The following is a 72089-nucleotide window of genomic DNA, read 5'->3' on the forward strand; positions in this document are numbered from 1 at the left end:
GGATAGGCTATAGGACCTACGAGACGGTCCATTCAAGCTGAAGGCTTAGTTATGCATGTTATTTGTTTGATATGTTTTATGTAGTGGTACTTTGGGGGAACTCACTACGCTTTGGCTTATTATTTTTAGTTTATTATTTCAGATACTTCTGATGATCGCGGGAAGGCGAAGACGTGACCGTACACATCCTTTGTCTATGGCTTTATGATTTTAGGATACTCTGATATGGATAAACAATTTAGAAATAATGATTTTGTAAACATTTTATGACTACGGGTTGTTTCTAAAAGTTTAAATTTGTGGTGATTTTTGAGTCATTACACTGGTGGCCAAAGATGAAGCTTGATATTGCTAAGTAGTTGAGTGTATGACCTACATAAGAGTTAAAGCGCAACATTAGAAATTGTATGGGAATTTGGAACTTTTACCGGTACCATGGGTAAATAGGAGGATATCACCATGGACTTCATAACCAAATTGCCCAAAACGAAGGGAGGTCACGACATGATTTAGGTAATCATAAACCAATTAACAAAGAGTGCACATTTCATAGAAGCCAATGAGGGATGGTATATGGAAAAACTTGCAAAAGTTTACATAGAATAGATATTGAAAACTCATGGTATTCCCTTGAAAATTATGTCAGACCGTGACATTCGTTTTACTTCTCGATTTTGGAAGAGTCTACATGAAGAGATGGGTACAAAATTGTGTTTGAGTATAACTTATCATCCTCATACAGATAGTCAAATCGAGAGAACGATTCAAACACTAGAAGATATGTTAAGAGCTTGTACCTTAGAATTTATGGGGAACTGAGATGAGCATCTACCATTGATCGAATTTTCTGACAACAATAGTTACCATTCGAGCATTAAGATGGCACATTATTAAGAATTGTATGGAAAGAAGTGTCGTATACCGTCTGTTGGCTCGAGGCCGGCAATAAGTGGTTTATGGGTCCTAAGATTGTCCATCAAAGCGTTGAGAAATTGAAAGTAATCAGAGAAAGGATGATATCAGCTCAGAACCGACAAAAGAGCTATGCAGATAAGAAGCGACATTCGATTACTTTTGAAGTTACAAAACAAGTGTTGCTTAAAGTCTCTCCATGGAAGTGACTTATCAGATTCGGTAATCGGTGGAAGCTAAGTCCAAGGTTCATTGGATTGTTCAAGGTTCTTGAGAGAATTCGGAACCAAGCTTACAAGCTACATTTTCCAGAGGAACTGGAAGGTATTCATAACACCTTTCATATTTGTTATTTGATGAAATCAACTGGAGAAGTTCTCGATGTGATTCCACTCTCGGAGATGAGGATTGATGAAAATAAAAGGTTAATGTAACGTCCCAAAAATACGAGCCAAAAATTTCATTTTTAAAACATATACTTAGCAAAACATTAGAATTATAACATTCACCGATCATATCATTTCATAAAAGATATCGCGTGTCTGGAAAACCATTTTATAAAACATAATAATGTCAGAGTACAAATCCCCAAAAAGATCTCATAGTGCGGAATACAAAGCATGTATGTGATGTGCCGCTACCGCGCCAGCTCCTTCCCCTTCGAAGAAGAGGTACCTGAAACCAAAATTGAAAACTGTAAGCACGAAGCTTAGTGAGTTCCCCAATCATACCACATACCATACAATTACATAACATACATATATTGTCAGGCATATCTGGGTGCCCGACCTACCCCTTCGGTCCTCTCGACCGGATACTATCTAGCATATCTGGGAGCTAGCCTCCCCTTCGGTCCTCTCGACCGGATACTGATTAGCATATATGGGTGCTGGTCTCCCATTCGGTCCTCTCGATCGGGTGCTGGGGACTATTTCACCCCCTACTACTACCACATAACACATATATCACATAATCTATCTAGCATGGCTGGGCATGACCGCCCCTTCGGCCCTATCGACCGATAATCTGGGGACGATCTTCCCCCTACTGTCACTTGCACATAGCATCATATCATACTGGCACATAAACATATCACAGGTAGTAACAACCCTAGATGAATATCACAGAGACAATCATCTAACATGCAACTCCTACTGGTGGGCCGACATTGTGGCCGTAAACCCACCGCTACTGGAAGGTAACTCACCTCAAAGTAGCTGCTGATCTGTGTGGGAACTGACTGTCTTCTGTTGTTGCTACCCCGGAAATCCTCCGACTATAACTCCCACAAAACACTCAGTCAAATAATGCTAACCGACCTCAGGGTAAATGACCATTTAACCCCTAACCAAGCCAAAAGTCAAAGTCAAAGTCAACTTCCAATTGGCCCGACTCGCCGAGTTGGCTTGCCAACTCGCCGAGTCCCTATCCATTCGATTAACCATAATCCCGTCTCTACTCGTCGAGTTAGGCATTGACTCGACGAGTTTTCCTTCTAAATCGATGACCAATAGTCCTTCATCCTACTCGCCGAGTTGTATGAACAACTCGTCGAGATCATCTTTATCCGAAGAACATTCTATGCTGAGACTCGCCGAGTTGTATGAACAACTCGTCGAGTCTGTTCTTGAGGCAAGAAGATTGCCTTGGACTCATCGAGTCAGGGCATTGACTCGCCGAGTCCCTCCATGAGTGAGTCTGGCTTCCGACTCACTGAGTCACCCCCCCATGACTCACGACTCCACTCAGTAAGCACAAAAAGGGGGAAAACTCGGGGACTCGCGACTCGACTCGCCGAGTTCGATGAACGACTCGCCAAGTCTACCACATGTAACTACTATATACTCGATTTTGCTTGGATCCAGCTCATTCCATACATAGATCTGGGTTCTTAGGGCTTAATTAACACGTAAAGTTTCCAACTTTATGTGTAAATAAACACCAATGAAGGTTTTAGGGCTCAAAATGCACTAAAAGAGTAGATCTAGGGCTTTCATGCAATATGGCTTCATAAAGGCAGTGGATCCGAGCTCTTGGAGCTCAATCATGCCTAGATCTAAAGGTTAATCAGCTTATCACAGACCCTACTTCATACCCAAGCTTGGAAATGGCTCAAGAAGGACTTTAATGGAGCTCTAAGGGACTATAAGCATGAAAACAGAGGGAAACTGAGTTATACCTCAAGGAAATCTCTGAAATAACACCAAGATGCATGGCCTCCTTCCTCTCCTCTTGATCTACTCCCCTTTCTCTCTCAAAGTCTTCAAGAAATCACACCAAGCACTTCAATCTCACAAGGAACGATGTTAAAACGATATAGAGGGCTCTGAGGGTGAAGGGGGCGAGCTTGGAGCGCATAAGGTTGGTTTAAATATGGTGCAAACGCTTGGAATTAGGGTTTCACCAGACAACGGGGACTAGCTGAGTCCAGAATATGGACTCGCCGAGTCGCCAACTTAAACGTGTTCCATATCCCGGCTCTACTCGGCGAGTCGGGCCTACAACTCGACGAGTCCAAGGCTAAAAATGCAAAATACTTAGATAAAATTTTCATACCAGGAACTAGGTGCTACAGTTAATTGATGAGACCGAAGCGATTGTTGATCATAAGACGAAGAAGTTACGACATAAGATGGTGGAATTAATGCTTGTGCGATGGAAACATACGGCAGGGCCAAACCTTACCTGGGAGACAGAAAGCGAAATGAGGATTCTCTATCGATATTTGTTTGTTGATGCATGATTTCAGGACGGAATCATCCTAAGGGGAGATAATTGTAACACCCGCGTTTCTCGCTAGGCATTATTAGAATATGTAACCGACGTTAGTCAACAATTGTAATCTTTACATGAATAAATGAAAGAAATTTGTTTGAATATTCATGATTTATGTGTATACATAAGTTTATAAAATAACTTAATAATTAGATCTAAAATAAGCATAAAAAATAAAAGATTATTTAGGGAAAATAATCTAAACAAAAATTTTAGTAGTCGTGATGATTATTCTGTACATATAAAAAACGCATAAATCTGACTTCGTACGGAGAAGTTATGATCCTTTGAAGTTTTGCATTAACACCAATACGACATAGTGTGTCGTAAAAAGTAAATTTTAGATAAGTTGCTTATTAGCCTAAGCAATCCAAACGAAAGTCGTAGTAATCCTAAAACTGAGAGCATGCATATAGAGAATGCTTAAATATGACTTCATATGAGGAAGTTATAATTTTTCGAAGTTTCAGCATAGTTGTGTTAACACATAAAGCGAAATTTAGATCGGTTGATTATCAGTGAAACAATCTAAATGAGAGTTACACAATCATTTGCAGTGTAATCTTCGTAGACTATTAAAATCAAAATGTAGCGAGAATTAGCCGATAGAGTCAAAATCAAAGTTCTAGTACTCAGAAATACCTACATGTGGATATAAAGGAACGTCGAAAACAGAGCTTGTATGAGCGAGATATGAATTTTTGAAGTTTCAGTCGTACCTACCCCTCCTTCCACGCTGCACAAGTAGATAGTCGCCACGTGTCACACTCTGGGAGGAAGGATTGCCGACCACAACATGCCACGGTGAACAAATCAAGATTGTCTTATAAATAGATATTTAGCCCCATTCTTCTCCCCACACCTTCCATACACTCCCACTCGAATTTCTCTCTACTTTGGTCCAAAATTCTCTTTAGATTTGAGTTTTTAGCGAATCTATGAGGTCTCTAAGAACCCGACAATTAGAAGCTAGCAAGCCGAATTTTTTCCAGTGCAATTTCCAACTTTTTTCAGGAAAATCTCTGTAATTTAAGCTACACTTATATTGCTTTTAGTGTAACTTATATTTATATTCATAGTCGTTGTTATAAATTTATAAATAAGATTTATCAGTAATTCCAAGTCATTATATTGATTGGTCAACTTACGGGGGTGATGTCTAGGCTAAGATTTAGTGAGGTGCTTAAAGTGAGATTTCTAAACAGTATATTTTGTATACCAAACGGACTCTACCTCTGCTATGATTTTACATGGTTGCTCCTTACTTAATAGATCTCGATGTAGACGTTGGGATTGTTGATGAATCTAGACTATCATTATTCATGAGGAATATTAGATTGAGACTTAATGATAATTAAACCTAGGTCAAATTAAATGAAAAACTAAGTGCTAAGGCGATGCGATGCCCAAATTCTGAAGCATCCACCTTAACAAGTGAATGCATAGTTACTTTCAGCTTACCGTAGATTTAAAGTATATACATGATTAAATGTTATGTGTGCCTATTTTCTGTGTTCTTGATATCTGTGTTAGATGAAATATTATGATTTATACTTGATTTAATCATATATGTATTTTCATATAAATATGTAAAATATATTGGGTAGCCATGGGTGATGAAAGATGAGATGATGATAAGTGGCCATGACGATTGATAAACCAGTCCTCTAGTAGAGTATAGTTGACGACCACTGACTATTCTAGACAATCCAGTGGAAACGTTGGTAGGCTCGCAACCTGTAAGTGTTAATGAACTATCTGTTCATTTGATGTACTATATCCCCCCATGGTTGCCTTATTGACATATATTGCTAAAGGAATCACCGAATGAGTAATGTTTACTCGTTGTTTATAATGATCCTTAAGATAGGTCCCTTGAGATCAATATTTTAGGATCAAAAAGTGAGAATAACAGGAAAGGCTAATCGGGTGAAATTATTTGATGTGAGTTATATAAATAAAGAAATTAATTATTGTGGGTTGAAAACCATATGTGCTCACCAGGCTCCCACGCCTGACCCACTTAGTTTCTTTGTATCACAGGTATCGTTACAAAGGTAGAAGGATGATGAGTGATTTGAGGATTTTGTAGGCCATTAATATAAATAAACGTTATAAGGCTTGTAATAAATTGTTTATGCTTATGTTGTATGCATCGAATGATGACATCCCAAAGTTTTATATAAATGAAAAATGTTTCTTCGAAAATACATTATGTTTTGGGAATGAATTCTACAAAAAAAGGTATACTCTTAATTAAATAAGCATAAATAAAAATTTTTAAATTGGCCGTGAAAATGGGGATGTCACATCTCCTCCTCTCCCCCATCTTTGGTTGCCGATACACTGTCATCAAAATCATCCTCCACCTCAGCACCGACTCTGACAACTACTAATACCACATCCCCAATAACTATCATTGCCTCGTAACCTTCAAACACACCATCTTCTTATCTTCCATTAGCCGCACCTCTTTCCCTTGTTGTTTTGATGCCTCTTGAAGATCCTACTCCATCACACTCGATGACTACTTGATCGAGACTCGGTATTTCCAAACTTGTTCAAAGAATCAATCTAGATACCTCATCTCTATCTACCATACCTAAAACTCATATTTAATCTCTAAAAGACTGAAACTAGAAATCTATTTGTAGCGTCCGTAGATTTGTGTTAGTCAATTTAGAGATAATAAGCGTTAAAAATGACTTTTTGATAGAAGATAATTTAGGATAAATAATCTTAACCAAAGGTATAGTATATGTCAAAAGGATTTCGTGCATATAAAGAACGCTGAAATCCGACTTATAACGAAGAAGTTATGACTCGTCGAAGTTTCGCGATTAAACACACGACTCTGCGTATCGTAAAAAGTAATTTTTTGATAAAATACCTTTTAGCCTTATAAATCTAAACAAAAGTCGTAGTAGACGTTAAACTGAGAGTGTGCATATAGAGAACATTCAAATCTGACTTCATTTGAGGAAGTTATAATTTTTCTAAGATTCAGTGTAGCAGTATATAGCCTAGAAATCGAATTTTAGATCGATCGGATTAGCCGACACAACCTAAACGAGAATTGAAGATCTCATTAATAGGAGCTTAACGATATAAAGACAATCGAAAACGGACGTCGGAGGACAAAGTTATGAATTTTTAATGGACATTAAATGTCTAAGCTTATTAAAATATAACTTTAAAAATAAAGTCAAAATTAGCTGATGGAGTCTAAACGAAAGTTGTAGATCACATCGCTACCTACGCATGGATATAAAGAACGTCAAAAACGGAGCTGGAAAAGTTACAAATTTTAGAAGATAATTAATTTTTGGGATTAACCAGCGAGTGATACGTGGCAAGATCTAGGCCATACCTTCTTCCCCACAGCTTTACACAAGATCGTGATATGTAGCATGAGTACGCCCAGCGTACTCTTCGCGTACACCCCGCGTACGAAGTTGCTAGAGCCTATAAATAGAAGGCGTTTTTCACTCTTTTTCCCACACCTCTTCAACAAATTCTCTCCTAAACCTCCCAAGGTCTTATGACCTTTTCTCTAGCCCTCTATAGGAGTTAGTAGCGAGTCTCGGAGTGCCAGAAGGCCCCAAGAAGAAGAGCTTTCGGCTCAGAAGTTATGCCCACGTAGAGCCCGGTTTCACGCTAAACCGTCTGTAAGTTGAGTTATGCTTGTCGTACTCTAAGTATAACTTATGTTTAAGTTCATTATTGTTATTATGAAATTATAAACAAGATTTATTAGTGATTCAAAGTCGTTATACTGATTGATCTACTTACGGCAGAGGTGTCTAGAACGGTCACGCTGGCTTGGTTGTTGGATTTCAGAAAAGCTATATGCCGAAATGGTCATGCCTCCTAACTGTCCTACCTGGCTGATCCTTACTTGATAGATCATGAAGTAGACTTTGAGTTAATGATGAATCTAGACTAATAATTAGTCACAAAAAATAATAAACTAAGACGTAATGATAACGACAGTAGGTTACGTCAAAGGAAAAGACAGTTGCTAGAAGCGAAGCGTTGCCCGAATTTTGAGTCATCACTTTAAAAAGTGAGTGCATGGTTACTTTCATCTTACACATAGATATGAAATATTTAATATTAATACATGCTATATGTGCTTATTATCTGTGTACCTGATATCTATGTTAGTTGAACGATTTATACATGTTGTACGTGATTTAAATTGTATATGTATTTTTATATCTATAAATATATTGGGAAAGATAGGTAGATGAATGATGAGAGATGAAAGATTATATAGATGATGAGAGGTGAAAGATGATGAGAAGCCTTGACTTTAGAGTTGATCCAGTCATCTAGCAGAGTATAGATGACGACCACAGACTATTCTAGACAGTCTAGTGGAACGCTAGAAGGCTTGCAACCTGTAGGTGTTTGTGAAAGACATGTTCACCAAATGTACTCTAAAAACCCTGGAAGCTATGGACTTGGTGCCTTACAAATGAACATTGGCAGTTGTGCCTAATAGATAACATCGAAAGTTATGGACTTAGTGCATGTTGGATAAACCCTGATAACGATGGACTTCATGCCTATTCCTTAGGACAATCCTTAGGAATAAATAAATGAAGAATATATGATTCTTAGGGTAGATCCTTAAGAATAAAAAAGATAATGGGGGATGAGAAATTGGGTTAATTGTTTGATGATTACTTTATAAATATTGTTTTTATGCATTAGCCATTAGGGTTCACTCATCCTGAGATGCTATCATGTCTGTCAATTACAAAAGTCGCTATATGGACTCAAACAGGCCTCTAGAGCCTAGTTTAAATGATTCATTCATATGTTCACTTGGTTTTGTGTATAGAAAAACTTACTCGTAGTTGTTTTTTAGATATGGGCATAATGTTGCATACCTCCTACTATATATAATACCCTCATTATTGGAAACTTTTTAAACCATGGTTATACACCTTACAAGACTTATAGTCATGTATCATATATTTGGTTTATCAAAAATTTCAAAAGTTACATTAGAATTTACAAATATTTGGTGTTACAATACACATCACAACCATAGCCAAGGAAATAGATATATGAAATTCATGTTTGAAGGTGGATCTTTTGAAATTTTACTTCTAGCTCTAACCTCCTACTCCTTTTCTCTTGATCATATGGTACATAGCAATTTAAAAACATAACTATTTACGTAAGACATAAAGAATCATGTGATACATGGGTTTTAGACCAAACAAATCACCAAGTTGAAACAAATATTTTAAATTTATTCGAATTCACAAACAATTCTACATTTCAAACTAAAGCATACGGGCAGTGGAGGAGCCAGGGTCAAAGTAAAGGGGTATCCTGGAAATTTCTTTTGTGTAATATACAATAAGAAAAAAAAAACGCAATTTCATTAGATATAAATTTCAATTTTTTTCCAATATAAAACGAATTTTTCCGAAAAAATTAACACTACTAAAAAAAATTTAAGGATACCCCGCGATCTATAGTGGATCTATCATACGGGTCTTGTCATATCATAAACTCCAAAAAAAAAATATAATGAATTAGAAGACATAAGCTCCCAAGATGGAATCTTTCTTCCCATCAAGGCATCATAATAAATTCACAAAATTAAAAGAAACATATTTAAGGATATTTCAGGACATTGTGTCTATTTCAAGACATTGTGTCTTTCTTAGGGTCAATCTCGTCTGTAGGTCATCTAAACAACATCATAGTTTCTCAATCCAACATCAAGGTTGAGTATCGAGGTGTAGTCAGCGAAGTTGTAGTTTGTGGTTTTTATATGTGTTTTCAATTTTTATTGGTGTGATGACAGATTTAAAATGAGTGTAAACTTTGGTTTTAAACCGAGTGTAAACTAAAGTTCTACCATGTCCACTGTTTTCAGAGTTTCGGTCTAGTTAGCATCCATGTATCTCCCCCTCATACAGTGGGGACAGATTAGTACTCATATTTGTTTATCTTGAGTTATATAGCTCTCGGCCCATTGGCCTTTGTATTCCTCATTGTAATCGACCCATGTACAGCTAATCAATTATAGAAAACATTTGAGTATTTGAGTCTATTATCCCCCATATGCCAAACATGTTTTGAAGATGGCTGACTTAGACATGACACTGTTATGGAACATGTGAATAAAGCCACGTTGGAGAGAAATGGGTTATATTGATAAGTTAGTAGCTTCTAGGTAGGTATAAAGTCATGACGCTAGATTTTGTAATGATTGTACGAAGCGACACTGGGTTGGGTTCACTTCTCAAAAGTGGTGGTGCATAAAATAAAGGAAACGAAGGATTACTTTCATGTCACGTGGATTGTTGGGTCCTATTATGGATGGCATGGATTTTCATCATGAAGCATAAAAATAGGTCATTGAGAAGTTTAAATATTGTTCGGGCATTACTTGCAATTTTCATTTATGAAATAAGATTTGCATCCCCTCTTTACATCTTTCACCTATAAAATAAATTTTGCATCCCCTTTGTTTGTAAAAAACATGCTTATATTGTTAGATAGCTAATCCCACCTTTCTGGTTAACTTTGAAAATTCTTCACCAATTGGGTTTTATAGGACCTGGCCTTTTATATCAGTTACAGGATGGGCATGGGCCCACTTAGAAAGCATGTAATGTAGTAGACAATAATATAAGCAAGTGAAAGTGAAAGAATGGAGCTCTTGCAGTATTTTTCATATATATGTAAGACGAATACAAAATTTCAGATGAGGAAAAGCTAAAACAAACAACAAATTATCTTCTTCTAAAAGACATAAATTCTGCATGTTTTCCTTCCCTCACCATTTTCAAAAACCACACCTACATTTCTTTCTCTAAGTTTCACATGCTATAAACAAACTTGTAGTTTTTCCGTGCAAGGGCCCACCAAACAAAAGACATTAAGCTCCTGAATGTTGCATAAGCTCAAACCACTGCAATTGGGTAAGAAAACAAGGTGGTTAATAACATTTCCAAAAATGAGAATCTATAAGATATAAAAAAATAAAAAAGTTATGTTATGGCTTACTTGTCTTAACAAATCAGCAAGAGTTCTTGGAAGTGTTTGGATATCCTTCAAGATGACAAAGTATGGGAACGGGAAAGAATCCATATATTTACCAGTCTCCAACTTCCCATCTTCAAATGTAGCTTCCTGAAAGATATCATGCAACACACACAGTACATATTAAAAAATCCCGAAATACCATGGGGGTGTAAATGGTAAATATTAAGAAAGGGGATTAATTAATGTGATTAATTAATTACCAGAACTTGTGTTATTGATTCGGCTGGGTTGTTATCCAAAATGAGAAAAGCAACCATTCGTTTTTTGCTCAAAAGATCTCTAACACAACGCTTGAGCTTCTCCTTCTCATGGAAAAGGCCATCAGCTATGATCAAAACAAGCTGCTCTAATGGATTTTGTCCAGATGGTAATCTTGCATTCATTACAGCAGAATCCAACGTGTTGTTTATGTATTTCAGTAAATCAGCCATGGGTTCATCCTCTATCGTGTTCTCTTGCTTGAATGTCAGACTCGAAAGCATCTGATTCACTCAACAAAGCATAATATATATTAAATAAGTTGATAACAAACAATATGTCCTAATATTGATTGATTATTAAGTGAAAAACAAACCTTGACTCCAGATTCACCAGTGAAGGGGTGATCAAAGTCGTGTAACAATTGAATATTTCCCTTTTTCCCAAAACTTGCAACTGCTAAATTCCCAACTTCCAATTGAGACATTGCACGACAAACAGTGACCAAAGCTTCAATAGCAACATTCCCACAGTTGTTCTCTGACATGCTGCGGGAATCATCCACAGCAATCATGACTTGATAGTTTCGTTTGTTAGGTCGTGTTCGCCTCAACCATATTTTATCTTTCCTATAATGACTCGCAATGTATGGAATCACCTGTCATAACATAACAACCATATTTTACTTATGGGACCACATTTGCAAAAATCAGCTACAGTCGAGTACCAAAAATGTAAATTATTATACCTTTTTCATGTTGATTCGTTTTCCGGTTTTATAATCCCCTTGAAGCTTGCTAGCAAGAGTTGGTTCCATGACCAAACGCAACTGTTCAGCCAACTCCTGTGACAATCTTGTTGTCTGCAGTTCATATTTTCTCCATAAAGCAGTAGCAGAATCTTTCATATCATGAGAAACATCTTTAAGGTCATGTGCGATTCCCATATCATCATCTCCAACAGAAAGTTTACTTAATTGATTTATGCCTTCAGTCATATAAGATCTTTTCATAACCACGGAACTCTCTGTTTCCCTACTTTCATCATGTTCGCCATGGCTATCAACTTCTAGGGTTTCTTCTGGAATCTCGGTTTCTTCGACTTGTGTTTTCTCATTTAAATTATTCCCAATGCTTAAATGATTCTTGATGGGTCGAGCTTCAACATGCTGTTCTTCATCAATCTCCATTTCAGAATCATCTTTCTTGTCTGTAACCTCACCATCAGCGTTTTTTCCATCATTGGGTTCTTTTCCATCCATGTTTTTATCGATTTGGTCTGCGGTTGCGGGTCCCAGAGCTTGAGCGGATCCTTTTTCCAACCCGGAAGTAAACCCGTATTCGTCTGCATCTATTTCTCCATTTTCATCATCCATGGCTTCGTCCTTCTTTTCCTCCAAGTCAATTGACACTTTTGCCCTTTCTTTCCACCCATCAAGTGCATCGCCAATGTTACGAAACGGGTTCGGTTGACTTTTTTGACTAGACAAAGGGTCAACCTCTGGTAGTTGACTTATATGTTCATCATTAAGTTTCCCGCCTTTTGAAGAATCAGCTACAGTGACTTCGTTTTCTGAAGAATTAGGTAAACCGCGTATAGGCGCCATGTCACTTTGCATATCATTGCTGTTTGACCATGTGGCTTCTGGTGCAACATCTCCCATGGATGCCCCGTTTGACCCACCATTTGCCTGAGTGGCAGAGTCTGCGTTTGGTTGGATTTCATTCCCAAAATCAGTGGTGACAGGTGTACTGTTGGCATCTTTCTTTTGTTCATCCACGTCAGCGTCGCCATTCTTTTCTTGGTTTTCTTCTTCAGCCTCCATGTCAGCATTTTCTTCAACTGAATTCGTGTTTTCATCTTCACCGTTGTTGATCTCAGCTGACTCATCAACCGTTTCCGTTTCACCATCTTCATTCTGATCATCATCTCCCTCTTGTTGATCCATGTCAATATCTTCATCCGAATTGACATTAGTTTCATCTGGTTTTAATCCTGTAGGTTCAGAAAACGCTTCGTCTTTATCTATATTCATATCTTCAACCTCATCAGTCTCATCAGGGACGAGATCGTCATTTTCGTCATTCTTTTTGTTAGATTCCTCAGGATCTAATTCTCCAGGCTCATCACCATTGTTGACATCATCTTCCTCATCTTCCTTAGCTCTAAGCTCTCTTCCACTCTCATCATTGTCCTTTACAGAAGGTCCAGTTTCATATTTCTCATTCTTCTTTTCATTTTCAACATCTTCATCATCTTTATTATCACGAAGCTTCTCATCAACAACTTCACTGTCATCTCCAGTCTCTCCCATGGCAGAATCCAGCTGTGGCTCATCGGTTTCATCATCATTCTCATCATCACTTGAATCCTCACTAACACTGAATGTGTCAGCTGTGAAATCCTGTTCCATTTCTATGCCTTTATCATTTTTACTTGGATCATCATTCGAGGCATCTTGTTCTTCACCCTAACAACATAAAAAGAAATTATAAGTCGACAAAAAAGGGAAACAAGATGACAAGGTAAGGGCATATTTGGAAATTGACTAGGTACCTTTTCAGTTCCGAGTAGTTGATCTTCATCTTCTATCTGTTCACTGACATCTTTAATCCCAGCACCCTCACCCATACCAGTTCCAGTAGTATCTTTTGTATCATCACCACCATTTTCTTCCTCTTGGGTTTCTGTGGGGCCTCCAAAACCTTGCGAGTATAATGAAGCAAAAATCTCCGCAAGAGCATGAGTAACCATAGACAACTGTTCCAAATGTAAAAGATCATTATAGGGATAATCCTAAATGCAAGAAATAGCAATACACCTTTCAAATTCTTTCTTATTAAGACATTATTCTATGAATTATCTATCAACCCAATTTATAGAAATGCCCAACCCTGTTACATTTTTTAAAGTTCAATGCCCAAATAAGAAAAACTCATAGAAGATCAAACTTACAGTTCTGTTAGCCACCATAAAGTCCTTAAGAAGACCATTGCCAAAGGTTATCATTAGGTCCAATAGTGAATACAGATGCTTCAGTTGTGCCTCAACAATACATACATTTGTCTCTCCATTCCCATAGAGGTCCATAAGTCGTCCCTGGGTAAATATATATTAAATTAGATAAGTGCCTAAAAAATGAAAAATATGATCCAAATTAAGTAGTAATTAACATGGAAAAAGAAAGAAATTTACAGCAAACTCGAGTGTTTTCACTAATTCATCATGTATGCTGTTCAACTGGAGATTCTCTACTCTAGAAGCAAACAAAGTTTGCCAGGTATTGATATTTCCCAGGTAATCTTCCGTAGAATCAAGCTTGTTATTCACCGAGTTGACTCGATCAAAACCATCAACAATATGTTTGCATGTTTTCCTAAGGGACTCGGTGAACTCAGCTTCAGCTTTCGAAACATCATTGACATCTTGAATGTGAACCCTTGCTTCCATAGCAGAATTATAGTATTCATCTAACAGTTTACCCTGAAAGGTGACAGAAAAAGTACATTACTTAAACTGTACCCAAAAAAGTCATTATAACTAAAAATATAAAACATACCTTTGCAAAGATCTCCTCAAAATGGTCAAGAAGAACATATTTAGCTAATCCTGAAGTCAAATCCTGCTTACGAATAGCACGTAATTGCTCCTTAAAATCCTTAACTAACAAAAGATTTTGTTGGACAAACTGTTCCATTTGCTTGGTGATGCCATGAGGATGAAGTACAACTTCAGTGCTTAACACACCACCACAATCACCAAAAAGATAACCATCCAACAATTCCTTTGATTTCTTGAACTCAGGAACAAATTTCTCTAGGAAAAGACGAATTCGCCCAGCACCCACTCCAACACTTGAGCAATTGTTTAGATGGTTGTTTTCAACACTCTTTAGCAACAAACATTCATCGTTTAACATATCACACATAGCATCAAACAGTTGCTGCAACAGTAAAATTTAAATATTAGCATCATCATCATCATATAAGATTCGATAGTAAGCATAAAAAATTAAAAAACAACCTTTTGTCGCCACATGCATTTGGAAACGACGTCCTGATTGTGAGAAAATGAGCTTGAGGAAAGATTCTGTAGTGGAACACTTTGCTTCTTTAAGCGATCCAAGCCATTGGAGAAGTCATAGGCAGCAGCTCTATGAGATTTTTGTATCTCAACAAGATGATCGAGGTAAGAAATAGACCTACCAACCTACAAACAAAATAACAATCATTCATGGGGTTAAAATGAAAATATGAGTAAAATTAATTAAAAAAGTGGAATCGAACATTACCTGTTCAGTTGTAAAATCTTTGTGAAAGTTTACGCTGACTTGTCGAAGATGGTTTAGGGAAGATATGCTTTTGAAGAAGTATTCATTTGGTGTTTTCCAGTCTGTTTCCAGATTATTATTATTATCCATGGGAAGCTTTTGGACCTTCTCTAAAGCTTTGACATCAAGGTCCCCAGAGGGCAATCTACTTTCATTAAGTAGCAAATGTTCAATCACATATGATGGTTGGAGTGACCATGCTTTATCCTATATTGTGCAACCACCAGAATAATAAACATTAGATACAGATACAGCATTGTACTTTCAATGTGTTTCTTAATAAGACAATGTTGTAATAAACAAATGAATCAAAGTAAATTGCTATTTCCTGCATTTAACCCTATAAAATACTCAGATTTCGACATGGACAAAGGACAAGGGAAGTATTATTCCAAACAAGAAAAGCAAAATGCGTTTAGAAAAATAACCAGTATTTGTGAGGATATGATACCTCCATGGATGTAGATCTATGCTTAGACAATCCAAAACTATCCAACATCTTTAGTAGTTCAGAGAGAGCCCTTCTCTTTCCTAAACTCTTCTTTTTTTCATCCTTCCAAAGTTCTCCACAATAAACAAGATTTGTGCTGATCTTTTTAAATGTGTGCCTCACTTGTCTCCACTCTTCCTTAGTAACACCACTCAATGATTCTAAACATATCAACTTGCTCACAATATCTATATTGCCTGCAAAAGCAAAAACAAAAACATGAATACAAAAAAACATGTGAAGATGGATAATTACAGTGTTAGAGAAGAAATGAACCTTGAGCTTCCTCCAATGGGAGACATGGGTAGTCAGAGTTTATAATACCCTTTGCAACACGTATATCTCCCAATGCAAGATCCACTTTATTTCTCCAAGTGGAAGGCCATATGAACCTCTTTTTGTTTTTAAACTGAGTTTCATTGCAAGAAACTTCAAGAACTTGCTTGTATTTCTCAAAAGAATCACTAAATGAAGCAGAAGTATGAACTGCTATTGTTTTTATTCCACTTCGAGCAGCTTCTTGTGTAAGTATAAGCACCACAGGTTGCTTTAGAACATCCTGTGATTTCAAACACGCTATTGATTCTTAAAAATGCACAAATAAGAAAAAAAAAATTACAACAAAAAATCCACAATCGTCACTCACAGTATACTTCTGAATCAACTTCTTAAATTTCTCACGTGTCCGTTTTGATGTTTCCATTGTCATAAACCACTCATTACGTTCCCATTTACACAGCTTCATGAGTTCATTCAACTCCACCTGAATGCTCTTTCTGTTATCTGCTAACCTCTCCAGAATACTAAAACACAAAGGAACATAGATCGTTTAACACAAAACATAATGTAATAAATAATATATAACTAAATAATATAATAATATGTTAGAATAGCACTTACATAGGCAGGAACTGAATGTGGAATCCGAATGTATTGTACAAAATCCTCACATTGTCCTCATGGCCACGACTGTGTATAATAAAAGAATGCATAAGGTAAAAAAGCACATACAATAATAGAATAAAGCAACTTTACAGAAAGAAAGAAGAACCTCAAATTTGATCCCTGACTAATGCCAGTGCTGATGTGGCCATGGAAAGCAGAGACAAGTTGAAGACGCTTTCTGAATTCACCAATGCTGGAAGTCCGAATAAAATCGTCCAAGCTGTATTAAAAAGTAGATATGTTTAAAAATCTTTTGATTTATTTTTTAATATATACTTTTCATAAAATTACAAGCACTTGCCTCGCAATGGTGGACTGACTATAGTCATCAGTATCAGTAGACTGACTTTGCCTAAGAACCGAGTATAGTGGAAACCATAACTGCATTGGAATTCAAAAAGTGTCAATTTGGTCTTTTTACTTTTTATCTTTGTAAATCATAATTGTTTCCAACAAATTAAGATATTTTACCTGGGCAGCATTAGTATCAAATCCAGCTTGAACTTCATCAAGTAAAGCAGGCCATGATTCAAACTCCAATTTTTGCCATGAGGACACAAGACCAATAATCGGATCTAACTGATCTGCAAATTGCAAAATGGGAAGCTGAGAAAAGGTAGCGAAAACTGAATAGAAATTAAAGCTATAAATATGAGTGTTTATGTGAATCTAAAAGAAGTAGATTAAATATTTACCAGAAAGGGGAAACTTTGAAACAGTTTCTTGAAGGTTCCGGACCCTGTTAAGTAAGAACTGCAAGGCTGACAAAGCCTACAAAAGAACAACATACATATATGAGAAGATGTAGAAGTTAAATTATATTATTTATAACCCTGATTATCAGTTTAATGTATGACCTTAGCAAGAGGGGTGTTCATAGGTATAGACAAGATCATATCAATCACATCCACAATTTTCTGAAGAGCAGGATGATCATCCCATTCGCTTAGAAGGTGACGAATCCGATTTTGAAGATTCATAACTGGATCCACCATCTTGGCCAACATGGAAGCATTTGAATCCTATATAACCACCAAGAGAAGTTAATTAACAACAAAAAAGTAAAATATATATGTATAATCTAACAAACAAAAAAAATGAAATAGAACACAAGACCTTGTAGAAATTGTAAGAATTTTTCGGTAGATGAGATGACATTGATTTCCGATCATGCTCCAAGGAAAGGCGTAGTACATGTTCTGGAATAAGCTTGGAGTCCAAATTCCAACATAATAAGCCCTCCATATCTGAAAATAGTAATAATAATATGAGATTTGTAATTGTGTGTCTTAAAAAGGAAACCCTATAATCCGAAAAAACAATCACCTTTAATTACTCTTGTACCCATGGCATACGAGTCCGAGAAAGAGCCTAGCCTATCAGAATCAGCCACTTGAAATAATCCAGCCTGAATAAAAGAAACAAAAGTTAGAACTAGATGAAGAAAATGAAGAATATATAGAAGAGAACTCAGAAGAAAAAGTCAATTAAGTCAACTGACAGGTTGAAGGAGATCTGCCGAGCCAAATACTGTAGTATAGACGTTGATCATGTCATTCAATGCAGATTCCAGCAGTAGACTCCAGTCTTTCTCTAACATTTCATCCTCTTCATCAGTATTTTTCTACAAGAAGCAACTTCTTCCATTAGTACAACTGAATTAACAAATTTTAGCAAGGGGAATGCTTCTATCATATAGAAATCTTACCTTTTCAATTTCAACAGGTGCTTCCTCTGAAGCCAACTCCTGCCACTCCGAGAAAGCTTCATTGGCAATCGAACTTTCGAGGGTAGATACGTCCATTTCAATGACATTTTTAATGTCAAAAGCACGAGGTCTGAATATGTACTGTTTTGAATCAAGCTCTTCTTTGGTTCTAACTTGAATCTTCATTTTCATCCAGAGATTTGCAAACTCATCAAACATCCTATCCATGAGCTGATGTTGAGAAACATAAAATAGTAAGTACACAAGAATGGTTGCATATGTCCTAATGTAAGAGTTCTTTAAAATATTGACACTCCAGCAACAAGAAATTATTACCTTAAAAGATACATCATCAAGAAAATGGGCTTGGGCAACATAATGCACCACGCGATGAAGAATATTTTGATGAATTGAAGCTTTTAGTTTCAAAGCAGATGCCTGTTACAACATGAAACATGCATTTGTCAATTTAGAGTCCATGGAAAAAATAAATTAGATTGTATATTATACTGTAAGATGTATAATTAAGACATTAACAGACCACTTCATCACTATTATTGTCTTTAGCAGAAGTAACCAAGGTTTCCACCATGGCCACGTCAGCTTCCCCAATGTAAGTAGGGAAGGCTTTATCAAAGGATGAAAGTTTGGCATGGAAACTGTCGTCGTCTACACAAGAATCAACTTTTCCCGATATGCCCCTAGGGAACCTCATAAACGAATAAATCACCCCCTGTCATTCATGAAGTCAGTATCAAGAATCAACACACCGATTACGTCAATAATATTGTTTTGACAAATGTGATAAAAGATTTATATATTACCAAAACAACATCAATATCTTTTTGGCCAACTCTATCCAAAAACTGATCACGTAGGCTGTTTGAAAGAACCAATGACAAGCCTAATTTCATCTCATATATTGCAATCTGAACAGGTTGAACAATATCAACATACTCCGAGTATTCATTGGATAATCGATCCACAAAACGTGTTGCAGTTTCCTACAAAAAATAGGAGATTGACACGTACATAAGAAAATTTCCATAGTGGTAGATGTTGATTCACCTTTACAAGTAAATTACATTCAGATAAGTCATCAATACCTGCCAATTATGCACTTGGTCAGCAACCCGTTGCATACTCAAATTCCCAATGTTCTTTAAAAGATCAAATGGTGTTGCAACCAATTTCATAAATTCATCACATTCGGATCTCAGCTTCTTAAATTTCCTAGGATCAGATCGAAATACAACCTAAAGATAAAAAAAAAAAAGCACCACATCATGCAAATGTATGAGCATATTTATATACAGATGGAGAAAATTTTGAAAAACAACTAAACATTACCTGTTTTTGGAGTCTGGTTCTTTCAGCTTTAAGATCGTTTAGTAATTCTGTTTTTTCCTTGTCAGCCTCACTTAAAGAGAAACATCCTGCCAGCTGGACACACTCCTTACGCACCTGTATGAAGTTGAACATTGTAAAATATCTGAAGATAAAAAGACTAATATCATATTAATTTATGCAAGAAAAAAAATTACTTCTATATCAAGTTCAAGTGATGCAATCCTCTCTGTCAGTTGAAAATATTTCAAATTTTTCTTGACAGCTGGATCCACATCATCACAGCATAGTAGAAGATGATAACGTAAACCCCCAATACGTAGCCAAGCACACCCAAGATCAAACAAGGAATCTACACACAAAAAAATGGTTAAGTAATGCACTAATATAATAGAACACAAATCAATTAATTATTATCTGTTTACCTGTAGAATTCTTGACATATAGCGCATGAAGCAATGGCTTGATAAATGGACTTATTAAGGACTTCAAAACATTGTGGTTTGATGATTCTAGAAGAGATATAATCACACGCACATCTGCTTGCTGTTATAGAAGAAGAAAATGTGAAGATTATACGGTTGACTCTTGTTTTCAGACAAAAATATTTTTTACCATAAGAAAATTTACCTGAGCTGAAAAGAATATAGATTTGATCAAAGAATATTTATCAGCTTCAAAGGACTTCTCGTGAGCAAGTATTATCTGGATGAAAACAGAAAAACAAGATTAGGAATTTGGGAACTCCTGTTAACAACATGAAACTTCTTAATAAAATATATACCTGCTGAAAGAGCGATCTAGCAGATGACAGAAAGAAACTACGGGAATCAGCAACATGTGGAGAACTTAGCCAAAGATTACAGGAAGCCACTCCAAGTTTCAAGCTATGTGCATTAAGACCCTTGATGCCAATTGGATTCCCCCTTCATAAAAAAATTAACAAATTAAATGTGGTAAGCAGAAAGAACTACCAACTGAGACTAATAACTTTACACAATCTTTGTATATAAATCCTTACAGAATCTTGTCTAGAGCCAGTGTTGCCACAGGCTCAAAAAGCATATCAGGTACCAGATCTGCATTCCCATGTTGGCTTGAATTTTTCTGCAACAAGTACAACAAAAAGTAACTGCCTGAACAAATGACTAAATCGCCCTTAAACTGCAATGCATCGATGCATACCTTCTCACGATTCGAGTGATGCTTCCACAAAGATGTGTGCCAATTAAACCACATTTCAAGAACAGTACTAGAAATGCTTGCATGTGCTGTAAAAAGATTTATAAGCATATAAATTAGGTATTTTAAGGGGAATTGAAATCGCCTCTGAAGGGAGAAAGTTGCACTGACCATTATTGACAGAGGTCCAAGCTTCAAGAACCCATGAGATTTTTTGATAAGGAGAGAAATCGGTTGGAGGCCTTGAAGAAGAGTTTAGTGAAAACTTCAAGGTAGATTCTAGAAGCCAACGTAAACGTGACAAACCCTAGAAAACAAAGTAATGGTCATGTTATTGATAGTAAACGTAAATCCAAATCAAGATACATTCACAAACACAAAAGCCTTTTATCTGATACAACAACAACAACAATACCCAAGTCCCATAAGAAAAAAAAAATGAGCCCACACTGAAGAGGACCAAGGGTAAGAAGGTAAATATTGGATGGATACACAAACACTGCAAGAAGATACTAGCAATAAAAGATGGCATTGAATCTTACGGATTCCAGTTCCTTCCCATCAAGAGTGATGATATTGGAAAGCTCTTGAAGAAGCCTCATATCAAGACCAAAACTATTGTTGTCATTTAAAGGCAGAGTATCAAGCCAACAGTTGAAACCAGAAGGTAGGCATAACATGTCAGGGTTCATTGTGCAACAACTAGATAGAGCACCAAAAAGAGAAGCTATGTCATTGGTCCCAGCATTTCTTTCCATCTTGTCCTTTTCGTAATGGAACTTACTCGAAAGCACCTGCAAAATTAACATAAGCCTCCACTTTTTATCGTTTCAAATCTTCGTATACAGAAGAGAAAAATGGAAATTTCATGCATGATAATACCTGATACATCTCCTCCAACTGAGTTAAAACATCATGGTCGTCTTCATCTACTTTGCTCATGATAAATGCAGACATGCAAACACCTTCATACAGAAAAAAATAATAGTTCATGATGAATGTACAAAATGCTTCTAGGTAGATTGCTTCATTGTGTAGCATACAATAAGTAAGAAAATTTACAACCAAAAAGTGTTAATACTTTACCTTGCATGGCAAGAAAGCGTAGTTCAGGATTGGTAGCAACAGCAGCCTCAATATAGCCTTTATGGTCTACAAAAACACATGCAGAATAAATAACAATAATGATAAGAATAGACTCGTAGCAATTACAAGAAAAAAATAAAGATGTACCTAATTCCTGCAAGTTGATGTTTTTTGTCCAAATTGAATGACAAAGATTGACAAGCTGCTGTTGCTTTCTATATATCTCAACAGATGAAGGTGAAGACGGATGACCACCATATGCCCACAGTAATGACCTCTGTGAGCTCAAAGCCCAAGAAAGAACTCTTTCCAAATTCTTCATTTCATTCTACACAATATTTTAAGTCCATTCTTAGAAAATTGTGAATAAGAATATTAAGGGTGAAGTGGTTTAAGATTAAGAAAGTGTACCTGAAAATTTTCCACTTCGTTTGCACAAAACTCCTTCAGCTTTTTAGCATCTTTCACCAAAGACCTCCATGAAATTAACATGCAATCATACTGAGACGAAACTAACCCATTCCAAGCAGATAAGTGATCATTAATGAGCTCTTTATAAAGTACAAAAAGCACATCAAAGAAAGGAGACTCAACAAGCATATCAAGGATTCTTTCTTCAAGCCTTTTTAAAGATTGCAAGACAGGAATGAAACACCGAGTTTGTTCACTATACTTAAACTCACTCTCATTATGCCACTGTTGATAACTAACCCTCAACAACCCAACACACTTCACTGCATTAGAAAGATTTCGGCTAATAGACTCTGATTCTGATGGAGTTGATGTTCCAAAATCCAGTGAAAGCATTGGTGATGATTGTGATCCATGAGATGTTCTAATGTAGTTCCAAATAGAATGATCCAATTCTTTTTCCAGAAGTTTCCGGAAAGAAGAAAAGAATGAACAATGTCTGTTTAAATGATCACCTAACCACCCGAACCATAGAAGATACAACTTAAGGTCACTTTCAGTAGCCTGTTCCATGGTCCAGTTTGCTGCAAACAAAAGCCTTTTGTTCGTGAATGCAAAATCGAATCTTGTTTGGTTAACTTTGTCCAACCCTGCCACATCAGCTTTTGGAAATGTCATGGCATGCAATGTCTCTAAATCCACCAAGTATCCCCTCATGGAATCACTTGGACATTGAACATTATCCATTCGACCCAAAGAAGCCCGAAATGAATGTGAGGCCATTTGAGCACCAAGATACTCCAGATACATACAATTTTGTTTTACAGATGTTTCTCTTGAGTACCATACAAAATCACATACATTCAAGGTTGTGGGCCACCCGCCAGGTAAGCATAGAGAACTGCAATTGTGAAGTTCGGGTGTTGACAAGTAAGAACCAATTGCTTCATTAATAATATCTTTCCCTTCAATTTCTCCCAAAGAAGAAAGATAAGTATGCTCAAAGCTAATTTTCAAACTCCACATTGCCTGATTTCCATTTGTAACAAGCCGTTGAAATAACTGTATCCACCGCATAAGCTCAAGGTTTGAAATGCTAACATTATGTTTCAACCCGTCTCTTTTAGCAGAAAGATGTGCTTTAGCCATTGCATTGACTAAATGTTCACCAGGTATGTCTGAAAGGGCTAGAAATCTCTTCACATCTATGAGCTCATTCTCACCATAAGGCTGCATCATGTAAATTTCAACACCTCTATTTCGCATTGCTCTTGATACTTCACCATATGTAGGGTTTACAGTGAGGAACATCCGAAATTGAGGGTGAGGATGAAGAACCATTGGTTTTCCTTCTATGGTACCACATTCATTAACTGTTATCGATCCGGATTGCTCAACCAGAGAGTTGATTCTATCAAGAACCTATATTAAGAGAAAACCAAAAAAGGTTAATCAAGGAAATCACACTAATAATCAAACTTTAAAAAGATTTACATACCGTAGGGTTGCAAAGATTTGCATTCTCTAGAACAATCCACTCTCCATTCTCTATAGCCTTAATTAGCAATCCAGTCACCCATTCAAACTTTGCAGGATACAGCATCTTCCTTTGATCATCCTGCAACTTCTTAACAGTCTTCAACAATCTATTCAGATGTTCACTATCGTTTTCCAAATCCAGTAGTAGATTCTCAATGATATCAACCAACAATGGAAGAGAACGGAAGACTCCCCTACTCCAATTTTCATTGGTAACAAAACTCACAGAACTGTTATCTAAACTTGATGAGAATGCAAGCCATCGCCCAATCAAATCCTTCTGTTTTGTAAACTCTTGGGTTGACTTTTCAAACTGGCGACAACTGTATGCCTTTATGTAACGCTCAACATGTTCAATAACAAGGCGATAATGGCGAATAGCATTGTATTGTTCAAAGCATCCGAGTAACTCAGATATATCAGTAGAAGAAGAAAGGTTAAGTTCATGTAGGATGTTTCCAGTGAGATGTGACATTAACCTTATCAAAGAAGTTTTACCAGATCCAGCTGGACCAATCAGCAAGACCAACCATTGATGGTGCAAACATTGTGCCATGGTTTCCAAGCTTTGTCGGACACCTGGCAGGATTTTTAGGTCACAAGAAGATACTGTTGATGATTGCATATTAGTCCTTTTGACATGTGTGTTTCCAACTATCAAATTCTCAGGAGTAACCTGAACCCTCGGGTATAAATTTATGACAGGTTTTGCCTTAAAAATCTGTTCATATATCTGAATGACTTGTTGACGATCTGTGGATGAACGCATTCTTTGGATATATACAGTGTTGAGAAAGCAATCGGATTTTGAGCCTTCAGGAGCCTCTTCTATGATCTGACATGAACGAATAATATCTCGAAGATTGAACTCCCATGGGGATCCATCTTGTCCAAATTTATGATTTACCATTGTGTCCTCATGCAAACGCTTGTTGAACTTAATCAGATTTGAAAGCAAATCCTCTGGGACAGATGGGTGTAAAGTCCCACAGATGTACTTATGATCTTCTTCTACCAATTCATCAACATATACTTTTGTAAAGCGATTGAGAAAAGATTTAGGAAGGCCTTTCCTCCCACCCCCTTGACTGGTAGGGTTTTGACATGCAAAAACTCTGAAAGATGAAGGGCACTTGAAAGTATGACCAAGCTCAGGTATAAAAACTTCTGCTCGATGATCTAAAATGGCATTCAAACCCTATTTCAACAAATATGTTAGTACAGATATTGGCAAAATTTAAAACTCCACAGGAAAATTAATAGGATATAAGTCAAAGTCAAACCTCTAGAACAGATTGAGGAGCGAGATTGAGTTCATCCAGCAAAACCCAAGATCCATTCTTCAAAGCCTGTATCATACTCACAAAGTTGGTTATAAAATCTAGAAAAAACTAGGAAAATGGATAAAATATTGTTTTTACCTGCAACAGGATGCCATCAGACCAAGCAAACTGCATTCCTTCATCGCTTTCAACAGGTAAGTCAGATCCCAGTAGATCCATCATGTCAGTCTATGGTTTAATTAGCCATCGTACATATTAACATCAGTATTTAGAAATATCCAAAATACACAGCCAAAAAAAAAGGAAAATGGCAGAAATTTAATGACCTGTTCTGATAAGTTAATCCGAACAACAGAATGTCCAGAGAATTTTCCAAGAGCAAGGACTAAACTTGTCTTTCCAACACCTGGACTTCCTTCCAACAAAACTACAATGCATAATAAGATAGAGACAAGTAAGAACATCATGTAATTGTAAACACAGTAAATAGTGTCACAAATTATAAAACACATCATTAGAAAGAAGGAAAAAAAAATACCAGGCTTTTTAAGCTGCATAGCACGGAGTACACGCAAGGAATTTCTGCGGGTGGTTGGTGCCAGAAAGTCAAATCCTTTAGTCTCTAAATGGTTGTCACCTAAGGTACAGAAAAATACCTCGTATTAAATATAAGTATCTTAATAGCAATTTAAGGTCAACATATATCAAAATTAATGGTCAACCTTTTTCAATGTAGAATGGATGAATTCCAAAATGAGTGTCGATTTCCATGCCATTACTAGACAGTGCCTCACCAGATTTCAGAAGATCAGACCAACCATAGTTTTCATCCGTCAAAACACTTACCTTATTCAATCTCAGTTTGCTCTCCTGATGCAGCAAATATAAATATCAGTTACTCAGTAACTAATTAACAATAAATAAAAAGATTTGAAAATAGTCAAAATACATAACACAAGTGATTAATATATTGAACAGTACCTTTAATTGCTCCATAAGAAATGACAAGCATCTTTCCCTCAAGTCTTCAGCCTCCTTCTTCGAAATTCCTGTACCTAATAAATAATAAGAAAAGCAAACACCATATGAACATAAGAAATAGAATGAAGAACAAATATTATCTTAAAGAGTGTTTCAGTGAAAACAAATGACACCATCATAAAAGCAGTAGTTACTAGAGGTGAAAAGATCATTGGAAATCATACCTAAGCTTAATCCATCAAGCAAAATAAGAAAAGCACCATGCAACATGGAAACTTCCGGACTTAAACTTCCATCAGTCACATTAATAAAATCTATCCAAGACAAGAGATCTCTCACTGTAAGGGTTCTTCCAGTTTGTAACTGATTGAACCACTGCAAACACCAAAAACCAAACACTCGTTAACCAACTATAAAAAACAGTTACAATATTGTACTCCTAAAATTATCATACCTCCCAGAAACTTATCATAACATCCACCACGAAAGAGATTTCAGGATTTGAGATCCTGCAATTCGGGACATGCATTAGGGACTTGTAACAAGTACTCACAAAATATTTTGCACACAAGATATAAATAAATCACATACTTTTCTAATGCTATGCATTTGAGCTCATTCATCTCAGTCACAGGTGGGACCCATATCTCAGTAAACCTGTTCCGAAGTGCAGGGGATAATTCCTTTTTACCATAATCGCCCCCAGGATTCATTGTTGCGAGTATGAAAAACTTTGGGTGTGCTATAATCTTCTCAAGATCAGATCCACCTTTCTCAGCCAAAGACTGTTGAACCGAAGAAATTAGTTTCAATAAAGATTGAATAAGAAAAAATATATGAAAGAAAAACATACCAGTTTCCTTTCAGGCTCCAAGACACTGTTCAATCTTTCAAGAACACTATCATCTGCCAATGAAATTTCATCCACAAGAAACATGTCACCATTCTTCATTGCTTCAACAAGAGGACCATCTTGCCAAGTGAAGATTGTGCCCCACTTCTGATGAAGTAAAGATAAGCGATTCCTAATTTCTTCAAAAGTATCAACTTCATTTTGGGTGACATCAGCATGATGGACTTGAGCTTCCCTGTAATATTTTATCATCTTAGTCACTTGCTCAAGTGTTGTTGAAGCTTGATTAATGTCCAATGAAATCGTCTGTAACAATATAATTGTATTGTTAAGGACCATAAATACATCAAAAAAATCATATAATGTTTTAAAGTTAAAACTTACAGCATCATGAGGGAAGTGCTTAAAAGCTTTTGAAGCCTGCAATTCCTCACACAAATTTTTGTAGTCCAAAGATATTTCTGATCTTTCTCGAACAGGATAAAATCCCTGTTGCATAAGAATATGTACATTATAAACAACTCAAACATTCCAATAAGCTTCTTAAATTCAAAAATAAAGAGAACTTAAAGGTCGTTTCTTTATTTACTTGGTAAGTCATGTATGATTAAAGTGGCTGAATGGGTAATGATGTTTGTATGCACAAAATGTTTGTATACATAAGGTATGTTTCTTTTCTAGACCGAATAAACCATATGAATGAAACTAAATGACAATTATACCCTTACATGCCAAAAAAAGTACAATGTTCATCAATTCTAACAATCTTCATCCAATTTAATGTGATATGAGTTATGAGGAAAAAAAAAGAATAGGCTAATAGGTAAAAAGTTAAGAGTCATCATACATTAACCTAGGTTTTTGAATTAGCCCATTAAGTCATTCTGTTCAAGTGAAGTCAAAAAGAAACAGCCATGTATAGCTTTCCAGATCAAGTGATTAGAGCCCATTAAGCTTATTAAAAGAGAATAATACTAACCCCAAGAAAATCAGAAGTTTCTGTGTATTGATGGCAATTCAATATGTGTAACTTGGACCCCAAGGCAATACTTAACAGCTGGCATACTGTTGTCTTCCCACCACCAGTTTCTCCAACCAGAAGCACCGGTTCACGTAACCTATAACACCGCTCAACAAGAAAGTACAACCTCCACATACTATCAGTCCACACAACCCTGAATTACCCAAAAAAAAAAAGTAAGACAAAGTTAGCGAAAAATAAGGAACATAAACAAATATGAAACACATGCCTTCCAAGATCACGGGGAGTAGCCACCGAATTTTGCAAGTTGAGAGATTCATCCTCCTTGTACATTACACTTCTACAAAGCTTAATCCTCAGCTTATTCTTCAAAACTTCTAGAACAACTTCCTTGTCCACATCATTACGCAGTCTTTCAGCCAACAGATAATAACCGTCGCGCCCTAAATCTTCATAGGATTTCCCAAACATCCTAAACCGATCAGCCCACCGAAACAAATCACGCGGGGTAATATACCCGTGTTTTCCCGCAAAAACTTTACTACTTTGTCTATGTTTTTGCAGATCTATCATGACTTCAATCATTTTCTTCGCATAACTACCCGGAATTTTGCAACGGTTTTCCAAAATTGTACTCAATTCATCTTGCGGGATTTCATCAACATGGATTTCAACAAACCGATTCCGGAAAGCTCTAGAAAGCATCTTTCGTCCACCATAAAAAGTCGGTGGATTCTGAGTAGCAAAAAGCATAAAATCTGGATGTGCGTGAATAGTTTCACATAATTCAGGAACATAAAGTTCACGATTATCATCAAGCAACCGATTTAAAGCTTCCAGAACATCAGAAGGGGCGAGATTAAGTTCATCAAGAACTATCCAATGACCATTTCTAACCGCTTTAACCAACACCCCTTCTTGGAAAACAAGTTTCCCACTTGCATCAGTTATATAAGAACCCAAATACTCCTGTAAATCAGTGTGTTCATGGTTGTTAATTCGAACAAATTCATGCCCAGTGATTGCAGCAAGATACTGAACAAGGCTAGTTTTTCCACTAGATGTGGGCCCCTGTAAAAGAACCGGATACCTTCCTATAAAAATAGCACGTGCCAAGTTGCTAAGTTGATCTCTCACACTTTTTGTCAAAACATAATTCTCTAAAAACTCTTCATTTTTGGTGTTTTTCCCAACCACAATGTACCTATCGAATGACACATGTGAAGGGTCTTTTCCATCTAAAAGGTATCCTGTAATTAACTTCTTCATTAAGTTGGCACTTGGAGGATCTAACATTGTAAGAAAGAACATTGAAAATCCATCATAAATAGCTTTTAAAAATCCAAAAGCTCGCCTTGCCTTCTTTGTATATTCCATTGCACGATAAAGAGACCTTAAACTGTATTGCGGTTTTTGATTCGCCCCATCTTGTAGCCTCTCTTCAGATTCCTTTTTTGCTATTTTATAAAATTTCAAGATTTTGGTAGTGATATCTTTGACTGAATTGTCTGCTTCCATGAACCGATTGATGAACAGTTTCAAATCCTCATCTTCCAACACATCATCCATAAAATACTCTGTAAACCGGTTTCTTAAAAACAATGGAAGATCTCTTTTTCCAGCATCAGTTGCGGGATTCATACAAGCAAATATACGGAAATTCGGGTGTCTAGATATATAATCAACATCTCCTCTTTCAGCTAAACAAAGGGACCCACCTTCATCTTCAAGAACACCAATTACTCTCTGAAGAGTCTCTGGAGGGGCTAAATTGATCTCGTCTAGTAATATCCAGTCACCATTTTTCAAAGCTGTGATAAAAACTCCCTCTACAAATGAAAAAACCATCCCATCTGAAGCATTCATCTGACCCTGAGCTGCTTCAAGTTTTAAAGAGAATTTTTCCCATGATTTTATTAGGTTTTCCCCTAAAGGTCTTTTCCTTTTTACACCAGGCTTCTGCTTTCCAATTTTGACCACTGTACGAACACCCTTTTGTAAACCACTAAATAACACGTTCCAATTCTTGTCACTGACTGATTTTCTTAGTATGGCAAGAAAATTCTCATTGTCCTGCATTTGATCACCAAAAGACATCAGGGTTTCGTGTTTAACTTTGGGGTTTTTAGGGCTTAGGGTTTAGGATTTAGATAGATTTTACCTTTGAAGAGAAGGTACTTCTAAAGAGACTTTCAAACTCCTGATAAAGCGGAAGGCATAAAAATTGTGCATTCATAGGTTTAAAACCTCCCAACAGATCTGCAACATCACTTTGCTGACTCAAATTCTGCAACATAAATTTCAGCAAAAATATATTATAAGCTATTTATCTCATTGAGGAAAATTTAATCAGATTTTGTTAATAACCATACCAAAACTGTAAGTTTTTGACCAAGTCTTGCAGCTAGATTCTGTACTAAAGTTGTCTTTCCAGTACCAGTTTCACCAACCAAAAGAACAGGCTCATTATACTTAACAGATCCAGCTATTCTTTCAAGGATATGCAATGAAGTACGAATCTCAACAAATGATTTGTTCACAGAAGATGTCTATAAAAAGCACATTACACATATATAATTAAAAGAAGCAAAAGGTATGATTATACATTTTTTTTAAATATAATTATACGAAATAGTATAACTTACAGGTATACGTGTGCGTTGAAGAGTTACTCGCCCAATACGTATATCAGACCTCAAGTCCTGCAGATGTTTAATGTATGATATTAAATTAATAAGAGTAACTAGATTTTCTGGTATCAATATATCTCATATTATAAGAAGAGAAACCTGAACAACAGGCTTATCAACAGGAAACAAAGTCTCAGCATCTGAAATTGGTATTCCCCAAATCTCTGCCAACTCTCTCATAATTCTCATTCGTGTTTCCACTGAGCTTGAAGAAGTTGCAAAAACATCAACAGCCTACAAAACAACATCATATTAATAAATCAAGAAAGTTAGAAATATGGGAAAAAAGAAGAGCTAGAGTTTATTAAAACCTCTTGATAGATGCACTTGGCCACATGACCTGACAGCCTTTCACCCATAAAATGAAAACCCAACCCTGCAATTCTCTTGCACCACTTCAAAAGATCCCTGTACAGAAGGGTAAATAAGTAAATCACTATCCATAAATAAGAAACTAGTAATCTACAATCATGGCTAAATACCTCAGTGAAAACCTGCCAGCAGATGAGAGAGTAACAGAAGTTCCTAGTTGAAAGCCTGTGAGATGATTAACCTTTTCAAAGGTTTCTGCAAGATGGAAAAAGATTTTAATATATTGGTTTATGCCAAAAAGGATGAAGCTTTCAAAGTAAAAACTTTAATGAGCACCTATAAGTTTTCCACAAAGAGATTCCAAATCTGGGTACCAGGCTTTCAAAATACTTTCTAAGTCACTACTACTTGATGAACCAATCATTACTCTCCTCCATAGTGCACCAAGGGAGTTCCTACCTACATATCAAATGACGAAAAAGAAAAAATAAATCTTGACCATTAAGCCCTTCACCCACAAAAGGGAATTAACTATAAATATGTGATCACAGACCTGTTGTCATAGATGAGGCATCTAATCTTGAGCTCGATACTGTAGAAAAAAGCCTAAAGCTTTCACTAACCCTTATTGCCTGCATACAGTGGAAAATGACTCAAAGTGTATCCTTGAAGGAATCCTTTGTATAAACTAGGTATACTTAGTATTGCCTATTTTAAGGATTTAACTACAACAAACCTCCCCATGGCCTGTTAAGAATGAAGTAGCACCCTCTAGCAAAGGTAACAAGATGGATTGTACATCTGCAGGAGCTTTATCAATGTCCTCAAAAACAACCCAAAGTCCATTTATGATAGCCTATAAGTAGCAAAACAAAAACGTACATATTAGAGTTACACTACAGATAACTAATCAAGTACAAAAAAAAATGAACTAACTAACCTGAGTAAGGGAACCAGGCTGCCACCTAAATTCACCAGGTTGTTCAGCACATACATAACTCCCGATTAGTGTTTTTCCATCAATTTGCTCATCCATGTGAATAGAAAGAACTAAAAGGGGGAAAACATCAGATATAAAAAGGAAATATTTAAAGCTGTGAAAGAATTAAGAAATTCAAATAGTATAAACAAAAAGAACATACCTTGACTCCCATGACCCTGGGCTAACCTGCTAATGAGAGCAGTTTTGCCTGCGCCAGCTGGACCATAAAGAAGAACAGGCCACCTCTGACTCACTGCCAACAATACCATCTCAAAACTTTTCTTCACAGCAGATGTTAAAACAAAAGGACTTCCAGTTTTAAGCGTATCCCTAATAGCATAACAAAATAACTTCAAATAGTATAAAAGGAAAGAACAATAGAGGAAGATATGTTGCATATAAAATAATTAGATTAATAATAATAATGCTTTACCATTTTGCCTCCATATTGCTCCAATTTGGTTGCCCTACACTTGTGTTTTCCCTAAATGGTTCAAGATACCAATTAGCCTTCTCTAAAGATACGTCCTGAAGAAATTCCTTCCACCTATAAACAAATAAACATAAATAATATAAGAAGTGAATAAATCAGAAATAAATTCACTCTGTCACTGATGAAAAAACTAACCTTAATAAACACCCATATGCTTTTTCATCATCGAACCCAAACTCTGAAGTTGCCATGTCACTCGTCTTACTTTTTCTAATAAACTTGTCACTCATCTTCAAAACCATTGTTAATGTTTGCACTGCACACCATCTTATGTCCATCAAAAGCTCTGTATTTTCTCCATTAAAACCAGTGATTTCATGTACAAGGTCCATATAACATGACCAATCCCATAGCTTAGCAAAAACCTCAGGCTCTGCTAAAAGGAGACGATATGATACTCGCACAGCATCTAATAGATGTGTTCCTGGCTGATAAAATCAGAAGCAAAATTAGGCAATTGCCATAAGAGGGCTTACCTGTATAGGCCAATGACTGACATAATCTCAAAGGAAATAGAACAGGGTAAGCTTTAGAAATAGTACCTGCACTAATGACTGGGCCATTGATTCCTTTTCCATTATCCTTTTGAATGGGGGAGGTGCAAACTTAAAGTAATCCCTTACAGACCTGAATAAAGTAACCAGGGTAAGTTAGTGTGGAGCATAGTTGAGAGAGAAGGGAGAGTGTAAAAGTGAACTTACCCAGAAAGATAAGGTAGCATATCAAGTGTTCGTGAAAATGCCAAACAGGAAAGCTCGTGAAGTCCCAGACCTCTCCCATATTTGACATACAAATTAATAACAGAAATATCTCGTTCATAATCTGAACTTTCAGCATCCTTAAATAATCTTCCATCATCGAACTCAATCATTGAATCATGGGAATTTGATGTCAAATCAGGCACCAAATGTAGTAAAGCCACAACCCGATCAACTATCTTACGTGCAATTGGACGAAAGCATCCCACTAATGGAATTGTATATCGAGGATGTAAAAGTAACTCAGCTACTCCATCAACCAACTCTTCCTCTGTTAAAATTTTCCCCTGTAGATAGCATATATGAAAAAACCCAAAATTAGATGCGAGAGAAGAGCAACATGTAAAAAAGGTCCTTGGAGAAAAGATGAACTCCTCAATACCTTCTTGACTAAGTTATCTAATTGGGGAGCAGCCGCAAGCTTGGGACACCGAAGAAGAAACCTTTGCAACTCATATTCAACACTAAAACTCCCATCAATCGCCATTTATGCTTCTACCTGCTTACAAACTGAACTCAAACTTCTCCTATCGGGTAAATATGCAACTTCTCGATTGTTGTGGGAATCAAAAGAGCATAAAAAGTGGACAAGACTCGATGGATTGTAGTAGGTGACTTGTGTTCTTCCTGCCAGGGCAAAGGGTTTAGGGTTTAAGAGTAAGAATAGCATTAAATACATTTTGTGCGTAAGCTAGAGACGAAATATAAATGTCTAACGACCCGGGTCTTACCGCCTTAGAGTTAACGTTCGGCCCATCATCATCATTTGAAAGTAAATTAAAGGCAATATTTGTAAAAGTTTTAAAAAAAATAAAATAAAAAATTAATAAAGTTCTAAATTTTTTTAAAATAAAAAAATCATCATTATTCAATTTTATAATTTTATACGATGATCAGTTATTTTCTATTATAATAAAAAATAAATAATTTTTTATTAATTTCGACAAAATATTAATTAAACATGATATTTTTGTTCAAAAAAATATGAATTTATCAAAAAAATGTAAAATAATGGAACTTTTCTGCATATTTTACAATTAATTAAAATCATTTTTTCCAAGTGTCGACGTCTCAATGAATTTGACACATGTCATTTTTCTATGATTTTTAAAATTATTTTTTTTTTCAATTGCCTCTTGTGTTTTCCATTTTTCATTTAATTGTCATGTCATTGTATTCGTTAAAATAGTAATGTTAACAACAATTGTAAATTCGTTCATTCTTTTTTATTTTATTAAATGTAAGACGCTATTTACAAAAGTTTACATTGTCTAATTACGATGACTGATATAATTTTTTTTAATAAACTCGTATAATACATGGGTCTCACACCTAATTAAATTATATATAAATGTATTTATATCTATCTTTTTTAATAAACGCGTGTAATACACGACAGAAACACGACAAGATTTTATATAACACGAACACAACACGACACGACGTCGTGTTTTTTAACTAATATGAAAACAAACCAATTAAAAAACAACAAACACGACACGACACGACAAATATGACATAAAATAACAATTAATTAATTTAATTAATATTTAATCATATATAACACGAAAAGCACGACAGACAAATGTTAAATCGTGTCAATTATGTGTCGAATCTTGAACACGAACACGACATTATATCATGTTTTTTACACTTGACATGAACATGAAACGAACATGAATTCGAATTTCAGTTTCATCCAAATTTTCTTTTGTGTCGTGTATTTTTGTCACGTCGTGTCGTGTCACCAGTTGTCACCATTAGCAACATGTCTCTTTTCTACATCATTTCTTTGTCGCTTGGCAATTTTCTAGGCCATCAGCAAATAATTTTCTCGCACATATATAACCTAGAAACTAAAAATTAAAATGACGCTCGTATTAAATTTAAATAATTTTAGTATACTAATTAATAACTTAATCCCATATTTTTGGCGATACAAGTCAATTGCTCCAACAAGTAACTGCCTCTAGATTTGAAATTGGTTGCTACTTTTCTTAAGTGTAGATTTAAAGTTAAGTCGTCTAGCATTTTGTTTTATAGTTTTACTTGAAATTTTTGAGTATTTTATTGATGATTAACCATATTTATGTACGGGGAATTTAGCTTCTGGTTTTGATTTCTATCACTTTCTGAAGCTTAAGCCCATTAATTTCTCATATCTCCATCCTTCTCGGTTGGTAACCGACGTTGAACCTTGTTTTCTCTTTGGATTGATCAAGTAAACTATGTCCTTCTCTTTGTAATTGGAACTCCGATCCTGTGATTATGGCTTCTGGATTTTTGTATCTTTCAAAAAAGGTTCAAAGTCATCAAGAGATTCTTTTATCAAGTCACACCCCCAAATCAGAATGGCGGAAACGTTCGAGGGCAGATGACGTCATGTATAGTATCACAACAATTGAATAATACTAATCAAAGTACAACAAACATCATGTTGATAATGTATAGTTTTTACATCTGTATTCAAATCATTGTATACTTGACACCAAAATGTATAGCAAAAACTAAAAGACGTGGCTCTATGATACTCCGTCTTCTAAAAAACCTGTGTGGATACCTGTCTATTGATCCCCTGAGAATACAAGTGATTTTGAAAAGAGCTTCAACAATTAAGTTGTTCAGTTCATAAGCATTTTTGTATTAGAAGCCTGTCATTTGTTCCTTGAAAATGTAAATGTGTTCTTCCAGAAAATCTTATATTTCTGGTTGTAAATGCATTGTAGTCTTAGTACCTTAAGACCAAAATGTGTAAGTATTAATGTACTCTGGAATAGTATAATGTAGTTTTATTATTGAATAAAACCATGTAAAAATGAATGTTCCCTTAAATGTAAGTTTTGTTGTACTGGAAAATAGTGTTTTGTAATTGTACTTGTATGAAACCTTTTTTAATGTATGTGTCTCGGACTACCACTTGTATTGTAAAATATTGGATTGTATTTTTATTATTAAATAAAACTATTTGAAGTAATGTACGTATTCGTACACTAATCGTATTGTTCAATACCAAATTGTGAGTTATTATAACCATGCTTGATGACCTAAGATGGTCTGATACGACGTTTTTCAGGTGTCGGAATTGGTACGACATTTGTCACCCCAGGCCTGCCGACGCAACTGTAGCTAACAGTTTAGGTGCGGGATTGTTAGTCTCATATAGATCTATACACAAGTGTCACGCTCTCCCTCCAGGAGACTCTGGTTATAATTCATTGCTTTTGTTGGCACTTAGATAAGTACTTGAAGTGTGTATCACAAAGTTATATTGACGGTTACGTATAGAATAATGAAAAGCCATTTTGTAATGAATAAATTGTAAGTGTGTCTCCATTCTTAGTGTGATCGTAGTGTAAATAATTATACTTTTATATAATTATTTTTGTATTGCATCCCTTACTAGTAAAATGATATGTATGTTCCATAAATTATACATATTATAGTTTAACGAGTATGTTTTGTTGAAATGAACACATTTGTATGTTTGACAACTTTGAATGTGTATATTCGTAATTATGAGATAAAGATATTTCATGAAATTTAACATTTTGTACAAACGGTAATATAATAAGTTGCGAAAATATTCTTTTTGTTTAACGTACGTGTTGAAATAATTTATATATATATATATATATATATATATATATATATATATATATATACACACACACACACACACATATATATATATATATATACATATATAAGGCATATATAAATAAGATTGAAAGACAGTCGAATAAATGATTTTACCCTAAGACCACCCAAACAAGGAACAGGAGTTAAGGCGAAAACATCAATTCTAAGGCTGTAGAATCTTAATTATATATATATATATATATATATATATATATATATATATATATATATATATATATATATATAGGAGTAGGATCAAATGAGAACACCAAAAAGGTTGAGAACGCGAGAACAAAGTATATTCATTTGTGATTCCATGTATTCATTTGTGGAAAATTGATAAATTTTTCTGCCTTTAATTTCAATTGAAAAGAAAAAACATATTCATGTTGATTGTGCGTAAAAAATTATCATTTCTACACAAATGAATACATGGAATCACAAATAAATATACATGTTCTCGCGTTCTCAACCTTTTAGGTGTTCTCATTTGATCATTTCCCTATATATATATATATATATATATATATATATATATATATATATATTGGTAAACACGACAATTGAAGCAATTTTGAAATAGTTTAGATATTAACACAAGATTCCTTTTGTTTTACTTGTATCCCCCCCCCCCCCTCACACACAAAAAAAAACATGGAAATAAGTGAAAACGTAGGGGTATGAACTCACCTCGAGCGTGTGTTCTTGATTGGGTACGATGTGGTAGTGACGTTCTTCGTGTTAGAACATGCGAAAATAATCGTATCCTAATAGAATTTAACACTTAATGTATATGTAAATTAGATAAACTAACCATTCAAATGTTAAATAACAGTAATTTGTGTAAGATTAATTACAAGGTGTGAAAGAGTTCCTGGAAATGGTTTGAATGTTTGGAGTTGTTCTTAAGAATATTTGAAGATAATTTGGGTAATGATATGAAGATATGAAGGTTCTTTTATGAATGTTAAGAGCAAATTTGAGAAGTTTTCGAAGTGAAATGTGAGAAATGAGGAAGAGATTTCGGTTGGCATATAAATATGGGGTAAAATATGATGTAACACTTACCTCGAAATGTGTAATTTATCTCATTGGAATGTGTGCCACCAATTAAAAGTTTTGAGATTTCGGCCTATCCTAACCGAAATCTCTTGATTTCCGTCTAAAGGTTTCAATCAAAAAGGTAGTTTTCGGTCAAGGTTCTCGGTCCAAGTGGTTAGCGGTCAAGAGGGTTTTCGGTCTAAAGAGTGGGGTCTCGCAATGTAACACCCATAAAATTCAAGCCAATTTAAAACTTTTTAAAACATTTAAAAAACCATTAAGTGATTACAGTTAGCTTTCAAAATAGTTTAAACATCAGAGTATCCCCAAAATCCGATCATAAAACCATGAAATATGAGGAGTTGTACGATCACGCCTTTGTCTTCTTGCAATCATCTGATGTACCTGAAACAATAAACTAAAACTGTGTGAAAGCTTAGTGAGTTACCCCCAAAATACCGATACACATACAATCCACATAACTATGTCAGCAATATCATAACATAACAAACTGAACAGAACAACACGTAACGGGTCCACAACTTTACAGACTGGAATACCCCTGGGCCCACAGTGTGAGTCTGGAATGCCTACCGAGCCCTCAACTCACATCTGGATTGCCACCGAGCCCTCAATACAAATCTGGAATGCCTACCGGGCCCTCAGCTTGAGTCTGGACTGCTCCCAAGTCCTCAGTATGAGTCTGGAATGCCTACCGGACCTTCAGCCCATATCTGGGATACTCTGGGGTTTGTTGGCTACCGCACGGAGCAGTACAACCTCAACCCATCCCACATAACATGTTGACATGTAACAGATAAATGCACATACAGGTAATCAATCAGTATCACAGGTAGTCCTACCGACCTACCAAACTAGCATAACAACTGGCATACATTACTAACTCAAACTCAACATATCAATAACTATTAAGATATTGAATCCAATGGGTCGGCCTTGGTGCCTTAGCCCCCTTAGTATAGTGAGGATAACTCACTTGAGACTGCTGAAGTCCCGCGGATAAAACCCAGCTGCTGGTTGACAAATTCCTGAACTGTCAACATCAAACAACACCCAATTAATAATTGGGTTCCAAGCCCAAAGTCCAACTCACACTATAAAACCCAATAGTCAAGTAATAGGCCAAAGCCCATAAAATGGCCCAATTTTCACAATTGGGCCCATCCCTTCATATGGGCCTTACCCCTTCGACCCAAACATCTCTCTTGGTCCAAACATTTGGCATACTAATGGCCCAATCTCTCATAATCACGAAGGTCCAGTTATGGACCATCTATGGCCCAATTTTCCAAATTGGGCCCAAGTCCTCAAATGGGCCTTATCCTAAAGCCCATCTACTTATTTTGGTCCATTAACTTGTTCTTGGATAGCCCATCAATAGTCCAATTGCCAAAGCCCACTAGGAAGGCCCAAAACAAGGCCCAAGTGAGATTAGGGCTTTCACATGAAATGATAATTAGGGTTAAGTGTTTCTTACTTAACCCATTAAGGACTTAATCCATTAAGTCCATTATTGCCTTAAGTTAGTTTGCCAATGATTATTAATTATTATCTAGGTTTAATAATTAATTCCCGTATGTGTCCCAAACGATTCCCACAATTAGGGTTTTATGCCTTTAGGGTTTTCCAACCCAATACTAGCCCATTAGTCCATTGGTTGGGCTTTTAGGTCACATTGGGCCTTATTGGACCATTAGGGTTCCATTGGGCCCACTAGGGCTTCTTTGGGCCCATTAGGGTTTCATTGATTCCACATTGTCCAAACATCCCCCAAACAAGGTCCAAACGCAATCAAGCACACCGCCACCCGGCACGGCGGCCGGTGGTGGCAGGAGGCGGCAACCACCACTCTACGGTGGTGGTTTAGGTTCTTCTTTTCGTTATCTCACTTTGGTTACAAATTACAATATTATCCACTTAACACACACATACACTAATAACACATACTAATTACACACACAGCCGCACCGTGGCGCCCGGTGGTGGTAGAGGGTAGCAGCCACCACCTCACGGTGGTGGTGGTGCCCCACTTTTGATTCCAAAATTACACAACTCACACCTACACACCTAATTACATAGCAACGCACATACACATACACACAGCCACCTCACGGTGGCTGGTGGCGACGGAACTATAGCAGCAGGCGTCTGTTGGCAGCGGCGGGACGAAGGCGGCCACAACAATGCTATTTATGACAGCCACCATGGTCGGCAGCCATGGTGGTTTTTTTTTCTCGAGTCTATTCTTGCCAAATGGACCTACATCTGCCTCCCCTTCTAACCACAGTGGCTTCTTAACGGAAGAAGTGTAGAGAATTGTTATCGAGATTATGAATGCAATTATGAATTGAATCATTATGAAATAAGAACACGAAGAGTAAATATTAATCAGATCTTGTATTGAGAAAGACTGATTACACGAAATAAGCAGAAGGATATTTGAGATGCAAAAGTTATCCTCTACTTCTAACCTCAGTCCCTATTTATAGGGAACCTGAGTGTACAAAAAATTTACTAAGTCTAAACATTAAGGTTTCGCATATAAATGACTTAGTAAAATAACTAAAATGCGAATATTACAAAGACATAGTCACTTCGACTTTTACAATAAAATGACTCTACAAGAAGCATCCGATTCCAGCCACCCCTGTGGTGGCGTGAGGCAGTCGATTGGAGAAGAAAGAAGAGAAAGGACGACATAGAAAAAGGAAATCGCATTAGCAGCGGCAGCAGCAGCAGCAAACAACCAACGGTTCGCTAACCCCGTTGGCAGCTCCATTAGCGACATCGACGACACAACATCGACCGGTGGTAAGGACTCGACTGCAAGGGCCGTCCGCTAGCCCACGGTGGTCTTCAGTTCCTCCGGTCATGGAGGATATCGTCGCTGGTCTTGGTTGCTCGGAACAGGCGACATGGTAGTGATCGGACGCGGCTAGGCGGCAGCCGGAGGTGGTTCGCGAGGAGGGTGGCGGTTGGAGGGTGAAGAGGGAGGCATAAGGTGGTTGCGGCTGATGAGAGGATCCTTAGGGTTAGGGCTTGACGGTAATGAGGCATATATACCTGGTTCCCACCAGTTTTTCCCATAATAGAATAAATGGTCCTTCCTTGTAATATTCTTTTCAAAACAAATCCCAAACTTACCATTTAGACCCCGCCTTTCTAAGATCCTTTCATCTTAGGTCCATAATTTACTTTTTAACCCCCACTTCCACAAATTATTTACAAATTAAGTCCCACAATTACACTTTAACCCCCTGGAGTTCAAATCTTCTCATTTGACTTCCCGAAACCAACAGTTTATTAATTATTATTCGATTTTTGGCTCAAATAATATAAAATAATAATAATAATTACTTCCTGGGGTTCCTGATTTATTATATAATTACTTTACTTAAAACGGGATGTTACACGCAAGGTGATTTCGGTCTCGACTGGAAGTGTTTTCGGTTTCCCTTGATTTCGGTTCTACTTTTTGTTTCACAACTGTGTTTTCGGTTTTGGGCTGGATTTTTATTCCAAATACCGTAAAACCTACAAGTGGGGTAAAAATCATTAAATATTGATATTAAATCTTTAGTTATTTAATTATTTGATTTATAATTTGACGTGTTTGACTTTTATTGACCGCTTTGACTTTTGTTGACTACTTTGATTTTCATTGACTTTAAATAATTGTTTGTTACATTATCCCCCCATTAGAGGGAATTTTATCCCAAAATTATTTCTAAAGTGGTACTCATTAACTAGGGAAAATATGTGGGTACTTTTGTTTCATGTGATCTTCTCGTTCCCAAATGAATTCAGGTCCCCGCTTGGCATTCCAGCGAACCTTCACTATTGGTATACAACTTTGTTTCGTTTTCTTAATTTCCTTGTCCATGATTTCTATAGATTCCTCTACGAAGTGCATACTCTCATTTATCTCGATTTCATTGAGTGGGATTACAAGAGTTTCGTTGGACAGACACTTCTTTAGATTGGATACGTGGAAAGTGGGATGTACATTACTGAGTTCATGCGGTAGTTGTAGTTTGTAAGCCACCGGGCCTATTCTATCAAGAATCGTGAATGGTCCGATGTACCTTGGAGTCGGTTTTTCCATGTTTGTTGAAACATATCATTCATTTCCAGGGCGAGACCTTTAACATAACGTGGTCACCAACCTGGAACTCCAAGGGTTCTCGTCGTTTATCCGCATAACTCTTTTGTCGGTCTCTAGATGCTTTTAGTAGTTCCCGAATTTGGACGATCTTCTTTGTTGTTTCTAGAATGATCTTATGACCGGTGAGAGTGCTATCAGGTACTTGTTTCTATTCTAGTTGCGTATCACCCACTTCAACCCAGCACAGAGGGGATTTGCACTTACGGTCGTAGAGGGCTTCAAATGGAGCAACTTTGATGCTAGTGTGATAGATATTATTATACGAGATTTGACGAGTGGTAAATGGATATCCCAAGCTTTACAATCTATCACACAAACTCTCAACATGTCTTCCAGCGTCTGAATGGTTCTCTCTCTTTTCCCATTAGTCTGGGGATGGTACGCTGTACTCATGTCGAGTTTGGTTCCTAATCACTTTTTCAGTGATTGCCAAAAACACGAGGTAAATCTACTATCTTTGTCAGAGATAATGGATATTGGCATACCTTGAAATCGTACTATCTCTTTAATGTACGTCCTGGTTAACTTCTCCATCTTGACGTTTTCTTTTATTGGCAGGAAGTGCACAGATTTAGTTAATATGTCGACGATTACCTAAATGGTGTCATGACCACCCATGGTATTGGGCAATTTGGTTATGAAATCCATAGTTATCCGCTCCCACTTCCATTCGGGTATTTCTAGTTGTTGTAGTAAACTCGAAGGCTTCTAGTATTCTACCTTGATGTTGGTGCAAGGCAGACACTTGCCCACATAGGTAGCAATTTCAGCTTTCATGTTTGGCCACCATTAAAGTTTCTTAAGTTCCAGGTACATCTTTTCTGAACCGGGATGAACAGAGTATCGAGTCTTATGTGCTTCGTTCATGACAACATCCCTGTAACCACTGAACTTCGGTGTTCAGATCTGATTCATGAGATAGCGAACTTTGTCACCCTTAACTGCTAGGTTTTTATCCATTCCTCTTAAGGCTTCGCCTGCCACATTCTCGAGTTTCAAGGCTTCCAACTGAGCCTCTTTGATCTGTGTGGACAGGTGTGAATGGAAGGTCAAAGTTAAAGACTTTACTCGGCGGCCCGGGTACTCTTTTTGACTAAGGGCATCTGCTACTATATTGGCTTTGTCGGGATAATAGAGAATCTCGCATTCATAATCATTGAGTAGTTCTACCCATCGTTGTTGCTTCGTGTTCAGTTTTTTTTATCGACGATGTGATGGAGGCTTTTATGGTTTGTGAAAACTGTACACTTCATACCATAAAGGTAATGTCTCTAGATATTTAGAGCAAAAACTACTGCTCCCAGTTTGAGGTCGTTTTAGGGCGAGTTGGATCGGTTTCTTCCCGACTTTGTGGTTGTCAAAGGAACTCGGCGAGTTGAAGGATAAAACTTGGCGAATTAGGTTGATTCAGTCTTTTGACTTTGACTTTTGACTTATGCCTTTGATCAAGTTTGTCCCACGGGGTGTTTGAAGCAATATGAATCGGAAAATGTGGACTTAGGGTAAGGTTTGTATGGGATTAGGGGGCTTTCATGGATTTTGTGGTTTTGGATCTTGTTGGATTCATGGCTTGGGCCTTAGTTATGAATCTTGTTGGGTCAAGGGTAAAATGGTCATTTATCCTAAGTATGGATTATGGATCATGGTTTGGGCCACAATTGCTAATTGGGTGATATTTTGGTATTGTTAGCTCGTGGACTTGTCTGGGCAACAACTAAGGATTTCTTGCAGTGGGCTTCAACATTCGAGGTGAGTATTCTCACTGGTTGTATGGGTCGAAGGCACCAATGTCGACCCATTTGGTTTATCTATTGTAAGAAGACCTAGGGGTTAGCCATTGGCATTATGTATGAAAGACCAGGAGGCGACTCCTGACATACTGTACGTAAGACCAGAGTCTGAACTCTGGCGAGTAATTAGTTAAGTAGTATAGTTTGTATGCTAGTTGTCTCTGTGATGCTTGCATGGAAGACCAGGAGGTGGCTCTTGGCACTTGTCTGTAAGCCCTAGGGTTGTGGACCCCGGTTTGTCAAGAAAGACCATGAGGCGACTCGTGGCATAAGGGCAAGACTATGGATGACACATAGCACTCTCATTGATTACGGTATATGATTTATATGTATGGCTCATGGTTTTATAGGGCATGTATGGGTCGTTTGATATGTATGGTAAGTGGTATTTGGAAACTCACAAAGCTTTGTGCTTACGGTTTTCAATTTATGTTTCAGGTACTCCATTTTTCAAATGCAAGAGCTCAGGAAAATCGCAGCGCATACACCCGTATTTTTTGCAATATGTGATATTTGGGATTAGACTCTGATAATTGTGTTAATTGAAATGTTTTTCAATGTTTATAACAAAGTTACAACAATGTTTTGATTATAATAAAAATGAAATTTTTACCTTGGATTTTTGGGCTGTTACAGAAGGCACCAATGTCGGCCCATGATTTTGTTATGTTAGGATGCTAGATGTTTGCGTGACTCTTGTGTGTGTTATGTACTCGTATGCTTACCGGACGCGGCCTGATGACCATTTTGTATGTTGTGTATCTTTGTGATTATTGCATGTGTTATGTGTTTATATGTTTATATGTATGTTGGGCGGGGCCCGATGACTGACATATCTGTATACCGAGCGGGGCCCGATGCCAGGCAGGGCCCATTATGTGTTTATTTATGTATGTATGGTATGTGGTTTTGGGGAACTCACTAATCTTTGTGCTTACATTTTTCATTTTATGTTTCAGGTACTTCTGGTTCCAAAGGGAAGAGCTCGGGATGATTGTAGAGCATACACCACTCGATTCTGCATTTTGTGATTTACTTTGATATTTATGTTGTATCGATACATTTTGATAACTTTGGTTTTATGACAAGACATGGTTTGATGTTTTATTAATATAAAAATGAAAAAATTTATGGTCTTATTTTTGGGACGTTACATCCTACTCCGGATTATAACCTTAGTGTTTTTTCGTCTCATATATATATATATATATATATATATATATATGTGTGTGTGTGTGTGTGTGTATGTGTGTGTGTGGCTATATGTGCTTAAAAGCTTACCTTCAACCAACTAATTCATAATTATCTCTTACAAAACTGCTTCAAAATGAGTTTCTTAGAGAGTCGGCATGAAGAAAGCTTTAAGAACCTGTCTGTTTACCTTCACAACCTTACACGAACTAAGCAAAATAATTAAATTCACATCAAAACTAATTTGATGGATCATTTTGAAGCTTGTTTTGTGGCTATTGAATGAGTGGTATATTTGTTTTTTGCACTTTTCTATTATTTCTATAAATTTGATAATATTTCTACATGTAAATTAATTTGTTTTTTGTTCCCAAAAAACTACAGGTCTGTGCATTCATTGGCTGCTTCTAGCATGTCATCTTCATAGGTAGCGTCCCTCTTAGAGGGGAGTACCTAAAAACAATTTTGGTAGTGGTTTCTATCGACGGGAACAACCAGACCCTCCATATAGCATTTGTTATGGCCGTGAAAAATAATCTCTGCTGTTGTACCTGGTTCCTTATGAGGTGTAGCATCTGAATCCTTGAGGTGCTTAAATTCTTGAATTTTTTCATTTTGGAAGATTCTCACGACATGAGCCACTGTGGTCACGATGTGAGAATGCCTATTGACCATTTGACCCGTATTCTCGAACCTCATTACGTTAGGCATAAGGTCCCACGATGTGCGCCAAGCCTGATGACCCAAAACCTTAATTTTCGAGTATTTAATGGAATTATAGGACTAGGATGGCCCATCCTCAGCCTCTCTCACTCTCTAGCCCCCTGAAAACCCTAATTTAGACCTCCTTGAGACTTTTGGCCATAGTTGGTGATTTTTTAAGAACTTAATTGGAGGTTTTTGGTTCTTTGAAGTGGAAGAAGGCTCTTGTGGTGCTTCATTTTGGTAATCTAGCTTCTACCTCTTGGATTTGCTGAGCTTTTGAGCATTTGTAAGTCATGAAGCTTTTATCTTTTTTGTTGAAATAGTGTCTAAGGCTACAACTATATTAGGCAAGTATTTGACCCGGTTGTGCATGGTCCTTTTGGGTTGCCTTCACCATAGCAACTTGACAAGGTGATTTATAATGAGAGAAGCAATATTATTAATATATTATAAGAATAATATAAGTAATAATAATATTGGTATTTGATTAATACAAGTCATAAATTAATTAGGAATTGATTTGGTGACTTAAAGAGATTAATTGAATAAAGGGGCATAAACTGTCAATTGTATGATAGTTATACTTTGGGCTATAAATCCCTTATGGATAAAGGGTGGCCGGTTTTAAGGACTTTAGATAGGCCTTAAAATCGTCCAAAGGCTTATCATGAAGGGATTAGGATTGCTTAGGGCCTAAGTTATCCAATTAGGGTTTAAGGGTGAAACCCTAGGAGCCTAACTAGTATAAATAGACCCTATGGGTCAAGGGAAATCGGCACTTGTGCTTTGAGAAGAAACCCTGGCCGATTTGATCCCCTCTTCTCTCTCTTAAATCATCCTCTTGCTAGTTGGTGTTTGTAAGCCATTAGAGGAGTGATAATTGTGACTCTAAAGCCTCAAGGACAAGAAGATCAAGCAAGTGATTCAAGGTAAACTTCTAATTTATGATTTCATATTGTTATTATATTCTATTAGCCATTAGAAGTCTTGGATTCAATGTATGTTCAATTAGAGAAACCTAGATCCAAGCATTAGGGTTGCATGTGCACATAGGAATGTTTATATGACTAAAACCCATCATTTTTGTCTTAAGCATGCTAGATCTAAGCTTTGGAACCTTTATTTTCATGGTTGGTTGTTTAACATGCATGAGATCCGTAAAGTTAGCAACTTTATGGATCATTGAGACATCTTCTATATGTGAGTCCTTGGATCTGAGTTTTTGTAACATCCCAAAATTCAAGCCATAAAATTTCATTTTTGAATTAATATGTTTAATAAACATTTTACCAAAACATTGTCGTTAAAACAATACCTTACAAAATCATAATGTTTTGTCTCAAACCATGACATCAAAAGTAATGAAAATCAGAGTACAATCCCAGAAACTCAACGCGGAAACCATGTGTGTGTGTGTGATGCGATGATACACCGCCGACTCCTTCCCGTTCGACGAAGAGGTACCTGAAACCAAAACCCAAACTGTAAGCACAAAGCTTAGTGAGTTCCCCCATCATACCACATACCATACAATATCGTCGGTATCTTTCAACCGGTAACCTTCATCGATATCTTTCAACCGGTAACCATCATCGATATATTTCAACCGGTAATCATCATCGGTATCTCTCAACCGGTAACTGCCATCGGTATCTTTCAACCGGTAACTGGGGACTATTTCACCCCCTACTACTAGCATGCAACAACAGATATAAGCATACAATCAGGTATATCCGGGTACTGACCTACCCCTAGGTCCTAAGGACCACTGTCAGGGAAACTAATCCCTACTACACACATAACATGTCATACAGTTAAATTTCATGACCAAAACACATACCCAAACCAAGATAATTATCACAAAGACAATCATATTCTAAATACCCCTTTTTGGTGGGCCGACATTGTGGCCTTAGACCCACCCCTACTGGAAGGTAACTCACCTCAATGTCGTGCAATGTTTGAATTATCCTCGGCGCACAAGTCGACTCCCTTCGACTCCTCAATTCCTACACGGCAGTCTTCAAGTCAACACACAACACGTGCAACCCTAAACAGGGTTAGTCCAAGTCCAGTCAAAGTTAACATCAAGTTGACCCGACTCGCTGAGTTGGGCCGTCAACTCGTCGAGTCCCTAACCCTTTACTCGTCCTTATCCACGTCTCGACTCGTCGAGTTTGACATTGACTCGACGAGTTCCTCTCTTGTATGAACATTGCATGAAATTCATCCGAATCGCCGAGTTGTATGAACACTGGTTGAGTCCACCTTCATCTGATGAACAAGTCATGTCCTCGACTCGCTGAGTTGCATGAGCAACTCGTCGAGTTCATCTTCAATCTTAAGAAGATTGCCTTGGACTCGCCGAGTCTGTTCTAGTACTCGTCGAGTCCCATGAACTTCAAGTCTAAAATTATGTCCAATGCATTGGGTCACTCTTTCTGTCCGGTTACAACCCTTCTAATACTCAACAAAGTTCTTTTGACCTTTAACAGATATGGGACTCAAAACCTTGGACTCGTCGAGTCCCAGGGACGGACTCGCTGAGTCGGTCACATCCACACTCTAAATCCTCGATTTCTAATGTACAACCTTTGATCAAAAGATAGATCCAAGCTTCTACAATCGATCTAGCACGTAAAGTTACAAACTTTACGTGCTTGCATGGGACTTTGAGCTCAAAAAGACATAAAACAAGCTCTTATGATGCATGGGACCTTTCATGGGTACAAAAGCAGTCCCCAACTGCCTTGTGACCCCTTTAATGACGTGATTCATAAGCTCTAACCCCCAACCATGTTTGCAATCATGGTTGGCCATCAAAAATGGCTTATAAAAGCCTAAATCTCCCCAAAAAAGGGTCTAACAAATGAAAGAGCAAGGTTACATCTTTTTACCTTCAATGAACTGTAGAAGGTGCACAAACTCGGGTTCCCTTGGTCTTTACTTGCTTCATCAAGCTTTTTTCCTTCCTTCTTAAGACCGCAAGCACCAAAATCCACCAACAAGGCTTAGATTGCTTCAATAACGGCTAGGGTTTCAATGAGAGGTGTTCTGGGAGCATAAGGGACGTTGTGGCCGACATAACATTGTTTAAATAGGGTGCAAACCCTCGGATTAGGGTTTTTGTCCAGACAGGGTCTACTCGTCGAGTCTGGGACCCGAATCGTCGAGTCCATCACTTAAATCCCGCGTCCTGTCCCACTTCTACTCGGCGAGTTGGTGTCACACCCCAAAACCGGAACGACGGAAACGTTCGGGGGTGGAGGACGTCATGTCAAGTATCACGAGATATGTATATGGTAAGCAAGTAATGAACATCCATTTCATTTAGAAAGAAAGTGTTTATAATGTGTGTGTTCACAAAACATAGAAGTCATAAACAAATAACAAAATAAGACTTGAAGCTATAATGCTCCATCTTCTGAATTCCCAGCACGAGCACATGTCTAATAGTCTCCTGAGAATACAAGTTATTTGAAAGAGTTGATCAACAATTAAGCCGGTGAGTTCATAAGATTTTAGTGATGTGAGTAAGCTATAAAATGTGGTTGAAAATGTATATGCACAAGTGATGTAAGATGTAAGTTCTGTTTTGAAATGTTCGCCTGTTCCTCTAGAAAATCCTATATTTCCTACTTTAATGGAAGTTAAGTAAAATGAAACTACAAGCCTTTCTATGTGTACTAAGTGGGTACAAGTTATATATACTTAGAGTAAATAAACAATCGATTGTGCGCATCTGCCCTAAACTCACAACCCAACGAGAAACAACAAGTAAGGCGGATAGCACACATTCCATTGGTTGTTAGATCGTTGTCATATATAACCTTGGTGTATTCACTTGTTACTCATGGAGTTATTTGTAATGGTTCCTTTATATCTAATGGAGAGTTCTTTTAAGAAAACCTATATTTCTTATGGTAAAATAATGACTACGGTGATTTCTTTTATAATAGCTTTGTTTATACTGCTATATATAATCTGATATCGGGTAGATAGTTAATTGGGGGAATCTGCCCTAAGCCCACATCCAACGGGAACATGACATCGGGGGAAAACACACATTTAACTATCTATTGGATATTAGTTTTATATATAAACATGGTGTATAAACTAAGGTGTTATATAGTTAATTCACCTAAAGTCTCTAAACTGTACTGGCTTAATAAAATGGATTAAGCCCTTTTCTGGGAAATCTCTAGTTTTGTATACCAAAAATACTGACTTTGATAAGTAAGTTTTGTACTAGAATAAATGTGCGTTGACTCTGTGTCCTATGACCTAATCCATACTTGGTACCCTTATGACGACTTAATGTATACTAAGCATAAATATATATAGATTCGGGTAGATAATAGATTGGGTGACCTCGGTGCAAGCCCACATCCAACGGGAACAGGAATTACAACGAAGAGCACACATCCTATTAGCTGTCGGAATCTACTAGCATATATGTATCCTATAGCGTATATATTTATGGAATCATAAAGTTAGCATCATGATCCTAGCCTTTAATCGTAGCCTTCTACCAAGGCATCTTCTGTTCTGGGTTAAACCCTACTGTTCCTTTGTCAAATGTAGAAGTATATTCTCCCTAGTTTATAACTATATCGACTAGAAAATAGATCAACTTTCAAGTGTTATCGACACTTTATGAAAGTAATGGGAGAAGTACGACACTTTATGAAAGTAATGGGAGAAGTAAGTACACAGATGTTTATAATGACCTGCGGATGTACTAATAACCTAAAAACATATTTGTTTTATTACGGTCATAATGTGAAAGCTATAACCCTTACTAAACGCTCTCAATGTAAAGAGATTGAGGGAACCGAACGCGACCCCAACAATTTCCTTGCAAGCCATGTAATTCACATTAAAGTTATATGATCATGTATACACAATATAACTATCACTAATGCGTTAATGATTCATTGTTATAATAATATCATGTCTATGTGTTCTCATGCTGTAGAAACCTAACTTGTTTGTTATGTTCTGTTCTGGTATTGTTTGATTCTCTTCACTGTTTGTTCTGTTTTGGTATTGTTTGATTCTCTTCACTGTTTGTTCTGTTCTGGTATTGTTTCTTTGTGTGCTCATTGTACTAGAAGTAATGAATAGCATTCTCCTAAACTATACCTATAATAGTTTACTAATGCTCTACTTGGACTGTTACTGAAAAGACTCATTTCTCTACTAAGTTATGCTTTTACTTTACAAACGAAGTTTTGTATAACTATCAAGTAACATAACTTTAAACGGGTTTTGAAATGTTTTGACAACTTATAAATAACACAAGTAACATTTTGAAAGATGTTTAATAACAAACATTTACACAATTGTCATTGTTTTCAACCTGTATTCCCCCCCCCCCCTTGAAACAGTTAAAATAACTAAATGATTCATTACGGGGTATGAACTCACCTGATGTGGGTGATTCAAACGGGTATGCGTGTAAAGATGAGAAGTTCCACGAATGAAGTCCCGAGACACAATAAGTCCTAAATGATATATAAGGACACATATTGACATGAATATAGTGTTTATAAACAACTATATGAAAGGAAACACCTTCCGGGACTAGGAAAGACCTTGACCAAGTGTTGGAATCACATGTGATTCAACAAAGGAAGGTAGAATGGCACTCACATGAGTTTAATACCATGGGTTTACGGCCCAAGGGAGTTTACGGCCGTAAACTCATGGCTACTCATGTGTAAGTGCAAAGTTTTGAAGGCTAGGGATGATTTAGGGACATTAGCTCTACCCTAGGATGAGAAAGACTACCTTCTTTGGAGTTTTTGAGGAGTTCACGGACCAAATGAGTTTAAAATCGTAAAATCATGGCCATTTATGTTTATGAGGGTCCTAAAGGTCAAAATGAAGCATCCTAAATTCAAGTCTAAGCCTTAGGAAGTGTTTGTGGCATCAAAACACCCCTAACTTGAGTTTACGGCCCATGGACCACTTTGACAAGTGTTTGCGGCCGTAAACACCTATGGGTGTTGGTATTTTGGTTGCTTTGAGTCCTAAACACATCAAGGTAAAGTGCTAGGCTAGTCTCCTGGCTTAAGGAAGGCATTTAGGGCATCTTGGCACCATAAAATGGAGTTCACGGCCCAAGAACATCCTTGGCCGTGAACTCACTTCTAGCCCTTGTTTCTTAATGATTTTGAGGTCTAAACAAGTCATGGGTAGTCTCTAGGTTCAGTTCTAAGGTTTGGAGGGTCATTGGGCACACTTTGGCCCTCAAATTTAGTGTTCACGGTCCAAGAAGATCTTGGACCGTGAACACTATTTCCTTGGTGTTTTTGGCTGATTTTTCATGTTATCTAGGCATATATTACACTTTAATACACTCTAGGTTGAATTACTTACAATTCGGGGTGATCGGGTGAAGATCCTTGAGAGAGAAATCGGCTTTTCTCTAGTTGGAAATGTAACAAATGAATAAATATGGTTAAGAACCATATATATACCCCTAGGGTTTTTGGCATAAAATATTTTATTTAGGCATTGAACTCTAATATCAACGAGATTTGGAAAAAATAGAGTTGCACAATACCCTAGTGCATCCTCTCTCCTGATATCTCTTTAAGTGTAAATCCTGAAATACTCAAACTTATCCCAAAAGTTTGGAAGTTAGCAGAACGGATTTGACTTCGATTGCTATGGATGGTTTTACAGAATGAAAACTTTTGGGTTGTCACAGTTGGTCCTTCAACTCGCCGAGTCCAAGGCCAAAAATGCAAAATACTTAGAAAGAAATACGTACCAAGACCTAGGTGCTACAATTTTGGTGTGGGTTTTGGACTCCAATCTTGAGTATTGATCTTAATACCCTTATTTTGACCTAGTTAATGTCTAAGTCATGCATTGGACATGCACGGCTGAAAATAAGATTTTTATGATCCTTAGGGTCGAGGAAGGTGATCTGGAAAGTCCCAATGTATGTATTAAAGGATTAAGATATTAATGCTCAAAGTTGGTCAGAGCCGGTCTCACGACATGAGAAATGGAACCTCACGACGTGAGCAAGGAGGTTGTACCGATCTGATGATCCTGTTGGATGAGTGAAACTGAGTCGACTAGCTTAGTGGGTCTGGGTCAAGTCGATTTTCACGATGTGAGCCTTAGTGGTCACAACGTGAGGGTGAGCTAAGGAGAAAGTGGACCTTTGACCCTAGGCGTCAACTTTTGATCATAGATCATAGTTGACTTTGATCAACTATTGGTTTTGAAGGGCAAATCTAAGGTTTGCCTTGCATGATTATCCAGGTGTGGAGTAGCACCGGTGTAGCTGATCCTGTGAGCAACAGTAGTTGATTATCGGTCGAGAGGTGAGTTTCCTTCACTGTATCTATGGTTCGATGGCACCAATGCCGACCCACTTGTTCATGATGTAGTATGATGATTGTCTTCGTGACAACAGTCAGTTATGTCTGTATTTGCTTTATGACTTTGTGACTATTTGTTATGATATTATATGGTAGTGGTAGGGGATGAATAGACCTGGTATCCATATGAAATAGACCGGAGGGGACTACAAGCACTCATATATGCTTGACAATATCCGGTTGAAATAAACTGAATGAGACTGCAAGCACCCATATATACTTGACAATATCCGGTTGAAATAGACCGAAGGGGATTGCAAGCACCCAAATATGTTTGGCTATATTTGGCTATATGTTTGTATGGTATGTGGTATTTTGGGGGAACTCACTAAGCTTTGTGCTTACAGTTTTCTGTTTATGTTTCAGGTACTTCCAGTTTGAAGGGGAAGGGCCCGACCTGATCGCACTGCATCACCCTATGGTTTCTGCATTTTTTGAGATATTGGGAATTTGTACTCTAATAACATGTCGCTATGATACGGCTTTGACTATTTTGTTACTAGTATCGTATGGTTTGAATGAATTTAAAAACAAAATTTTATCCATATTTTTAGGATATTACTGTTGGATTAGGTGTCTAAGCCCACAACTATTTTAGTATGTACTTGACCCGATTATGAGAATGATCCTTTTGGGTTGCCTTCACCATAACAACTAATAGGATGAATGAAGGAGAAAGAGGATTAATTATGATTTATTAATATATTATATGAATAATATATTAAAAGAGAAATCATATTGTTTAATTAATATTGATCAAAAATTAATTTAGAATTAATTTTGTGGTCAAAAGAGATTAATTAAACTCAGGGGACTGGAATTGTAATTATAAGATAATTGGTTTTTGGGCTAGAGATCCCTTAGGAATAAGGTGGACGATTTCAAGGTGGAAGCCCACTTAGAAATCATCCAGGCCTTGATTTTGGAAGGATCTAAAGGGCTGCTTGGAGGTTAAGCAATCCAATTAGGGTTTTGACTAAAACCCTAGCAGCTTACCTATAAAAGGAAACCTAAGGCTCCCAAAATTTGGCCCTATGCTTTCCAAGAGTGCCTTTGACGAGTTTTGTGCCTCCTCCTCCCTCTCCTGAGTCATCTTGTTGCTAATGGTGTTCGTGACTTCATTAGAGGTGCAACACTTGGGGCACTAGGCTTTCAAAAGTGAAGATCAGGAAGATTTGTGATTATTCTTGCTACATAACAATCAAGGTAATATTTCTAACCCTATTCATATATGATTTTCAGATTTGTATGCTAGTTAATTAGGGTTTATTGCTTTGGTATTCAATGTTGTATGTTTACTTAGAAAAACCTAGATCAAAGTAATTAGGGTTGCATGTACACCATAGGATTGATGTTATGCACATAACCCAACAATGGTATCAGAGCCTAGGTCGTTTTTTCTAGTGAATAGATGCTAAAGTGAATTGCCAAAGTTTAAGAAAATTGATTTTTTTGCCTTCTGACTGGCTGACTCGACGAGTCCAAGGGTCTGGTGCCGGGAATTTTGATTTTCTTACCAGATTTTGTTGAGGATTACTTCCAAAACACGTTCTTCTTGCCTAAAATCAATTTTTTATGTTTGTAATAGCTATATTTATCAAAATTGATGAATTTGGTTAAATATGGATAATATAGGATTATTATAAGTCAAATATTTGACCTAGTAATTTAGAAAGGTTTCAAATTACACCCTCTAGGTTTCATAGTTTAAATTTGAACTTAAAAGTTTGAGTTTTTGAAATTTAAATAGTTAAACCCTAATATTTTGAAAGGTTTCAAAACTTGTCCTCAGATTTTGGAATTTAAAATTTAATTAAAAGGTCTTAATTTTGAAATATTAAATTCTAAAACCCTAGTATTTTGAAAAGTTCAAATTACACCCTTATGGTTTTATTAAATTAATTAAGTGTATAATTAAAAAGGAGTTAATAAATCCATAATGATATGGTTTATATTTAACTAAATTAAAAGTATAATTTATTAAATTAGACCACTAGTATTTTAAAAGTATAAAATACACCCTTATAATATATAAAATTAAAAGTCTAATATTATATATGTATGAGTAAATTCTCAGTCTAACCGTTAGTAGGCCTCATTCATAAAGTCGGTCTATAAAGGGTATTTAAGGAAGTGGCCTGTAAAATGACCGCCATTAGGTATCCACTCTTACCCACCACACTATTGACTAGAGGAGGGTCGTTAGCTGAACGGGTAGGATATGACACCACCTTCCATTATAAGTATAATGAAATACGAAGTAACTAAACACTTTTACAAATTCCCAAATCTTAGTTATTTTAAGAAAAATGTGGAATTGGTGCTAATCCATGAAATTGCACATTGCACCTTGTTGGTCGTTACTGGAGCGTGTGTGGTTAACCGGCACACTAATACGGGACCAGTGAAGGAGGGCAATGGGTAGCTCATAGACTATCATGGATCAATGGAGCGTGTGTGGTTAACCGGCACATTGATTAGGTGATGGACATCTTCGAGAGTACCAAGTTAATTTTCATGGTTATCCACACCTTGTTTGTGATCCTCGGCATCCCAGTCACAAACTTGAAGGGCATAATCGAGATTAAACATACCATTGAAAAGTTCAATGAATCTCAAAAGATCTAGGAGATTCAATTCATTTAAAACTTAATTTTCAATTTTCATTTTTCATGGTGGAAATTGGTAAATCGTCATTTACCTACCTTCAAATATTCTACAGCTGGATTACGGCATCTCTCTTCTGAGTTGTAGAATATTGTTTTGGATCCTAGCCTTAATATCTCATTTGGGTGTTTTATTAAGGACTCAATCAACTAACTTGAATTTTCTCCCGTTTTGTAGATGTCAAATGATTATGGTCTTCCTGAATCCTTTGGAAAAAGTTTTTCAACATGAAGATGATGTTCCACGATTGGATCGTGGAAATGAAAATCATGGTTCACTTCCTCCACCTCCTCTAATAATTCTCCCTGACCTACATGTTCGAAGACTTGAAAAGTTCAAGGACACTCAATCCCTATTGGCAAGTAAATACAAAGATTGAAAGTATGTATGTGCTCACGTCTTGGACATGAAGTTGCATATTGACAAGTTGGGAATGTTGGGTGTCATTGTCTCAACGAAGTTGGTTGTTGACTTGGTTCTTCAATCACTTCCAGAATCATATAGTGAGTTCGTTAGAGAGTACTATATGATGGAACATGACGTGACCCTCATTGATCTTACCTATTTGCTTATTGTTGCTGAATCAACAATGATTTGGCCAACTGGTCAAGCAAATGTGTCTGGAAGATCAACCTCCCATACTTCTATGGACAATGGCAACATTGGAAGTCCATATAAGTTTTCTCTACACAAGAGAAAGGCTAAGTCTGAGATTGTCCTGTGTACCATGCCAAAAGAGTCCATTTGTTTCTATTGCCAAGAAAAGGGGCATTGGATGCGAAGCTGCCAGATTTACCTGAGAGACTGCGAAGACAGGAGAGTCAAGATGTATGACTCTGCTTCAGGTAAATCCACTATCTAACTCTATTAAGTTCTTATTTTTAGATTCTTAATACATGATGTGATAATGTTACATTTTGATGTTTTGTAGGATCGAAGAAAAGAAAGGAAGCTTAAAGGAAGAAGTGAGCTGAGTTTGATCGCGAAGAAATGGATTTCGATCGCATAATTCGATGATCGGATTTTTGAGCTACTGCTTAGAGTTATGATAGATTGCTTAGGAATATGTAATAGCATAGTTTTCATTTGAATTTGCGTTGTAAGGGCAAGTTTTCCGCACTTTTTTTATAAATAAAATAAATTTTAAGTTTTGTCTTATTTATATCTCCTTGCAATGTCGTCTGTGAAAATTGATGCTTGTGTGTTTCTATTATAAGCAATATTAAGTGGACGTGATTCTTATTTATGTTATTTATGGTAGTGTCGTAACTTTCTAAGTAAGGAAAGATTCCCATCGCTCAAGTTTCAATTGGACAGAAGCTTGGAATCATATGATTTGAGTCATATGATGTATGGAAATCTTGGTACTTTGGAAATTAAGACTAATTCCTTGTTCACATAAGTATGTGAGTGAAGTGAAAGACTAGGAGATCTGGTACGCAATGATGTGCACTGGTCGAGTTCGCCACAAATAACAATACGATTATTCGTCATGATTTACTAAAAGTCTAGTAAATGTGGTTATGCTTACAAGATTAAGTGTAATTTTGAATCATTGAAAAGTTTCAATGAATGGCAAAACGAATAAGAAGAATCAATTGGGCAAAAAGATAAAAGTTTCTCCAATCTGAAAAGATGGGAGAGTACTTTACTATCATGTTTTATGATCATATCACTGATTATGAAACCATATCACAATTGATCCTCTAAGTAAATCTTAGTGCACTAATATGGCTAAGAAGAGGAATCCAAAATTGTTGAAGTGGTTAAATCGAAAGGTGAATCATACTTATTTCCAAAATCAAGTCTTAGAATCGTACTCCAAGATTGTGATATTGAGTGAAACATCTTCAGTAAGTTTAAAACACTCATCAAGTGTGAAGTAGGAAAGGTTTTCTTATTCCTGCACATTTGAAATTGGTAAGTTGTGATGTCTTGGATAAGACAAAGACCGACTAAGACCAATTGTATAAAGTGTTTGTCTTGAAAGGAACCCGCACCAACCCTTGAATATTTGTTTTGTCAAGGAATGTTTTTGATAAGGGAATCTTATATGTCAAGATTTAAATGGGAGTCTTAATGGTCTTGAAAATTTACAATAACTAATCAAGAATAGTTAATAACTAGCACACGACTTGTGGTTTATAACCTATCGTGTTGATATATTCATGTTTTTGTGCCATTCCAGTTTTAAGTCAACTATTCATGTGAGTTTTATGAGTTCTCGTTTGAATGCATAAAGGCAAAACACCTTGATCAATGGAAAGTACATTGATATGTAGGGATGAGCTGCTTAATAATTTGGAAACAATTGTGGACCCTTGATGGCAAGAAATTCAGATTAAACAAGTTCAGTCCATATGAGGTTGGTTTTGTCACAAACATTGTCTTATGATTATGGTTATGACAAATTCATATGGATAGGAACACATACACCATTAAATCTAAGTGTCATAAAGTTTATCTCCGCTTCATGAAAATGATTGTGAGGAAATGCTTTCACTAAGAGTGATTTTAAGAAGATAGCAATTGTGATATTTTCATTCTCAAATTCGATTATGATTACACTTCATGAAAATGATTGTGAGGAAACGCTAGGTGTTACTAGCAAGTCCCAGAGCACCAGAAGGCCCCGAGATGAAAAGCTTTTGGCTCAGAAGTTCTGCCCGCGCAGAGCCCGGTTTCTCGGTAAATCCCCTTGTAAGTGAGTTATGCTTATCATACTTTAAGTATAACTAATGTTTAAGTTCATTATCATTATTATGAACCTATAAACAAGATTTTTCAGTGATTCCAAGTCGTTGTACTGGTTGATCTACTTACCGGAATGATGTATTGGTTGTGATTTAGTGGGGTGTTTAAAGTGGGATTTCCAAACAGTATACTTCGTATACTAAACGAATCCTATCTTCGACATGATCATACGTGGTTGTTCCTTACTTGATAGATCATTCAATTAGACTTTGATTTAATAATAAATATAGACTAATAATTAGTCGCAATAAATATCACACTAAAACTTAGTGATAATATGAAACGACCCCAAAATCACAACTAAAAATTTCCTTTAAAAACATTATTAAAACCATAGTTATAAAACCATAACATACATCATAACATAAATTTGGAGTATCAATTCAAAACATGTTCTTATTATCAAAGTAAACATCCTAGGCTGGCTGATTATGGTGGGTGCCATGCGATCACCCCATGCTCTTCCCTCTGCTACCGGAAGTACCTGAAACCAAAATTGAAAACTGTAAGCACGAAGCTTAGTGAGTTCCCCCAACCTACCACATACCATGCATATAATCGCATACTACAAATATTGGGCCTCGCCCACTACCTCGGGCCCCGCCCGCTACAATAGGCCCCGCGTGCCCCAGGCCCCGCCTGGTTTCGAGCCCCGCTCGGTGTATAGATATGTTTCTCTTAGGCCCCGCCTATCTCTGGGCCCCGCCCGCTAACATATACTAACATACAATCATATCATAACACATAGACTGAAAATATATACTACTGGATCCTGTTCTAAGGCCTCGCTTATCTTGGGCCCCGCCCTTGTCCTGCTACCGATGAGTCATGGAACCCCGTCTACACTCCTACTAATAGTGAGATACGGGCCCAACCCACACTCACTCCCTTCCTACCTTGGGCCTCGCCCCTACTCTGCTGCTAATGAGATATGGAACATTGTCCATGCTCTGCTATTGGTGAGGTACGGGACCTCGCCCACACTCACCTCCCTACCAGGCACATACATGTATCACACAGAAAATAAGTATAAACTATCATGTAAACCGTTCCTTGGGTACCCGCCCGCTAACATTGGACCTTGGTCCTGAATATCATACTAGCATACAATGCCTAGTGCTAACCCCCGGGTCTTCTTAGTCATAACTACATGGCCCGGTATTGTGGCCTTAGACCCATTCACACAGTGAGGAGACTCACCTTGCACTGCAGAAGCTTTGACCGGTACCCCCCTGATTGCTATCCAATAACTCTCCAAACTGCGGCTCCTCTAGTCAAGTCAAAGTCCTAGTCAAAGTCAACCTTCCAGGTTGACCCTACTCGCCGAGTCACACTATTGACTCGTCGATTTCATAAACTCAAAAAATCCTACAAGTCGCGACTCGACTCGCCAAGTCACCCCATGACTCGTCGGGTCTTCCAATCTCTGAGTCATGTCCTGTCCAACTCACTGAGTCACCACTCAACTCACTGGTCTCACTCATAACCATAAGGGATTAGGGTTTCGACCCGACTCGCCGAGTCCACCTTCATCATCTTCATTTTGTCGATTACAGTCCAATCCATTGCTTCCCAATTGTAGATCTAGACTCCTAAGGCTAGCATTACACGTAAAGTTGCTAACTTTACGTGCATGCAAGGTGCTATGAAGCTAAAACACCAAATCTAAGCTACAAAGGAGGTCTAAGTCATGAAAGGAAGCCATAGCTGAGTAAAGCTTCTCACTCAGATCTTCTAGAGCTCATAAATGCTCAGATCTAATCTTTATTCATCCTCAAAGGCTTAATACTCGGGTTGGCCGTGGAAATGGTCCCAAAAGTGACAGGATACAAGCAAATAAGGTGATCTAGATGATTAATAGCCAAGGTATGAGCTTCATACCTTCAAATGATCTGAGATGTCACCCAAACTCTGGATCTATACTCCTTTCCTTGCTCCTTTCTCCTACAACCTTCAAGATACACTCAAAAGGGACCTTAATCTTTTCACACTAGCTCAAGAATGAAGTTGGGTGGCTAGGGTTTCGTCTCTGGACAGTGGAGGCTGCAAATGAAGCCCTAGAAATGAGAATAGGGTGTTTAAATAGGGCACCAAGTCCCGAAATTAGGGTTTCCCAACCCAGGCTGACTCGTCGAGTCAGCCCGACGACTCGCCAAGTCAACTACTTAAGTTGCAACACGGAGCCTGCTTCGACTCGTCGAGTCCCTCCATGGAATCGACGAGTTGACCCTTTGACTTAGGGCTTTCCTTTCCTTTCTTGATGCTACTGGATTAGGGGTGTTACAATTCTCCCCCACTTATTCAAGACTTCGTCCTTGAAGTCTGCTACTGCCAACTATCCTGCAATCTGCTCACTACGTCCCTACTCTGTGGATACGTTCTTCACTAGGTCCAATTCTCATGGAATTGCTTCCATTGGCCTTCTACCCGATCATCCTGGCATAATTAATCCCTGCCGATAACACCTCGAGAGCACTCTAATCTCCAACCATCCTGGAAATGTGACTCTTATCCAACTGACCTTCCTTTCGGTACTCCCCGAGTACCCATGTTAGACATCCTAGGGGTTCACCCCTATTCCTTGCACGTCTGCTGGCCTTCCCAAGGCAACTTTCTATAACCAACCACCTCCTCTATTGTCGTGAAGGACATACCCCTCACGGTATCCATTACTCCAGCCACTCCCAGTGCTGGTCACTACTGTCGGTACTTACTGAATACTTCTTACTACTATAACTTGGTGCTGAGCACTCTTCCCAGCGAATGTATCAGATAATCCTTCGAGTAAAAGATTCATCCCTGCAACGGTTAGACTCATACGAGAGTTACGCAACAGGGTCAAATCCTTCCCTCTAAGATTATCCAACCCTGTTGTGAGAGGCGTGACACTCCTTGGTCAACTAGCTGCCTCATACCATACTTCTCTTTTCATAACCACCACTAACTGAAAATTCTGTTGTCCCTTATCCGCCTTCCGGATGAACTGAGACCACCCTGGTCCCAACTAATCTGTCAATATCTAGGTTACCAGACTCCTACCGGTTACTACACCCAACACAATCTCGTAGTCGCTCCCAGCGACTTCCGAAGATACTTCGGCTATCTAAGCTGCTCTATCTACTTTTCCACTCAGGCGCTACAAGTCCTGGGATCCTCGATCCCCTAGCTTGACCCTAAGGTCCTTACCAGATCCCAGCTGCGCTGCTATAATCTCACAGTCCTCGCCCACGGGTCTCACCCGGCTATATCCTAGGGCAGCCTATCCATCTAGCCCCACTTGCCTAGCTACTGCCGCACGGGCCTCGCCGACGGGTCTCAGACAAACCATACTACTGAGCAATCTTGCTCTTAGGTCTCACCTATACTGTTACTAACATACGAGCCTCGCCCACGGGTCTCACCCAACTGAATCCTGGAGTGGCCTCTCCCAAGGTCTCACCTCTCTAGAGCTATGCAGGCCAACTCCATACTAAAATCAACGAACTACCCTTTCCTGATCCCTACCTTGCTAACTAAGAGATACGGGCCTCCGCCCACACTCCGCGAACTAGGAGATACGGGCCCCCGCCCACACTCCGCTAACTAAACTGCTAATGAATGTTACGGCTTACCCATAGTCTTACATCACTTCCATTACTAACTCGATGTTGGGAGATGCTGCGGCTATCCCGCAATCCTACTACGCTCTCCATTTTGTCTTAACTACCGACTACTAATCCGAAGGCATCCTAAATTGCACTTACTCCCGCTCCTAACTTCTGGAATAGGTCTCCCCCGCTTTGAGTCGACTAGGTCCCTACATTCCCCACTCAAGAAGGATTCCCAATCCTTTTCTCTATCAAAAGAGGTCAGTCTGCTGACATCCAACACTTATCACTGCTAGCACTTCTACCCACCAACACCAATACCGAACCACTCTTGAAACTACTAAAACACTTCCCAAACCCCACTCATACCTGCTACTGCGATTGCATCTTAAGAACCGGCTAGACAAGAGGGCACTACTATGAACTATCGACTGAAACCCATGGTATGCAGATGGCATATAATCCGAACGCTACAACAAAATCATTACATACACTCACTTAGCATAATTGCAGCACCATAACAATATAATCAAGAATAAAACTGACATGAAATCAAAAGATACTCACCTGCAACGCCCAGTGCTGCTCACGCCTCCACTGTAGACAACTGGAAAGCCCTGATCCCTACCGCAGGCGCCTCTGCTCGGCCCTGACGGTCGTCCGTGATCCTCAAGGTCGCAGGGGCAGGTGTCATCACCTGTCCTGCCGAAAGTAAACTCAGACACTGGGCCTTCTTGTGGCCCCTCTGACTGCAATGAAAACTTATCAAGTCTGATCCCTGAGTGGTGGTAGCAGTACAATCTCTACCAAGGTTGTAGAACACGCTACTCGGTACCTGCTCGACCGACTGGGGAGTAGCGAGTACTCGGGAGTACTCGGGGAGTACTCGGATTCGGTAATTCATGTAGAAATATTTATTGGAAAATTATATATGTCAAAATCATAAGTTAAAATCATAATTTGATTGAAATATATAACCAAAATTAGATACATGTGAATACATAAAAACTGAAATACGCATAATTGTCTGACTACGTGGATAATTACTAAAAATTTAAGATATATATGTAGTAATAATCACATGTCTGTGTTAAATAATAAATCATTAAGTGCATTATACATATTAATCTTGAAATTCTTGATTTTTTTTCTTTTTTTATGACAATTTTGACCCTTTGACCGAGTTTGACCGAGTTGGCCCGGGTTTGACCGAGTAGGCCCGGGTAAGACCGAGTAGGCCCGAGTTTGACCGAGTTTGTCCGATTTTTGACCGGGTTTGACCGATTTTTGGTTGATTTTGACTAAATCCAAGTTTTTTGGCCGAGTTGACATTACTCGCCTCGGTGGAGGGCCGATTCCGAGTAATCGACCGAGTAGGGCGAGTTTTGCAACACTGATCTCTATTGAAATGACCAGTCTGGCCGCACTTGAAGCAGCCAGAATCACCACCACTACCACTCCTACACGCACCCTCATACGTCCTGCCACACTTCCCGCATCGGCTGCGACTCTGATAATCCCTTGATCTCGAATCTGACCCCTTGGGTCTCTTGCCCGAACCCATGGCTACCTGAATGTCATCCGACTTCCTCTTCCTAATCTGCTCCAGGTCAATCTCTCTCTCTCTAGCCCGTGCAATCATATCCTCTAGCATTTTGCAGCTGGACCTGCTCACAAACTTTCTGATGTCACTCCTCAGCATCTCGTGATATCGGGCTTTCTTCATCTCCTTGTCTGCCACATACTGTGGAACAAGAAGATCCCTCTCCCTAAACTTGGCGGTGATTTCCGTCACTGTTTCAGTAGTCTGCTGGAGGTCCTGAAACTCCCATGCCAACTACTGCACCTCAATAACTGGTGCAAACTCAACCATGAACCTGGCCAAAAAATCACTCCATGACATCGCGTCCAACGCGACATCATCCCCCAACGCATGACCAATCTCCTCCCACCAATCCCGCGCTCTGTCCTTCAGAAGACAGGAGGCGAGTCTGACCTTGTCCCCCTCAGGACACCGGCTCGTGCGAAAAGCGTTGGCAACATCGGCCAACCACCTGCTGCTAGCAATGGGGTCCTTAACCCCATGATAATTTGGTGCTCCGCAAGCTCTAAACTCTCAGAATGTCAAGGTACGTGCTCCTACCAAAGCCATCATCTCTCCGTGAAAGGCTCTAAGCCTCTCGTCCAAAATCTCTAGTATACCCTCATTGACCGTGCCAAAGATCACAGGAGTCTAGTCTAAGATACCGCGCATGATCTCAGCTGACACAAACTCTCTCATCCGCTCCTCGAGCTGCTCGGTCCCTGAACCCGAGCCTGACCCCCCTCCAATGCCCGATCCGCCAACTGGTCTCTCACGCAACGTCACCATGCTGAAAACACATTACAATAACTATCAAAATACACCTCGTTGACGAGGAATCATACACACACTACAAGTTTCCTGGACTCATCTCGGCCCTTCTCGAATAGAGTACGAATCCTCGGCTTTCAATAGTACGAGCCCATAATACCTTCCACATCTATCCGTACTTTCCTCAAGAATTGCCTTGACTCCACCAAGTCCCTTCTACTAACACTGCTCCCAACACTACTCTCATCCTAGGCTTACCCTAGGTTAATCTCCAACCCGAACCTAGTCCTTTGCTACTGAAGGCATCCTCGCAATGCCAATTAGCCACTACCTGAATACCATCACATGTGACGATGCTTAGATAATCCTTCGAGTAAAGAACTCGTCCCTACAACGGTTGGACTCAGACAAGAGCTGCGTAATAGGGCCAAATCCAACACTCTAAGATTATTCAACCCTGATCACATGTGACATAACGCATTCACCTAATGGCTAACTCCCATCACTCAGAATCCCACAAAGCACAAAGCAAGTAGCATTCAGACAAAAAGGGAATCCAACCAGCACATAATCAAGCAATTCTATTCACACTTCAAGAATCTGTACTAGCATGCAATTTATAAAGCTCATACACATATAACAAGCACATAAGGCATCCTTCCTAGATCCTTAGTCCTATTCTAGAATTCTTTTCTACTAACTGATAATCATAACATAAACGTGTTCGGGTATTTTGGGGTACTTATGTAACAACATAAAATTTCCAATTAAATTTTTAATTTTTAAACCACAAAATGTATATCATATCATAATCTCAAATCCAAAACAACAGTGTTTTCAAAACAAATCCCAAGATCTCTCTAATGTGAACTCCATCGGTGTGGGTGTGTACGAGTCAAGCCGTCGCCTTCCCACGGTCCTCGCTGGTACCTGAGACATCAAACACAACAACTGTAAGCATAAATGCTTAGTGAGTTCCCCAAAATACCACATACCACAAATACGCCACTCGAGGCTAAACCCGACCCTCCAGTCAAGATGTCTCAGCGGGACCCTCCAGTCCTGCAGCTCGTCGGACCCTCCGGTCCAGTCATAGCTCATTGGGCCCTCTGGCCCGGTCTGAATCGTTGGACCCTTCGGTCCGGTCTATATAATCATACAGCATACAAATAACACATATCATGTAATCTCTAATATAACACATATTCTCATACATAGCACATAAGACCCTCTGGTCAGCTTAGAATACCACTCAAGGTAACATATAGTGAGAAGACTCACCTCGCGTAACTCGGTAACTCGGAAAACCTCGAACTCGGTGAATAGGACCTAGCCTCCGCCTAATCATATGAAATATACACTCGTCATCAACATAATTTCCCAAGGCTAGACCAAACTCTCTAAACACTCTTAGGAAGGGTAAAAGACCATTTTACCCCCCTGCTAGGCTCAAATATGCTAGAGTTGACCAAACCCTAAAAGTCAACAAAAGCCAACCCTCTCCGGGTTACGCTGCGCGTACCAACATGTACGCTGGGCGTACCCGGAGCTTCCACAGAATCGGGGTACGCGACACTCTACGCCGCGCGTACTGGGATTACGCCCAGCGTAACACCCAGTTCCCTTATCCCACTCATTCAGACCTTAATCTGTTAAGACTTTCGTCCAAACTCCAGATCCGACTCCTTTTATACGACTTAACCCATAAAGTCGAGACCTTTATGCCTTTGCATGGCTGTAGAGGTCACTTTGTGCTCAAAACACCATTTCTCTTTCCATAATGGGACTATAACTCATGCATGACACTAGATCCACGACCAAGACTGGATATTTATGAACCCTTAACATCAAACACACTAGAAGAGGCCAGATTCATGCTCATGGAGACTATTTGCACAAAAAGTCTCAAACTTTGGACCCAAAAACCCTAAAATGGTCCCAAAAAGCAAAACTTAAGAAGAACAAGGAAAGCTCTGAGCTTTTTACCTCAAAAGAGATCTCCAACTACTGTAGAGCACGAATCTACACTTGTTCTTCCACTTATAGCACCAACAATGGCTCCTCCTTCCCTTCTTCACCTTGAAAAGTTAGCTCCAAGCTCAAAACATACACACATAGGCTAAGGCACGGATCTCAGCTCTCAAGGGACTCACTCAAGGAATATGGTGGCTAGGGAAAAGGGTCACATGTTCCTTTTATAGTGCAGAAGCAAGAAATTAGGGTTTGCATCTGCGCTCACTACGCCCAGCGTACCTCTGAGTACGCCCAACGTACTCGGTCAAGTCTGCATCCAAATTAAGCGCGTGAGTACGCGCGGCGTACACCCCAGTACGCCCAGCGTAATCGCCAATTCAACATACAACTCAAAGGACTAAACTTGCCAACTTTCAAAATAGAAGGACCATAAAGCTTACCTGGATTTTGGGCTGTTACAATTCTCCCCCACTAGAACTAGACTTCGCCCTCGAAGTCTCATGCTGCAAACAACTCCGGATGCTGCTCCCGCATCTCCGACTCTGGCTCCCAGGTCAGCTCGGACCCCTTCCGATGTTGCCACTGGACCTGAACCAGGGGCACATCCTTGTTCCTCAGAACCTTGATCCTCCGATCCAAAATCGCAATCGACTTCTTGGCATAATTCAGACTTGCGTCCACCTGGATGTCCTCCAACGGTACCACTGCCGACTCGTCGGCAATACACTTCCTCAGCTGCGACACATGGAAGGTATCATGAATCTGGTCCAACTCCGCAGGTAGCTCTAGGCGATATGCTACCTTGCCTACCCTCGCGATCACCCTAAACGGCCGAATATACCGGGGCCCCAGCTTGCCCCTCTTCCTGAATCGGATCACTCCTTTCCAAGGAGATACCTTCAGGAGTACGAAATCACCGACCTGGAACTCGAGCTTAGATCGTCGCCTATCCGCATAACTCTTCTGACGACTCTGAGCGGTCAACAACCTCTGTCTGACCTGCTAGATCTGCTCTGTCGTCTGAAGCACTATCTCCGTACTACCCATCACGCGTTGCCCCACCTCACCCCAGCAAATAGGGGTACGACACCTCCTCCCATACAACAGCTCAAAGGGTGGCATACCGATGCTCGAATGATGGTTGTTGTTGTAGGAAAACTCCGCCAAGGGCAAATATGTGTCCCAGCTCCCGTCGAAATCCAACACACATGCTCGGAGCATGTCCTCGAGCGTCTGAATCGTCCGCTCACTTTGCCCGTCAGTCTGTGGGTGGTATGCGGTACTAAAATGCAGCCTCGTACCCAACTCCTCGTGAAATTTCTTCCAGAATCTGGAAGTGAAACGCACATCTCGGTCTGACACGATCGAGATGGGTACTCCATGCCGCGATACCACCTCCCTCACGTATAGCTCTGCCAATCTTTCCGTAGAAGAACTCTCACTAATAGTGAGAAAGTGGGCGCTCGTCGTCAATCGGTCCACTATCACCCAGATCGCGTCGACACCCCTTGCCGTTCTCGGCAATTTGGTGATGAAATCCATGGATATCTGCTCCCACTTCCACTCCGGAATCTCAAGTGGCTGCAGCTTACCATGCGGTTTCTGGTGCTCGGCCTTAACCCTACGACAGGTTAGGCATCTCTCAACGAACCACACCACATCCCTCTTCATACAGGGCCACCAATACTCCCCCTTCAGATCCAGATACATCTTAGTGGCCCCGGGATGGATCGAAAACTTCGATCTGTGCGCCTCCTCCATCAAGATAGTACGCGTCCCGCCCACAAACGGTACCCAAATCCGACCCTGAAAGGTCATAAGCCCTCGGCTATCGGTAACAAACCCTGACACCTGCTCGATAACTCGCTCTCTCTTACGGTTCTCCGGTCTCACTGCCTCGGCTTGGGCCCCTCTGATGGTATCCAATACCGGAGTCGTCACCGTCAACCTCATACAAATATCCCGCATCGGGGCACCCTCTGCCCTACGACTCAGGGCGTCGGCTACCACATTAGCCTTGCCCGGGTGGTACAGGATCTTGCAATCATAATCCTTTACCACATCCAGCCATCTCCTCTGCTGTATGTTCAGATTGGTCTGATTCATCAAATACTTCAAGCTCTTGTGGTCAGTGTATATCGTACACCGAACCCCATACAGATAGTGACGCCAGATCTTGAGGGCGAACACCACAGCCCCCAAATCCAGATCGTGGGTGGGATATCTCGTCTCATGAGGCTTCAACTGCCTCGATGCATACGCGATCACATGCCCTCTCTGCATCAACACCGCTCCCAACCCCGATATCGATGCATCACAATACACCACGAAATCCTCCATCCCTTCCGGTAGTGCGAGCACGGGAGCTTCGCACAATCTCTGGCAAAGGGTCTCAAACGGGGTCTGCTGCTCTGGACCCCATGAGAAGGTAACACCCTTCTGGGTCAACTTGGTAAGTGGCACGGTGATCTTGGAGAAATCTCTGATAAATCTCCGATAGTAGCCTGCCAGCCCTAAGAAGCTCCTGATCTCCGTAGGTGACCTCGGCACCTCCCAACTCATCACAGCCTCAATATTGGCTGGGTCAACCAATATCCCATTCTGGTTAACGAGATGCCCTAAGAACTGGACCTCCCGTAACCAAAAATCGCACTTGGAGAATTTAGCGAAAAGCCTCTCCGATCTCAGAACTCCGAGGAGCTCCCTCAAATGTTCCTCATGCTGCTCTCTGGTCCTCGAATACACCAGGATGTCATCAATGAATACAATTACCGAACGATCCAACATCGACCTACATACCCTGTTCATAAGATCCATGAACGCCGCTGGTGCGTTGGTGAGCCCGAATGGCATCACCACGAACTCGTAATGCCCGTAACGAGTCCTAAACGCCGTCTTCTGGATATCCTCATCCCGAACTCTCATCTGGTGATATCCCGACCTCAAGTCTATCTTGGAGAACCAAGACGCCCCCTGCAACTGTTCGAATAGATCGTCGATCCTCGGTAACGGATAACGGTTCTTGACCATCAACTTGTTCAACTCCCGGTAATCAATGCACATCCGGTGTGAACCATCCTTTTTCTTGACAAAAAGGATCGGCGCTCCCCAGGGAGAGCTACTGGGACGGATGAACCCTTTCCCCAACAGCTCTTGCAGCTGTAAGGATAACTCCTGCATCTCTGGCGGTGTTAGCCGGTATGGCGCCTTAGCGATAGGCGCAGCCCCGGGAATCAAATCGATACGAAACTCCACCTGCCTCTCGGGAGGCACACCCGGCAACTCCTCGGGGAACACGTCCGGAAACTCACGCACTATCGGCACCTCATCCACTGAACTTGGCCCCCCAGCGGCCTCTCGTACATCCGTCACATAGGCTACGAACCCCTTGCAGCCCTGCTGCAAACTCCGCCTCGCTCTGGTAGCCAAACATAATACCGAACCACCACGAGTCCCCTCGCCATAAACTGTCAGCGCTCCCCCACTAGGATCTCAGATCGTCACCAATTGGCGCTCGCAATCTATGACAGCCCCGAAACGGCTCAACCAATCCATGCCTACTATAACACAAACATCCCTCATAGCAATCAGAATCAAATCAATCGGAAAATCCACCCCGAAGATCTCCAGCACGCACCCACGTATCACCTCGGTAGCACAGACCTCACGCTAATCTGCTATGGAAACCCGCAGAGGTCGACTCAACGGCTCTCTCGAAATACTAATGTGTCGACTAAAAGTCACAGATATGAAAGACTGACTCGCACCCGAGTCGAAAAACACTAATGCAGGTACAAAACTCACAAGAAAAGTACCTACGCATAACATATAGCAATTACAATAGCATAAACTCAATATAAAATAGATAAAGATTACATACCCGCCACGACGTCAGGCGCTGCGCGGACCTCCTCCGCAGTCAACTGGAAGGCTCTCCCCCTAGCCTTCGGTGCTTCGACCTTCACTGGCCGGGTCTTAGTAGCTCGAACCGCAGGTGCAGATCCCTGTGCTGACCTCTGAAGCTGGGGGCACTCGGCCTTTCGATGGCCGGTCTGGTTGCAATGAAAGTAAACCGAGAACCCCTTAGGACAATCCCTCGCGAAATGTCCTTCCTTCCCACACTTGTAGCATACCCCAGTCTTTCACGACCCATCATGGCTCTTGCCGCACTTCCCACAAGTGCGGCCCCTTGAACTACCCGTCCTCGAATCAGCGGGCTTTGCCCGCTTGGCGGCCGGCTGCGACTGCGCCGGTCGCCGATCACCCCTCTGAGACTCGGTCTCCTGCCTCGCCTGTGTCTCAAGCTCAATCTCCCTCTTCCGGGCATTTGCCTGGAGCTCGGCAAATGTCTGGTAAGTCGAGTTCGCCTTGAACTCATGGATATCCCTCCTCAGTATACTCAGATAATGGCTCATGTGAGCCTGCTCAGTGGACACCAGTTCTGGGCAAAACAGCGCCCGCTCATGAAACATCCTCGTAATCACTGTCACCGACTCAGTCCCCTGCTTGAGGGTTAGAAACTCCTGAGCTAAACGTTCCCTCTCCACCTGGGGAACATACTCGTCACGAAACATAGCAGTAAACCTCTCCCAGGTCACTGCAGTCAGCTCAGCTGTCGAATAGCTCTCGGTTACAAACTTCCACCAGTCCTTCGCCTCCAAGCGAAGCTGGTTGAGGGCGAACCGCACCCTCAAGTGATCCGGACACGAGCACGTATAGAAACACCCCTCTATGTCTGAGATCCACCTCATAGCGGCGATCAGATCCTGTGTACCATCGAACTCTGGTGGTTTCGTGTTGCTGAACTCTCGGTACAGCAACGAATCACCACCATGGGGTCTCGCAGCAGTAACAACTGTTGTGGCTGCAGCAACGGCAACATCAGTCAAGGCAGCGTAACGCTCGTCAAACGTCTCGATCAGTGTGGTCTTAATAGACCCAAACATCTCCGGAATCTCGGCTCTGATGGCAACAACCACCTCCTCATGGATGATCCGACGGATCTCCTCATCACTCACCCCACTGCTCTCGGCGGTATGGCGTGTCCTGACCATGATCAACCTCTGAAATACAACATAAGAAATATCAGGGACACTCTCGAGTATACTCACACTCGATAACTTACTCATCCTCACTTCTGGTACCCCAAGGATTCTTACTTGGACTGCGCACCAATCCGGTGTTTTCAATAGTATGGGCCCAATACTATTATCCACATCGAATCAATATCCAACCCAAGTCCTCCTCCTAGGATCCCAAGTCGTAAATACTCTACTCCCGCTATATACTGGCTACCCTCAGTAGACCTCTCATGAGCTCCTCACTGCTACCTACTCACTCTCAAAGTATCTCATAGCAGCAGTAATCTCCTAGGCTAATGCATCACAAATCAGGCCACTCTAGTCCTCATAGGAGTACCTAGCCTCTCTAACATGCATAACATAATATCTCATAACTCATAACAT

At 38.9% G+C, this 72089-nt stretch overlaps 1 protein-coding gene across 2 annotated transcripts; it reads right to left on the reverse strand.

Moving 5' to 3' along the window:
* Positions 1–10362: 10362 nt before the first annotated feature.
* LOC145102876 (midasin-like) lies at positions 10363–33996 on the reverse strand. Of its 2 annotated transcripts, XM_079040375.1 has the most exons (71): positions 33717–33996; positions 33278–33621; positions 33119–33203; positions 32712–33004; positions 32517–32630; positions 32244–32413; positions 32042–32151; positions 31838–31957; positions 31655–31733; positions 31438–31560; positions 31272–31356; positions 31101–31197; positions 30889–31023; positions 30745–30801; positions 30472–30648; positions 30261–30386; positions 28368–30172; positions 28097–28292; positions 27502–27606; positions 27118–27423; positions 26856–27049; positions 26719–26773; positions 26489–26639; positions 26265–26338; positions 26006–26153; positions 25822–25920; positions 25610–25710; positions 25422–25511; positions 25284–25349; positions 23960–25198; positions 22462–23883; positions 22198–22378; positions 22051–22116; positions 21847–21929; positions 21507–21758; positions 21136–21271; positions 20968–21053; positions 20804–20889; positions 20567–20708; positions 20413–20487; positions 20208–20328; positions 19980–20134; positions 19786–19899; positions 19542–19691; positions 19260–19439; positions 18977–19168; positions 18772–18873; positions 18436–18666; positions 18229–18351; positions 18054–18135; positions 17844–17974; positions 17585–17749; positions 17423–17498; positions 17199–17311; positions 17029–17108; positions 16834–16947; positions 16683–16751; positions 16429–16585; positions 16059–16341; positions 15744–15979; positions 15254–15499; positions 14986–15171; positions 14522–14905; positions 14158–14445; positions 13918–14061; positions 13519–13722; positions 11711–13432; positions 11339–11620; positions 10965–11246; positions 10726–10851; positions 10363–10630 (listed from the first exon to the last, which is right to left on the reverse strand). In XM_079040375.1, exons 1-71 carry the CDS (start codon positions 33819–33821, stop codon positions 10598–10600), a joined length of 16149 nt encoding a protein of 5382 aa, XP_078896501.1. In that variant the 5' UTR covers positions 33822–33996; the 3' UTR covers positions 10363–10597. The 2 variants fall into 2 exon arrangements, with proteins under 2 accessions (XP_078896501.1, XP_078896502.1); XM_079040376.1 differs by lacking the exon at positions 10965–11246.
* Positions 33997–72089: the final 38093 nt, after the last annotated feature.

Source organism: Lactuca serriola, chromosome 4, assembly GCF_051521515.1.
Source record: "Lactuca serriola cultivar US96UC23 chromosome 4, Lser_US96UC23_V15, whole genome shotgun sequence".
NCBI lineage: Eukaryota > Viridiplantae > Streptophyta > Magnoliopsida > Asterales > Asteraceae > Lactuca > Lactuca serriola.

Bases quoted from the DNA above. Each gene is read 5' to 3' on its own strand.
- LOC145102876 (XM_079040375.1), bottom strand. From the start codon at position 33,821: ATGGCGATTGATGGGAGTTTTAGTGTTGAATATGAGTTGCAAAGGTTT. The intron at 30,649-30,744 runs GTAAGTTATACT...TGCTTTTTATAG, and splicing joins TTCAACGCACACGTATACCT to ACATCTTCTGTGAACAAATC. The intron at 25,350-25,421 runs GTAAAAACAATA...AGTATGATACAG, and splicing joins CTGATGGCATCCTGTTGCAG to GCTTTGAAGAATGGATCTTG.